The sequence below is a fragment of the Rosa rugosa genome, chromosome 3, assembly GCF_958449725.1.
Source record: "Rosa rugosa chromosome 3, drRosRugo1.1, whole genome shotgun sequence".
In the NCBI taxonomy this organism is placed as follows: Eukaryota; Viridiplantae; Streptophyta; class Magnoliopsida; order Rosales; family Rosaceae; genus Rosa; species Rosa rugosa.
The window spans coordinates 11884662-11945609 of NC_084822.1; the positions used below are offsets into that span (position 1 = coordinate 11884662).

The following is a 60948-nucleotide window of genomic DNA, read 5'->3' on the forward strand; positions in this document are numbered from 1 at the left end:
TCCCAACTTGACTTGTTGGAGAGGAAATATCTCACATTAAAAAAAGTGACAAATAAAATATAACTTATAAGTGGGTGGATCTCACCCAATTGTACCTAGGTCTTTTGTGATTAAAACCCAACACCTAACAGGTGGTTAAGTTGGGACAATATCAGTACAATGGTGGGCCACGGGCCACGCTTGTCGCTGTTTAACATGGTATCAGAGCGAGTCTCTCTCCAATTGCGTCTCCAATTGTCATAGACCCGAATTTGGGTTCCTTATATTGCCATCGGAAAATTCCGATTGGATTGTTACCAAGTGTCCAATGTGGGCTTTGGATTGTTATATTGGCCAAGTCTCCAATATGAGACTTGTGTCCCAATTTCCAATGTGGAAATTGGATTGTTAATTAATTTCACGTGAAGACCTAGAGCTAGGTTGCACGTGAGGGGGCGTGTTGGAGATGAAATATCCCACATTAGAAAAGTGACAAATAAAATATAACTTATAAGTCGGTGGATCTCACCCAATTGTACTGAGGCCTTTTGTGATTAAAACCCAACACCTAACAGGTGGTGGTTAAGTTGGGACAATATCGGTACAATGGTGGGCCACGGGCCACGCTTGTCGCTGTTTAACATGACTGGGTTCCAAACCCCTTTTCAAAAAAAAAAATGGGTTTCAATTTAGAATTTTTGGCAACTTTGATGCCAGAGAAGACATTTGACAGCAGATGGAACTCATTGGGCAATCAGGAAAGTCTTAATTTTGAATGTTGAATTAATGTTAACTATGGTTTTTTTTTGTCAAAATAAGATCATATTTTCTTCATTCCTCTCAAGAAAATTATACAAATGAGCTTTAGAAGGTAAAGAGGGATGATCAGGCTGCAGGGTCAGTTTTCAATAGAATGCAAAGAAAATGGATCCCCAAGGGGTCCATTTAGATCAAAGATGAGATCATGATTGAATTGTTCCACCTGAAATTCTACAGAGGGCTTGAAATCCCCAAAACAAAGAAACTGCATGGAAACTATGAACTTGCAGGAAAAATTGCTTTTGTTCCTTCCTTGGACATCAAAACCCATAATAAAGAAATTCCATGGAAACTATGAACTTGATGTAGAAATAGCCTTGTTTCTTCCATGGACTTCAAAACTCGAAGCATGATTGACTTGTTCCACCTGAATGCTTAAAAGCCTATCCAAGAGACCTCCAATAGACTTCAGATCTCAAACAAATAGACTCCATGAAAACTATATGTTGAGATGTAGGAAAAATGGCATTGTTTCTTCCTTGACATGAGGATCGGTGAAACAACTCTTATACCAATTTTTCAAGAGACAATAAAACTCATATTCAAGACGCTAGGGAAGGAAAACTAATCCTGCAAAATTTGATAGCCGATGTTTCAGTCTCTCTCAACATCCTTCCCCTTTTATGTATAATGAATTATTTTCTCTTTATATTCATTAGCTCCCTCCCATGTATAATTTATATCTGCAAAATTGATGGTGGATAAACTCTATACATCATTTTTTCCAGGTTTGTGGATGTGACCTTTCCAGCTATAACTTTCAGATTTTGCATCATCATCATCATCACTGTCTTCTTCATCATTACCACCATTTTCAGCTAACTGGAGAGGGCCTTGGGGTGAGCCAGACTGAGAACTATTAGCCTTTGAAGAATCATCATATTGATCTTGGGACATCCACAAATCCCCCAAAACAACTACAGACTGATTGGCAGGGGCAGACTTGGCAGCTGGAACTCTTCTTGTATGAAGTCGGTATTTCTGCATTGACAAGAAAATTCGCTCAGTTTTCAACACTATATTCAATGTCAAAAACTGATTATAGTCTTTGAAAGTTCCATCTATCATTCAAAAGAATGAATATTTGTTAATGTGGTTCCTCAAGAATCCAAGATTTGCTACTTTGAAAGTTTTTTCATGATATCAAACAGAACCAAGAGAAAGGAAAATATGAAACCAACCTGCAAGTGACTCTTCACTTCATCATTCGTCAGGCCATCAACCTGCATAAGTTCTCTAATTTGTTTCGGAGTGGCAACTGCAAAAAATCCAAAAACACTTCAAGTTAGATACTACTCTTGATGAGGGGAGTACAGAGGGTATAACAACCCACCAGAATAATGCAGGCAGGGAGACAGTAAAATTGTTATGGGGCTAGCAAATCAATGAATACAAGTTTATTTGATCTTTCACAGATTCATACTAATATCTTCATACCAAAAGACCTATATGGATGACTAGCACAAAAACATTTAACACAATAACCTCAAGTTCAATCATGGAAAAATTAAGTAGCCATAGAAGGAAGAATACAGTAACTCAAATGACAAACTTGCACCTTGTGCATTCAACCATTCAGAAAACCACAGTTCCATATAATTCTTAAGAATCCAATCCATGAACACTAAACAAATAAGCAAACAACACAAAATTGGAAACTCCTCCAATTTAAGTATCTAGAATCTAGAATCCTCAATCACAAAAATCAGACATTTATTCTTAATTACATAAACACTTGAATTAGAGTCTCACTAACCTTGTGAACCTCCAAGTTGCTGCAAAGCATTGACAAACCTCCGATGCAACTCCGGCGACCAGCACCTTCTCTGTTTCCGGGAAGTTGGCTGCTGTGGCGAAATCCTCATATGGGATTGAACATTGGCAGCAGAGAAGGAGACTGCCCTTCCACAAGTGGATCTTGAACCACTAGAAGCTGATTCTTCCTTTGGATTCTTGATTCCGGGAGTGAGCAAAGACAACCCATGAACTGCCAAATCCTCTTTATCTTCCTTCCTCACAGCTGTGACAGAAAAAGCAGGGTATGCCTTGAATGGCACGAATGCTCTTCCACCATTCCTATCTCTACATGTCTGAAATGGATCCTCATTTGCTATCCCATTTCTGGCATCATTTCTCTGCCATAGTTTATATATACAAGAGGAACTCATTAGATATTTATTACCAGATTGTCTGATTAAGAAACGAAGTTCAATCATCCATTTAGTTATGTTCACCTTAGAATCAATTTCAGAACCTTGCTTTCGATCACAAGGGAAATCACTAGTTGGATGATGATAATTATCAGTGTTCCAAAGCTGAACAGAGCTCATCCAATTCTTCTTATCCCTAGAGTCTTTTTCTTTCTTATGGTTATTGGGTTCTCCGGTGTTTTTATCACAATCTTTCTTCAATGGTATGAATTCTTCCAACACTGGTTGAACATTTGGCTTCGCACATTGCATTGCATCTTCCTTCAGAGCTTGAATTGCTGCAATCAATACGTAAAGAAAACCCAGAAGAAAAAAAAGTCAGAATTAAGCAAAACCCCATTCATCAATATCATCAAAACCAAAAACCCATCTCCACAATAGAATTGATTATCATTTTCACTAAACACCCATCAAACAAAAACCAAAACCCATCTCCAAAATCAATACTTTTCTGCGTTTAGAAAAGAAAAAAATGGGTTGGAATGCAAAAAACGAAAACCAACCATCATTCAAGAGAAACATGCAAAGAGGAAGCTCGCGCTTGAAGGCGTCGATCTTCCTCATCTCCTCCTCCAATCGCTTGACGAAATCGTCAAGCTTTGAGTGCCTCTCGGTCACATTTCCGATCAAAGAAACCTCCTTGAGGAAATCAGTGATCGTCTTCGGAACGAAAGAGGGTCTAAAATCCAAGCTCAGTTCAGGAGGAACCGAACCCATCTTCACAAATTTAGAGACAAGAGAGATTTAGATCCTTTCTGATATTGGGTTTCTGATATCTCTTCTTCTCTATACGTTTTTGCTCGCTCTGGGTTTGTGTGTGTGATTTAACCAGAGAGAAACTGAGAGGTGAAAAACGAGAATCAGAAATAGAGAGGGTCTATTTATATAGAAGAGATTGAGGGTTATAGACAGTGAGTTGGGTATTTGGGAAATCTTTTTTCCTCTAAAAAAAAAAAAAAGATGGAAATGAAAATTTAGGCCAGAAGAGAAAAGGAGGAGGAAGAAGAAGAAGAAGAAGAAGAAGAAGAAGGTTCTATTGAGGGAGAGAAAGCGTCGGCCATTTTTTTCTGATTTAAAAAATTCTGATTCGCCGTGGCGTCGCGTATTTGATCGAGTTATTATCTTCTATCTAAAATAGTAAATCATAAATACTCGTATCTAAAATTTTGCAACAGAATCTACAAAACCAAATAACATAGTACATGGGGGTTTTGGTGGTAAAGGATGAGAAAAGTAATTTTCTTTTGTTGTGAAATAGGACCAATTTGAGTAATTTAAGTTGCTTTGATTTCGTAGGTATTTTATTGGATTTTTTCAGATTCTTTCATTTAATATATCAGATTATAGTGAATCTAATAGCCTCTGCAGGGATTCAATCACCCAATATAAAGCTGTCATATGTTATGAAACATAATTACAGTTAATCATGATATTTTATTAAAAAATTATAAAAATTTATATTAAATTAATTCTATATGACGTGGCAAGTTTTAATAAGATGGTAATATCACCACAAACTCAAATAAATGTGGTGAGCAAATTTGAATCCCTTTTGCAGACTCAAATAAATGTTTTTTTTTAATTAGACACACATTGTATCTTTTCTTGGTTATGGGATTGATTTATCTTTATATGATTTCTAGAAATAACAAACAATATGCGGGACTTTAATGCTATTGAATACATATATTCATGACAGTGATTACAAATATAGCTTATCAATGCTTTGCGATGGTGAAGCTTGAGGTTATGGGTAATTAGACTGAATCAAAATTTTGATCCTGATCGACAATTCATCGAGATTTTGGTGAGAGAATATGGACTCGATTGTATCATAATTCTGGTCGAGTTCGGAATGCCACGAGCCACCACTAAGATTGATCAGATTGTAGTCAAATTTTTTTTAGGACTAAATTCAGTTTGCCTCCTTTAACTTTGGGGAAAACATCAGTTTGGTCCCTGAACTTTTTTTTTAATCATGATGGTCCCTGCACTTCTAATTTTCATCACCCGCATCCAAATCTCAAAATTCTCTCCGATCATGACGTCACTTGCTGAGTTGGCCCCGACATGGGGCCCCACTTTTCAGTTTTTCAGCCTCAGCTTAGATGAAATGTCGAAATTACCCTTATTACCCTATACTATTTTCCTCGTCTCTCTTCTTCTTCTTCTTCTTCTTCTTCTTCTTCTTCTCACCTCGCCGTCTCCAACCGTTCGCAAAGCTCACAGTCCCCGTCGCCATCCCACTTGGCCTCCGCCTCCGCTACCTCCTCGATCCATAAGCGCAAGCTCGTATCTAAGGACCACTCGCCTCCCTTCCCTCCCTCATCCTTCTCCACTGACATGCGCGACGGCGCTTTGACCTCCAGCGACGACCTCGAAAGCATCTCAGCACGCGGTGGCGGCGACGATTCTGACTCATACAATCTATACCTAAACTTCAAGTTCGAGTTTGTCTTCAGTGGAGATGACGCGGCGGAGACGACATGGAGGAGGTGGGTTCCGGCGAGCTGGGCATGGGCCAAGCCCTGTTCGGTGAGCAGGATTTTGTTGTCCAGGGTGGTGGTGTATGCAGCCATGGTTGTAAAGCACAAGAAGACAAAGATGAAGATGATGAAGATGAAGGTCTCATATTCATACTTGTCTTCCTCTCCGCCACTCTCAGATTCGAGTAGCCCCAATCCTCCCACCGACGGGATACCGGCCTCAAAAATCCCAAAAACTCCCTCAATCAATTTTCCAAGGTAACCCATTTCTAAAGCTTTGATCTTTCTCTTCTGGGTTTCTTTCATTTTGGCTAAAGTTTCAATCTTTGGTTCTGGGCTTTTTATTTTTTGTGGAGATTTGCTCAGCTATGGAATCTGGGTTCTGGACTTTTGTGGACATGGCTAGTGGCCGAGTTGAGTTGCCAGCATGTACATGTACAACGCGTTGCTTCTTGGAGGAAGAGGAGAAATCTGGTTTTAATGGTAAAGGCGAATTGAATTCTGGTTTTGATGATTTGGGTGGCGAAGGGAAAGTGAAATCTAGTTTTGATGGTTTGGGTGGTGGGGTGATGCCTCTGGAGAGTACATAGAGTGGGTTTGGGGAGATTGGGAGATGAGGGAGAGAAGAGAGAGTGTCTAGTCGGAGACTGATTTTGATGGTGAAGAGGATTGAGATTTGAGAGCGAGAAGTGACGTAGGAGAGGAGGGTTGGGTTGCGCTCATGGTGGCGGTTGACTGGTTGAGCGGAGCTGCGAAGGGATTTGTGTTACCCCAAAGGGGGTTGTGGGATGTAGCAGAGGAGGAGAGAGGAGAGGATCAGAGGAGGGTAATTTTGACATTTCATCTAAACTGAGGTTGAAAAACTGAAAAGTGGGGCCCCATGTCGGGGCCAACTCAGCAAGTGACATTATGATCGGAGAGAATTTTGAGATTTGGATGCGGGTGATGAAAATTAGAAGTGCAGGCATCATGATTAAAAACAAATATCAGGGACCAAACTGATGGTTGCCCTAAAGTTAGAGGGGGCAAACTAAATTTAGTCCTTTTTTTTAATAACTAAAAAGTGCTCTTAATGTATTCATCCGTCTATTCATGTTAATGCAAGTGCACGTCAGTCCCCTAAATCTCCTCCCTTATTGAAGGGCTTGAATGTGAGCTGACACTGCACCAGAATAGTTAGCAAGATTTTTCACCTACTTGACTAAGATCCACTGCCTTAGCATCAACCAAAGATGCAAGGTGCATGTCAAATATGTCGTCATCACCTCAATGATAGCTAATGGTAAACGATGTTAGTTTCATAAGAAAATCCTAACTCTATCCCTACGGAGAAGGAGAAAGCTACGACACAAAAATATTCTCAAATGTAATTTCTTTTACATGATAAAATCTAATACAAGTTTTTTTTCATCTACTTAGTTAATTTTTACTCAGTTATACTCAATTACCCCTAAATTTGTATCCAACGATGGAGTATAGTGAGCCAGTTGGAATGAATTCATTTACCTCATTATTTTCCACCAATGGATTTAAATCCAAAGGCTGTTGAGCACAACTTACTAAGTATGAGAATGAGATTGTGGTTGACGTTATCACAATATCCTTCGGATTGATTCAAATGGTGAAAAGTTGGCTAAATTTAGAATTAGTCAGATGTTCAGGTTTCTTCACTATAACAAACTTTCTATAAACACAATATTGTTATATATCATGATCTCAAATTAATTTGAAACTATTTTAAAGAAATAGACCCATGAATTTCAACAAAAGTGAGTTACACATAATGACTCATCTAAAGGCCCGATAAAAAGAATCACTACCTAGGGAAAAAAAAAAAAAAAAAAAAAGAGAGCCAAAAAAAAAAAACTGAACATGCAATAATGTTTTTCTGGTCAGTACTTGACTAAGAAAGTTATGCTCAATCACCACTAGAAAAAATTATTTTTACGTTGAATAATTTTGTTTTTCACTGTTGGATTTACATCCAAGAGTGATTGAGTATAATTTATTTAGTTAGTTTTCCATCGTTTTTAGTTGACATTTAGTTGATGCCTCAATGATTTAGTAAATGTTTTATAAGTACGCAATCCTGTATATGTTTTGGAAAGTAAAAGATGAGGGTAGACTCATTATGCATGTGAATAATCCGAGAGTGAAAGGCCAGCTAATTATAACCACCTTAGGCTATTTGATACCCTAAACAACCAGTGAGAGGCATACGGGTTTGTGAGCACCAGTGCATCACCGAAATGAATCATATTACCATGAGCTTGGTTTGGACACTTCTGCTGACTATGACGTTTGATAGATAATAATAAGCAGAGCCCATAATAAAACCGCAAGAGTCACATATGAAATTGTGATTTAAGGGCCATAACCTAGATCCTTTATCAAACTTGTTGAAGTGAACCCCGCCACAGCAAGGTAAAAATTTCTGTTTCGATGGAAAATTGGGTGTTGATGGAATTTGTGATATATTTCAGTCAATATTGATACTCAAAAACTAATTTTAAAGATATTTTAGATATCGCACAATTATCAGTAAGGTCAAATTTCAACAAAAAATTTAATTTTTTAAAGGAACTTAAATCCTTAACCGTAGTGCCTTAGCCACCAAGATCGTGGAGGAGTTGAGGAAGCAAATCAAGGTAACTTCCACCCGCAAAAATGTAGAGAAAGTGCAAGAGGCTTGACGCTATGGAAACCTATCAGACGCCTAGGTTTTCTTTTTTTTTTTCATTGGTAAACATTGTTGTTTGAATGCATCAACGCCGTCTAGATATTAGCAGGGAAGTGTGTTTGAAAAATTAAAATATATGTGCTGATTCTTGTGTTGCATCCATTTGATTAATGCATAAAAAAAATCCAATGTAATTATTAGAGGTTCTTGGCAAAGAGACTATAGAACATGTGATGGGTTGTTTAAGGACCCATCACTTCAGCAAAGGTGTCTAAACACTTAAGAGATAAGGAATCTCGGGAAATTTGTAGGGGCCAATTTCGATATTGCCAGAGATTTCAGTTGGACTATATTGATATAATATAATAATATATGGCTAATGTTGAATGAAAGAGGAGGAGAGAAGAAGATGCCCCTTTCAAGCAAAAAAAGACACTGTTACAGCCATTAGATTCCCATTTCTTTTCCAGAGTCCATAGAAATGAAGAATCTATTTCTATTCTATATTCTCTATTCTCTATTCTCTATTCTCTATTCTCTGTTCTGCTCCACCAAATTCAATTGCATTGTTTGTTTTCTAAGCTTTTAAACAAAGAAATTTTGGATTGGATCCGGCTCCAATTTCTCGCATCTCCATTAGTCTTTGTCGGATGCTTGTAATCAAAGAATCTTTGTGTCTATTCCATTCCATTAAGTTTCTGTTACATCCTCCCAATTTTTTTAACTTATTTGGAGCTCATGTTAGGTTTGAGTGTTCCATAAATGTTTTCTTTTTGGGAGAGCTTCCTTTTGTTTCTTTGGAGAATGAGATGAGGAGGGAGGATTCAGAGTACCGACGTGCATTTGCACTAACACGAATGAATGACTGGATAATATTAAGGGTTGAGATTATCTAATAAGTGTTAAGTCACTTGCACCGCCGGTGCATAGAAGAATTTTCAATGAGATATAGATTAAAGTACATTCACTCTCTCCTTCTAATAAAAAAAAAAATTTAATATTATGTGATGTAGGAAAAATTTAAACTAGCTAGATGTGACGCAATCACAGTTTTGACCATATAGTAACACATTAATTTTAGAAAATACATTTAACGTTGATCCAGAAAAATAAAAATGACTAATCACCTGATTCACCATGAGTTGAGGCATGCTAGCCCTAACCGGTGCTTCCTAAATTGACCAAGGTTATATGTTTGTACCCAACTTCTGTGTTGAGTGCATCCAAGAGGACTAACAAAGAAAGCTGCCTTTGCTAGCCTAGACGACGTTGTTTGAAGGTCTAAGCATTAACTTCTTGAAAGCATTTCTATTCTATATCATGTGCGTGAGTATGTTTGTTTGTTTTGATTTGTATATGTCATGTGACGCATATTTATCGAATGTGAAATTTATGCTTTTCACCATTTTAATATAATAGGATCAAATACTTGTTACTCCTCAAATTTTTCCTGAAAAACAATTTAGTCTCTCGCATTTTAAATTAAACTGGATAATCCTTATTCTCTCTAATTCTCACACAACAGGTTTTTTTTTGAAATTAATGGGGTTTGGAACCCAGTCAAGCTGGGAGGCTCATCCCCACGCCCATGTTATTATTAATAATATTTTGCCGCATCGGGGGGGATGTAATACCTATACCCCGAGCATGCATAGTTGCGTTACAAATATCCTCATAGAGAACATTCTGTAAGAAATCAGGAGCCTCAACTAAAGAAAGATCCACAACATGATCTAGACTAGCAAAGTGCGCTAATCTATTAGCTACACTATTTGCTTCACGATAAACATGTCGAATTCTAATATAATCAAAAGCTTGCATATAGTCTCTACAATCATCAAGAATTCGACTAACCTCTGAGTTATCCTCCGCTTGGCTATTCATGGCAGCAACAAGGATGGAACAATCACTCTCTATTTCCACCTCCTTCCAACCCTGATGAAGTGCTAAAAGCAATCCTGCTCTGCAGGCCTCAACTTCACTATGAAGAGCTGAACTCAAATGAGGGATCATTCTGGACCATGCTCCTTTGAAGTTGCCAGTATCATCACGGATAAATTGACTATTATACACTCATTTCATTTTTTTTTTTTTAATTTTTCTCTCTTTTTATTTATTTATTTTTTATTTTTTCTACTTCTCTCTCTCCTCCTAAAAACAAAACCCCTAAAACTCTCCCCCCCCCCCCCCAATATCGGGCATAGATCACCACCTTCGTCACGATGAAGATCACGGCCTTGCGTGTTGTTATCAGATCCGGGCGAGGAATTTGGGTTACCCGGGGAACTCAGGGCCTGGTTTTTGCAGAAATCGAAGCTCACTGTCACCGGTAAATCTCCCAGTGATTTCGAAATCGTGCCGAAAAAGTGGTTGAAACGAGAGGTTGAGCGTGCATGAGAGAGACTTCAGGTCGTCGAAATCCTCTGGCACCGATCCAGTGAAGCCGTTGTCGGAGAGGTCTATTGGAGGAGATTTTCCATATCGAACCAAATTCCGGGTAGAATTTCATAATTTCGCAGGTGAATTTGTTTCCGATGAGTATCAGTCTCTGCAATTGCTTATAGTTTTTCAGACCTTTGTCTAAGGAACCGGAGAGGGAGTTGTTGGAGAGGTCGAGGTTATAGGTACAGTGGTGGGCAGGGTTCTGGATCGGGCACCAAGTCGGGTTCTTTGGCTTTAGGTTAGTGTTTGTTTATGTCTAGCTTTCTGTAGAGTTGATAATGTGATGGACTGATGTCGGTATAGCAATTGCAATTGGGAGACAGTTTGTTTTTTGAATCATATGATGGTGGAGTGATACGCTCAAAGCAAGCGCATAATTTAACCCTGAAAACATCGTTAGTAGTATAAGCAAATAGGGATCGTTCTATTCCGGGGATTGAGGGTACACCTGTCATTGTCAAAAACAAATAAAGAATTAAAATAATAAAGTAAAAAGTATTATGTACAAAAATAAAATAAAGAATAAAAATATATACAAGTTAATATAAAAAGGGGGGTTTTGAGATTATAGAATTGGAATTAAAATTAAATGAAATAAAGAAAGTGTAAAAACACATATACAAGGGAGGAACACAAGAAACAAAGATCAAAACTACAATCATATGAATGAAATCCAATTACAATTCCTATAGTTGATTATCTATGTCATGAGAAATAAGTTGACCATGTGAAACATTCGAAGCAAATGATTTCCCATATTTTACTTTCCTTGAATATTTAATCTAAGTGAAAGCACCTAAATTAAACCTATTGAACATGCAATCATAGTCTAGAAAACTAGCTAATCAAGAACACATTCAATGCATGAAGAACAAAGAAAGGATGTCAACCAAAGTGCACAACCTAGTATGAAAAAGTCCATCTATTTGCAATCCTCCTTAATTGATTTCGACTTTTGTCCAAAGCCTTTACTACTTAAATCTAGCACCAATTACATGCATATATCCTAAGTTGGCCATCAAAGAACACATACATATAAAAGTTTTCCATAATCCAAAATCAATTAAGCAATCTCACATAAGCAACATAAAAATCAACATAAAGAAATCACAATTTTTATTCAAACATAGAAATTGGGCTTAAACTTTGCCCTTAATGTTATTGTTAACTAGAAACAAATTCCTACGAAATTAAATAAGGAAAAAGAATGAATTACACCGTGAGTTGGAGATGGAGATGGAGTGCTTGAAACGTTGAAATCTTGAATCTTGGAAGCAAGCCTTCAAGGTGGACGATGGAGGATATGATATTCCCGGCTCCTTCTTCTTCTTCTTCTTCTTACTTGAAAACGCAGAATTTTGCAACTAGAGAATGGAGAGAAAAATGGAATGGAAATGGAGAGACAAAGAAGATGAAATGGATGAAGGAATTTTTTTTAGAGTGAGAGGAGAAGGTGTTTATATAGGGAAGAAAAAGAAGAGTGAAATGATAAATGGAAGAAAAATAATGAAAGTGGTTTGTAAAATATGGAAAAGATGGAGTAATGATGAAATGAAAGCAAGGCATGAAGGTGTAGAAGTATGGAAGTGATGATGATCTATTGGAGCAGAAAAATATATCCAAGGAAAAAGGGAAAAGCATCTAGCTTTCTTCATGTGGGTAGGAAACATGAACATGTGGTGTTGAGCTGTTTTTAGATCAGTTTCTGCCCCTTTATTCCTTCAATTATTTCTCCAACAAGCATTCCCAATTTCACTATGACCTCTTCATAAAAAATGTTCCATTATGAGTGTAGATCACCCTGGTAAAATTTCATATTTTTATTCCATGTGGTTGGGCCGAAAATGCTGCTGGACCTCTTACAGGTCCAGTTTTCCAGTTTTGCTTCTGCAGGAAATTGGGCTGACTGTTTGAAGGCCTTCCGCTCAATTCTAGCTCTGGCACTCTTCATAAGAAACGATCCTTAGGATGTCTAGAATGGATCTGGAAAGTTTCAGCTCATTTGAAGTTCATTTGGTCCGGCGGCCGCTCCTTCTTCCTTGCTTGGCTTGGTTTTTCCTAGCCGGAGTAGGAAAATGTGTAAAATTGACATTTTAGTACATTTCCATTTTTCTCCACCATTTATAGGTAAGTGTGGACCTAATGCTCATTTCACCATCATTTACTCTAATGTACCTAAGAAAATAGAAATTGAGTTAAAAATCGATTCGTTAAGGAATTAACTAAGCAAAATGTGAGGAATTAACTATTAAAATACCACTTTAAAATGCTCCTATCAAATTCCCCCACACTTAGCTTTTGCTAGTCCCTTAGCAAAATCAAAAACTAACAAACCAAAAAGACTATGACACAAAACAAAGAAACCAACGAAAAAAAATGACTAAGTATGGAAACAAAAACACAAAGACTCAAAGAAACCAAAAACGTAAAACACAAAGCAAAACACAAAGAAAAAAAAAAAAAAAACGTCACACATAAAAGAGTAAATTCAAAGACAAAGACCAAGATGTTGACATTACAAAGACCTCTATTGCCCTTTAACATATTGTCTCAGAAATCTCATACTTTCACAACACCAAGATTAGCACTCAATCAAGAATCAATGTTAAGCATTCGAGAGTTAATTAAAACATATGATCCACACATACACAAGTAGGACTTGGTTGTAATAATGGTGATTGGGGTTTAGCTTAGCATGCTTCAGACAAGTATGATTCATATCCTCACAAGGTATATCCACTCTTTCTTCTCTCAGATCAAGGCAATGCTTAAAAGCTTATAATCACTCATTTATATGTGAGAGAACATATTTTAAGGCAGTCAAATAGCTCACATATATAAGAAACGAAAAGCACTTTGTGAATATAAATTTTTTCAAAAGATCTCATGAAGGATATCAACTACTTGCACGAATGGACCCAAGCCATAGGTTCAACTCTTGTAACTCATCTCCACATCAAAGGCTGTCCCATCTTAAGGATCAAGAAGGTCCTCTCAAAGGTTGTAATGGGGCTAAGGCTCAAGGTTTAAAGAAATGAAAGGTAAGGATTATCAAAGTGTCCTAAAAACCTAGTAGAGCTCATATGAATGTAGAGATCTCGAAATATTTCACCAAGGCATTGCAAAAACGTCACTTCTCCATAGAGGTAATATAAGAGGGCCAAATGTCTTCATGTTGGGCCCAATCTTCAATATAAACTTCCCTTGAACTCTAGTGAAATGGACAAAGGCCAAATTTTTCTGTAGTGGGCCTTCAATTCAAAGCAAACTCCAAAATCACTAAGTATGGGGGATGAAAGTCCATAAACATATATTTTTTTTTTCTTTTTTTCTTTTTAGCCGTACACAATTTTTCTCTTTTCTTTTCATTTTTCACGGCTTCAACATATCTTTTTCTTTATGGACAAGTCTATCCCCACACTTGAACTTTCACATCTTCTCAATCTTCATCCTTAGCACCAAACCCATGTAGTATGTCTCAAAAGATAGCTCCACTAAGTCCTTAGAACAAAGGGTAGGGTTGTAACTATACTAAGCTTCATGGTTAAGGATTTTAAGGGTGATGAACGAAAAGGCTTAATGTAGGCTCAAAGGGGCTTATCTAGGGGGGTCCCACGACGGGCACAAATGGGGACACAAGTTTATTTGGCAATGGTGGTAATTCCTAGAGAACCTCTATCCCTTCCAGAATCAGGGCCATGTATTGATATCACGTCTCAACAAGCACAAGAGCGAATTCTAGCATTCTCTAGTCCATTAAACTTAATCTATGGCAAGCAGTCAATCAAGATGAAAGAATAATGAGATCATCAAAACATCGCCAAGAAATTAAGAATATATTTTTCATTTCACTCCAAGAAAAAGGGACATGGTTCAATTATCTCACATGGCTTTATGAATCACAACTCATCTTAACATGCTCATATTCTGTACCAAGGTCATGCAATCCATATCCACTACAAGGCACACATTTTTCATATATCTCAATTAACCAAAGAATACCATGTTTAAAATCATCTCAATGTTGTGATCCTCTTTTAGTCATGATTTCAGAGATATAGAATCATCCCAGACAGTTGAAAGGCATCCTAAGACTCAAAACAAAAACAAAAGCAACGAAAATTTTTTATATTTCTGACATTTTTCGATTTTTTTGTTTTGTTTTCTTTTTATGACAAAAACTAACTACAAGCATTAATCCTTCCCCCCACACTTAAATCATACATTGTCCTCAATGTTAAACAAGTTAGAGCATGCAATGAACAATTATCATGTGAATGGAATGATTAACTCAAGAAAACCTAAAAACAAAAACTAAAAACGCAAATAACAAAGATACAATCAGAAAATAGTAATAGAGGAGATAGAGTTTAAGAGAGCAAATCTGCGTTGATGGCTCCTCCACAGCTACGGTTGAAATGGGTTGCCTCCCATGCAGCGCTTAATGTTTAAAGTCTTTCAGCCTAGACTTGTACCTCCATTTACTCCTTTGGAGGAGCGGTATGCGGGCGAGTGGCAGCCTTCTTGCTGGTTTCAGCCTTCGGAGGAGGGTTCTGATGGAGTGACATAAATAAAAAAAAACGGGGGAGGCAAGGTTCGAAACCTTAACCTGCTGCACGAAACCTTTGTCCCCAACCACTGGAGCACAAGCTGTGCTTAATATAATGTGTACAAATTTTATACTTATTATGTCATAAACGAACATAATAAAAATAAACGAGAGGCGAGGTTCGAACCTCAGACCTCTTGTACACGAACTTTACACTCAACCACTCGAGCACAGCTGCTCACGTTATTATCCATACCAATCCTTTTATTTAAACCAACTGTTTCAACTGTTTCAACAATTCGGCACAAAACATCCAAGACTGTTGCAGAAACCCAGCCCAACTCATCCAAAACTGTTTCAGAAACTCGGCCCATCATGTCCAAAACTGTTTCTGAAACTCGGCCCATCAGGCCTCCACCCACAGCTACAGTGATGCCTTGATCCGAGACAGGCCCAAGTACGGCCCACTTGTGTCACGGCTTATCCCTTCCGTGATTTACGGCAGTCAAATCTGCTTTCGGCTACAGCTGTCTGCCACAGCGCCTCGAGATTCCCTCGGTCCCCTTACACGCTCTCCACGCGCCAACAACTTTTCCGGGTTTCAGGGCGACTTTAATCCAACGCGTAGAATGAATCACAGGAATCGTCCATCCAACGGTGGAGATCTGCTCACCTCGCTCTATAAATAGGTGCATTCTGAGGGCGCAACTGTTCACTCCAAAGGAACGAAAATCTCTCCTGAGTTCCAGCCCCTCTCTCCCAACTCTTCAGCTTTCCTCTTCTTTCAAAACTCAAAATATTTCTTCTTCGATTCAATCCTTCTCTTCTGATCTTCTCTCCCATCTAGTTGATTCAATCCCATCTTTCCTCTGAACTTTCAGATCTCCAACACACCATCATCATCCTTAATCCCTTTAACAACAACTCCTTCAAACACTCGACAACTTTACTCTTCGATCTTCACATCCCCTCAACCCATCACCATGGAACCACGAACTCTGCAACTGATGGAGCTACAAACCCAGCAACAAATCGAGGATGGAGGAAACAACCAAGCAGCCGGGAGTAGTGCCAACACAGATTTCTGGCGAAGCCGTGCCAGGTGGGTTCCTACTCCAGATCAAATAAGGATCCTCAAGGATCTTTACTACGACAAGGGAGTTACGCGCCCAACTACAGAGCATATTCACGAGATTTGTCTCCAGCTGAACCAGTATGGACATGTTGAGGGCAAGAACATTTATTTTTGGTTCCAGAATGTCAGGGCTCGAGAGAAGCAGATGAAGAGGTGCAATCAGGCTGCTCAAGTGCCCATGGGAACTAGTTCTCCTGGTACTGGTGGATCCATTGATCTCAATTTTGGGTCCACTGGTTCTACTGGTGCTGGTGGATCCATCGACATCAATTTTGGGCCAGCTGGTGGATCCATTGACATCAATTTTGGGTCCACTAGTTCTACTGATGATGGTAGATCCATTAATCTCAACTTTGGTTCCACCGATTCTACTGGTAATGAAGGATTTCTTGATTTAAATTTTGTTTCATATTCTTCCTCACACTTCAACACTAATACCAGTACAACTCTTTTGGCACAACAGGAGGACAAACATCCCTGCAACAACGAGGAGGAGATCACCAGGAGATTGAAACCCTTCCATTGTTCCCCATGCATGGTGAGGACATCTTGGGCATCATGAAGACTACTTCCGAGGGAGGTAGCGGTTATGGCGGTGGCTCTCACATTTCCCTTGAGCTCAGCCTCAACTCCTACAGAGATGCAGACATGGCTTAGTATAGAGTATTATTATTATTATTATTATTATTATTATTTTTTTTTTTTTTTTTTTTTTTTTTTTTTTTTTTTGTAAATAGCTGAAATTAATAAGACTAAATGAATGCATTTTTTTTTTTTTTTTTTAATTATTATTTTTTTTATTTTTTATTTTTTTTTATTTTTTTTTATTTTTTTGTAAAAAGCTGAATTTAATAAGACTGAATGAATGCATTTTATTTTTTTATTTTATTTTTTATTATTATTATTATTATTATTATTATTATTATTTTAAATATAGGACTCAAAAATATTTATAGGACTCAAAATGAAAGACAAAAATATTTATAGGATTCAAAATGAAAGACAAAAATATAAATCCCTTCCCCCACACTTAAATATTGCATTATCCTCAATGTAATCAATTAAAAGCATGCAATGAAATAAGTAAGCATATAGGGATGGAATTTACGAAAATAACTACTAAAACAAAAAGAAAATGGAGGAGTAAAAGGGGAAGAGAAAGCAAATCTGATTATATTTTGAATTGGGTTGCCTCCCAAGCAGCGCTTGTATTTTACGTCTTGCAGCCAGACGGTACCTACATTAAATAAAGTTAGTAACTTAATATTAACAAAGAAATACAAAAAAAAATAAACAAGTAACTATGAATTACAAACTACAAGTATAATTAACAAGTATTTTGTACATAAGACACAAGTTAAGTATACAAGTGAGTATAAAACGTAAAAAAAGTATTTTTACAAGTATAAAGTGTGAAACAACAAAATAATTTACACGTAAAGAGTATGCACAAGTATTTCTTTTGTTATAAACATTATTGATATCAAATCTAATTCCAAGCGGTAAATCAAGTGGACGTGCGGCCCAAGTATAGTCGTCTAGACACAAAGTCCCTCCTACATCCGTTGGGCAACCTTACTGAAATGGCCAGGTAGGGGAGGGTGAACACGAGAGGAAAAATCCATTTTGGCATGAGCTAAGCCCATTTATAAGCACTTCTGGATTCAAAAACCCGTCATGAACGTTGTCCCCTTCCTAGACACCATCTCACATAGGATATTCTTACTAGGATGTAAAAGGTCCTAAGTGTGTTAGACAGTTCAATGAATGTTAATAAAGGCCGCCCTCAACCTTAAGGGACCTGAACTAGGTACCAATAAGGGGTTTAGGCCAATATTAATAAACACGACTTCACCTATTCCTTCTTTAATTTACAACTCACAATTAAACTCGTATTCAACAATAAAAAAAAAATAAAAAAAAACAACCTAGTTAATTTAAACTAAGTATCAAACAGTTTATATACAACAATTATAAACAAAAACAAGTGATTTTTCAATCCCCGGCAACGGCGCCAAAAATTGATACGCTCAAAGCAAGCGCATAATTTAACCCTGAAAACATCGTTAGTAGTATAAGCAAATAGGGATCGTTCTATTCCGGGGATTGAGAGTACACCTGTCATTGTCAAAAACAAATAAAGAATTAAAATAATAAAGTAAAAAGTATTATGTACAAAAATAAAATAAAGAATAAAAATATATACAAGTTAATATAAAAAGGGGGGTTTTGAGATTATAGAATTGGAATTAAAATTAAATGAAATAAAGAAAGTGTAAAAACACATATACAAGGGAGGAACACAAGAAACAAAGATCAAAACTACAATCATATGAATGAAATCCAATTACAATTCCTATAGTTGATTATCTATGTCATGAGAAATAAGTTGACCATGTGAAACATTCGAAGCAAATGATTTCCCATATTTTACTTTCCTTGAATATTTAATCTAAGTGAAAGCACCTAAATTAAACCTATTGAACATGCAATCATAGTCTAGAAAACTAGCTAATCAAGAACACATTCAATGCATGAAGAACAAAGAAAGGATGTCAACCAAAGTGCACAACCTAGTATGAAAAAGTCCATCTATTTGCAATCCTCCTTAATTGATTTCGACTTTTGTCCAAAGCCTTTACTACTTAAATCTAGCACCAATTACATGCATATATCCTAAGTTGGCCATCAAAGAACACATACATATAAAAGTTTTCCATAATCCAAAATCAATTAAGCAATCTCACATAAGCAACATAAAAATCAACATAAAGAAATCACAATTTTTATTCAAACATAGAAATTGGGCTTAAACTTTGCCCTTAATGTTATTGTTAACTAGAAACAAATTCCTACGAAATTAAATAAGGAAAAAGAATGAATTACACCGTGAGTTGGAGATGGAGATGGAGTGCTTGAAACGTTGAAATCTTGAATCTTGGAAGCAAGCCTTCAAGGTGGACGATGGAGGATATGATATTCCCGGCTCCTTCTTCTTCTTCTTCTTCTTACTTGAAAACGCAGAATTTTGCAACTAGAGAATGGAGAGAAAAATGGAATGGAAATGGAGAGACAAAGAAGATGAAATGGATGAAGGAATTTTTTTTAGAGTGAGAGGAGAAGGTGTTTATATAGGGAAGAAAAAGAAGAGTGAAATGATAAATGGAAGAAAAATAATGAAAGTGGTTTGTAAAATATGGAAAAGATGGAGTAATGATGAAATGAAAGCAAGGCATGAAGGTGTAGAAGTATGGAAGTGATGATGATCTATTGGAGCAGAAAAATATATCCAAGGAAAAAGGGAAAAGCATCTAGCTTTCTTCATGTGGGTAGGAAACATGAACATGTGGTGTTGAGCTGTTTTTAGATCAGTTTCTGCCCCTTTATTCCTTCAATTATTTCTCCAACAAGCATTCCCAATTTCACTATGACCTCTTCATAAAAAATGTTCCATTATGAGTGTAGATCACCCTGGTAAAATTTCATATTTTTATTCCATGTGGTTGGGCCGAAAATGCTGCTGGACCTCTTACAGGTCCAGTTTTCCAGTTTTGCTTCTGCAGGAAATTGGGCTGACTGTTTGAAGGCCTTCCGCTCAATTCTAGCTCTGGCACTCTTCATAAGAAACGATCCTTAGGATGTCTAGAATGGATCTGGAAAGTTTCAGCTCATTTGAAGTTCATTTGGTCCGGCGGCCGCTCCTTCTTCCTTGCTTGGCTTGGTTTTTCCTAGCCGGAGTAGGAAAATGTGTAAAATTGACATTTTAGTACATTTCCATTTTTCTCCACCATTTATAGGTAAGTGTGGACCTAATGCTCATTTCACCATCATTTACTCTAATGTACCTAAGAAAATAGAAATTGAGTTAAAAATCGATTCGTTAAGGAATTAACTAAGCAAAATGTGAGGAATTAACTATTAAAATACCACTTTAAAATGCTCCTATCATGGAGGAGTCGCGGGAGTAGCGGCCGACAAGGGATTGGGAGTGGTGAGGGGAGTCGACGGGGCAGAGGACGGGGGTGGGCTGAAAAGACGTGGTGGTCTTCTCGTCATTGTGGGAGTCACAGGAGGGGCTTTGGACGTAGTAGGCTGGGCGACAGGGGAATCGGGTCGAGGACGATGGTAGTGGCGGAGTATGCCTACACCAACTCTGAGAGGGGGAGAGAGAGAGAGAGAGAGAGAGAGAGAGAGAGAGAGAAGAAGAAGAAGGAAGTAATGGTATAATAGTCATTTTAGGCATGTTGAGTGAGAATTAGTGAGAATAAGGCTATCCAGTTTAATTTAAAATGTGAGGGACTAAACTGTTTTCAGGCAAAAGTTTTAGGAGTAACAAGTATTTAATCTAATATAATAATATAAGCTTATAAGATCTCCTTTGGAGCTATATAAATCTTACTGCACATTGTTGTATGCAACGATGACGTTTTTTCTTTCTGTGAGTTGTGTCGTTTTTTAGATAACTTGTATTGTTTTTCTAAGGACTAATTTCAGTTTACCCCTCTGAGGTTAGGGGTCGTCATCATGTTAGTCCCTCTAGTTTCAATTTAATCATGTTAGTCCCTGTACTCTCAAATTTCATCATCCGTGTCCAATTTCTACTATTCCGTCCAATTTGGACTGTTAAGTCTGACTTTTGAGGGCTAAAATGGTCATTTCAAGACAAAAAAAAACTAAAAAAAAAAGATTTTTTTTTTTGCATTTTTTTTCTGTTTTTTTTTTTGCATTTTTTTTATTTTCTTGTTTTTTTTTTTATTTTCTTCGCTTATTATTATTATTATTATTTTATAATTTTGTCTTCAACCTATACACCACAAGTTATAATAGGTTTATAAAAACAAAAAAAAATACTCTAGGTAGTTAAAAAGCCGCTCGCTGGTCTACGATATTTGTGATATATCTCTGATAAAGCGAAGAATTTTAGGAAATATCTGTAAAATATAATAGGTTTATAAAGTGAAGAATTTTAAGATATCCTCAATAAAGTGAAGAAATATCTATAAAATATGATTAAAAAAATAAATACAGATATTTCTTCACTTTATTGGGGATATATCCTAAAATTCTTCGCTTTATCGGAGATGTTCCACAAATATCGTAGACCAGCGAGCGAAGAATTTTAGGATATATCCCCAATAAAGTGAAGAAATATTTGTATTTATTTTTTTAATCATATTTTACAAATATTTCTTCACTTTATTGGGGATATATCATATTATTATTCACTTTATAAACCTATTATATTTTATAGATATATTTTACAAATATATCCTAAAATTTTTCACTTTATCGGAGATATATCACAAATATCGTAGACCAGCGAGCGACTTTTTAACCATCTAGAGTATTTTTTTTTATTTTTTATAAACCTATTATAATTTGTGGTGTATAGGTTGAAGAAAAAATTTATAAAAATATAAAATAAAAAAAATAAAAAATAAACACCTAGAGTATTTTTTGTTTTTGTTTTTATAAACCTATTATAACTTGTGGTATATCTCCGATAAAGCGAAGAATTTTAGGATATATCCCCAATAAAGTGAAGAAATATCTGTATTTATTTTTTTAATCATATTTAACAGATATTTCTTCACTTTGTTGGGGATATATCCTATTATTCTTCACTTTATAAACCTATTATATTTTATAAATATATTTTACAGATATATCCTAAAATTTTTCGCTTTATCGGAGATATATCACAAATATCGTAGACCAGCGAGCGGCTTTTTAACCACCTAGAGTATTTTTTTTTTGTTTTTATAAACCTATTATAACTTGTGGTGTATAGGTTGAAGACAAAATTATAAAAAAAAAAAAATAATAATAATAATAAGCGAAGAAAAAGAAAAAAAAAAACAAGAAAATAAAAAAAAATGCAAAAAAAATTCAAAAAAAAAATCTTTTTTTTTGTCTTGAAATGACCATTTTAGCCCTCAAAAGTCAGACTTAACGGTCCAAATTAGACGGAATAGTAGAAATTGGACACGGATGATGAAATTTGAGAGTACAGGGACTAACATGATTAAATTGAAACTAGAGGGACTAACATGATGACGACCCCTAACCTCAGGGGGGTAAACTGAAATTAGTCCAAATAACTTGTATTATTCTTATTATGATAATTATGATTGTTTTATGATAATTAGTATTATCTCATTAGTAACTTAACATAACTCTAGAAAAATAAAATAAATGAACTACATTTTTCAAAATGGCATTGCCCCTCCAGAAAGCCTCAATCCTTCAAGCTTGTTCTCAAAGGAAAACAAAGTCATTAGGAAGCAAATGTTTTAAACATTTTCAAATGTTTGTTGCCAACCTCTTTTGTGTGCGGAATACATTATGATGAGTCAAAGAGGCATAAGATTCTCCCAATCCTGCTTCTAATGAAAGTAATGATGGCATGGAATTGAAGGCAGGTCTTTGATCAATTCAAGAAAAATATAAACAAAAGGTAAAGTTTAGACTTGATTATAATACAGAAAGATGTAGAAAATTGAGAGGTGGCTTGGCTTGACCTTTTGAAAGCCAACCAATTTGTGGTATGAGGGAGGACCAAAAGCATACGATCGATTCGATATCCATCTCAAATTCTCATTGAAAGGTTGGTACTCTATGGAATCCAAGAAATGGTATCATCTGTACCACCCAACTTTTTCGTACTTGTCTACACCAGAATATATGCATGACTTTCACCCATTGGCATCAAAGAAAGCAACTTGAAAATATCATAAACAATTACAAGCTCTAACCAGTGAATGCATCAATTAATAGAAAATAGTCACAACTAGTACGTGCTTTTGTTATTTTAGCTAGTCTAAACCACATAGTTTTAGATTCGTTTCCAGTGATTCTACTTGAAAAAAAATTAAGAGAAATCGATTTAATGATCCTTTCAAATATACTAAATTCGTTTATTTATTTTTTAACGGGTTATAATATGTAGATCACTGGAAGCAAATCAAAAAAATTAAGTATAAATTATTTTACAATACCAGATAAGTAATTTTTCTGGTTTTGTAAAGCTAAATGGTAATATTGATTTTATTCCAAGCGTGTTATTATTATTTTTTTAATCACCCAAGCAAATAATTTCACTAATCAAACTTATTTGTTCATAAAAGATTCTCCACCTAAACATTCCATGATTCCATCCTTACATTTCAGTGCAAACCTAGCACGTTGATAAGTTTGGAACTACGTTGCACCGTATAGACACACAAGTACCCAAAATCCGATAGAAGTGACTCAGAATTCGAGATAACTCTTAGTTTCACCTACCTAATTATTGAAATTTTAGTTGGGATTCATTATTCAACTCCTCCCAAAGGTTTACATTGTGTTTATTGAATCTAGAAGAGGCATGTTTTTAGCAAGTGAGATTCCTTTTGACAAATTTGACACGTTGAATCTGTCGGTACAAATTGAATATTGTTTATATTTGATTATAGATAGGTAGGCGGATCATTACCTAATGCATTATTATTTTATTAAGAACAACATATTAGTTACCACATAATTTAGAAAAATCAACATCAACATCAAATATACTCACCTTGCATCCATTATTGGTACAGCACATTGTTCACCATAGTAAGTACGTACGTGTAAATTACAATTACAGATAATAGAGATGTACTATTTTTGTATCTAACTAATTAGAAATTCAAGGAAATTAGGATTGGCAATTTGAAATAGAACGAACCGAATAGAACCAAATCCATCAATCCTGTTTGTTGTTTAAGTTTAACTTTTCTAGGTAGCTTGACGAACAAATTAAACCAAAACAAATTGTTTGATCGATCTGACAAATCACGTCAATATGATAAGTTGCATTTTCTAGTTGTTGTATGAGGTGGTATTCAAATAGAAATTTTTCGCCACATCTTATATATAATTATGTGTCTACTTCATTCAAATATCGCATCTTATGTATATTTTGTATCTCTAATTTCGTATTTATACATGGAGTTTAATTACTTAAACACATTCAATATTTAATGCACCTTGCAAAATGTGTATATCTCAAAATTATCACAAGATTCAGTGCATTGCATTCGCCAATACCCTCTCACTTTCAAAGATACTTACAAAGCAACTTGGGTCAATCAAGAGAACAAACAACAAGATACCTCATCTTCTTTTGTTTAATCAAAACAATGGCTTCCAAAGAAGACACAGACCATCCTTATCACCCCCAAAACCCTAAAAGCATCTTTCACGTGATGACAAGCTCGTCTTCATGGCATTTCTGCGAGACCTTCGCATTTGGGTATCTAATTTCTTTGGCTCCATCTCTTACTTCTATTCCACCCCATCCCACATTTGGCCCCCTCTTGCATCACAAAGATAATATGGGAATCTTTTTAAATAATGCAGACGTCCAAGTTTTACAGGGTTTCTTCTGCGATGCTAAGCTGCTTTTGTCATCTAGGGTTTTGGTGTCGTTGTCGACTTTTGGAGGAGTTGTTGAATGGCATTATCACTATATTTCTTGCTAGGATTCCACTTAATTATTGGGCCCCCTTGATCGATCGATCGATCAGATCAGTCTTTTCCTCTCCAATTACATCATTGTCATCATCATCCTCCTTTTTTTTCCCTTATCCCTTTTCGTGTAGATCTCACACTTTGAATTTCAACTCAAAAGAGTGAAATGAAGAGAATAGCTATCTATTAGCTATGTAGATATATTTGTTAGGAATCTATTAGGATCGATTAAGAAATCAAAATAGCAACTTTCAATGAAATACAAAGAGGCAGACAACTGTTATTAACACTCTCATTAAGTTGATCTACACATGTATGCTGCAAGTATATGAAAATAACAAAATATTAACTTTAGCATGTAAACTAACCTTATGAAATGAATTATAAAAACAATTTCGGTTTTGATATGTTTAGATCTATCATACAAATTGAAACTGTGTAGCCATTTAATTCTACTACACTTATTTTTCACATTATGATATGTATATTGCTAGAGAATTGTTAATACCACTTTCTGAAAAAGCAGTTAAAACTCATCAATAACAATATCATGCATCTATTTTTACATGGTGCAATCTTTGATATGTCTACTATCACACATCACGTTACACAGCTGCTGCTTATTACATTTCATCAAAAGTCTACTATACGAAAGAATTGAGCTGCACAGTAAAACTGAGCCCTAAATATATCGTCTGTTTAAGCAGTTGATCTGTTCATGCGCATGACATGTATAATTAACTAGGTAGACAATGTCAAAGTCATCAGTTCATCGTGTTCATGCTCACACACAGTGCATGCTTTGCTGCATGAGGATCATCAGTTTGAAGTTTGGACCATAATCAGATTCATACTTTTCCTTTCGAATCACACAAATTCTACTGCATGTGCCTGCAACAATCACTATTCTAAAAGTTGCTTTAGTTTCATGCTCCACTTTCCTTGCGAACTAATTAAGCTGGAACACAATATATGCATCTTGATCCCAACAAAAGATATCTTTCGATGTCGACGCATAACATATATATACAAATTATAATTGCATTAAAGATGAGAAACTTATGCCTACACTGTGTGTGTACTACGATATTATGAGCTTTATCCTCTATACCAGCATGCACCATGCGTATGGACAATGAAACGATGGAAATGAACCGAAACATTTCTTTCTTATTTTCGAACCTTAATACTCTTAGACATAGAAATGACTAAGGTATCGAAATTCAATGTCAGTAGAAAGTTTGTGGCATTGTAGATTTATGAAACTATTTTAGAGTATCGATTAGAATACAGGTAAATATCATAGTTAGTAAAATACGAAACGTATATAATACAAAAAAAATACATATGTGTATTATTTGGACATTTCATCAAATAATTCATTGATTCTAAAAAAAAAAAAAAAATAGTTCATTGAAAAGTTTGGCAAAATATTTTTAATTGATTAATTAGTTTTTCTTAATATTAATTTATATTATTTTGTTCAATAATATGAGTAAAATACAAGAAAAAAAAAAGGTAAAAATCATGTATAGTATGTGGATAAATACTTTTGACTTCAAAAGTACGAGAAATTTAATAAGTATCTTTCAAATATGAAGTATGAAAGTATTTTTGAAAAAAAAACGTAAGCTATTCACGCATTATATGGTAAATTATTAACATAGGTAAATATTGATACTTATAAGAGGGTTTCAAATATACATGCGAAAATTTTTTTTAATAGAGTTGATTTTATGAATAATCAAACCATAAAAACAGTAAACGGATAACAGATAATCTATCTAACTAATAACTAAACTCATTAAAATCTAAAAGGACGCTAGCTCAATACGTTTACTATACATGCAAACTTATTGCTCAAATATCAATATGGTAAAATTAGGATGGTCTATAATTTTTCTCCATTTAAAAAAGAAAAAGAAACATTTAAAAAAGGAAAAATGTGGTGGGTGGAGATGGAGATTCCGTCTTGACTTGAAAGGAAAGAAAGTGATGGCTGTACGCGGTACGGTGTGAGCAACGTGGGCGGTGTCGGTTGGGCCAAGAGGACTCGTGGCGCGACATGATGGGTGGGAATCGGATCGCCGCATACGAGCGGCGGTGCTTATAACATTTCCCCCCAGAATAAATGGTGGGCCCCCACCCCTCAAGATTCTGTCTTCTGTCGGTTTCCATAATTCCAGTTTTGCTTCGGTTCCCTTCCCACTCTCTTTCTTCTTCCACACCACCCCTCCCTCCTTTTTCACCCTCTTTTTCTCTGTTAGGGTAACTCCAACAAGAAATTCTATTTGGGGGTGTTATTTTCATTTTAGCACCCCTTATTGCACTATTTATATAGGATTCAATTCTCATCTCCAACAATGAGGTGCTATATAGGGGTGTTATTTTCACTATTCTTGATTAAAATATAATTTGAGTATAATGTTTATGAATATTGTATTAAAAAAATTAATTATTGTTTCAACTTGTAGATTTTTTTTCTACAATTTTCTGGTTATTTTTTTATTTATTTTTTTGAATAAAACTGGAATGAATAACCCTCTATTTAATAGGAGCCGTTGATCAATTCTTTTCCCTCAAATCTGAGCCCTCAAATTCAAAATAGATCCATTTGAGTAAAAAAAAAAAAAAAGCCCCACATCGGAACTGTCCATATTCAAAATGGACTGATCACAGCCATTCATTTCATGATTGTTGGGGGTTCCAACGGTTGGTAGGGGACACAAACAGATTGCGGGACCCACTAGAGCATATCAGAATTCAAGGTTTTTTCTCTCTCCAGGGCGTTGTAGGGCGTGCGCTTCCTCCCCTCTTCAAATCCAAGTGCGTTTTCTACATTTCCTCTCCCCAGCGTGTCTCACTCTTGTTGGGCTGGATCAGTCGAATCTGTGGTCCCGGCCCACTGTAGCTGGGTCTTGGTTTTGAAAAAGTCTCAAATTTGAGACTTGGGATAGCACCAAGTCTTATATTTCTGGGTTTGAGACTCCCTAAAATGGGCTGTTGGAGACTTAAAGTCTCATAATGGGAAGAAATCTGGTATGGCACCTAATTGTTGGAGTTGCCCTTAACATATCACTATTCTCCTCCATGGCCAAAATAGTCTTATTATCAATGTTTATGCCTTTGTGCTCGATCTTGTTTGGAGTTTAATACGATGTTGGTGGAGATGGCTAGAGGCTAGAGCGCATGTTTTTCTTTTTCGATTCCGAGTCATGATTCAGTTGGTACGCCGTCATCTGGTCTCAACCATTTTGTAGCTTACAGCTAGTTCAGTGATTATCTTTGTCACCTCAAAGTGTGCTGGAGATTGTAGAGCTCCATGTTTTTGTAATTAAGATGGCATGTTTGGATATGTTGATCTGACTTTGAGTTATAAGTAGGTCTTTAGAATATTTTTAGCAGACTCTCTATCTTGACTCATTAGCTATTATGAAGAACATGTTTAAGTTTTTTATTTTATTTTTAATGTTAGTAGCTGCACTAGACTCTTAAATAGCTCTCAATTTTAACTTTTAGCTATCTCGCTCCTAAATATAGAGAGCCATATAAGACTCTTTATTATTTTTGTTAATTTAAAACATTCATTTTAAGCAATTCTATGTAATTTATAAATAGACTTAAACTATTTTTTCTTGCTTTAGTAAATAATATAAAGGGAATTCAAATCTAGTTAAAATAGAGAGAACTCATGCAGACATATTTTTAAAGTGACTAGCCAAAATGACGTTTTAGCTACTTTAGTTAAAATTTGACTAAAATATAACTAGCATTGCTAAAAATGCTCTTATGGCTCATGTTCATATTGAAACCCTACTTAGCATTTCCTTTCACTTGATGGGATTTGATGGCATGTTGATGAAAAAAAAAAAAGAAAAAAGTATGGTATATGATGTTAGCCGAATTTAATGATGCGAACTGATAAGTGATAACTAAACAGATTGGTAATGTCAAATGAATTAGCTGTACGAGTAATTCTTAATTATATATAATGATCAACATCTAAAACAAAGTTGGGCCCGTAGAATTGCTGAAACATGATTGGTTGCCACCATTGAATTAGTAGCATTTGGTCAACGATTCGACATGTAAGGACATAGGTTTTTAATTGAACCAGTCTTCTACGAACTACTCTCCCATTTTCCCCTTCTCACTCTCCTCTTTTCCCTCTCTTTTGGGTAATGCCGATGATGGCATTGCTTCAGCTGCAGGATGGTAACGTTGCGTCGCGATCGATCTAGGCCAATCGATGTAGCATCATTGAGAGTTTTCAGTCCCGTCTCGGTGCTAGAAGTACCTAAAGTTGAAATCATCAGTGCAATGCACGGTATCGGCCAAAAAATCGTCGAATTCGACCATAGTCTCACGAAGTACACCACCCTTTGTATCCAGAAGGGACCTTCCTTACACAGTTACACACCACCATCTGCTTATATTTTTGTACGTTGTACTACATAAACTCATAAGGAATCTCTCATATGTTGTACCCGTCTTCACTCTATGTGTTTCATGTTTGTGTCCCCAAAGTCATCAGATATAATAATAAAGCATAATGGGTGTCCAGTATTTGAAGTATTCAATGAGATTATGATAACATAATGCTTAGTACTGTATGTACTGTGTTTGTCTGCAATGTTCTTGTACTTTCATTCTAGCTTGTTTATTAAAAGTCACTGATAGATTTAGATGCTTCATATGTCTTTTCACGTGTAACGTCTCAAATTGTATAACTAATCCGTGAAATTTAGTGATATACAAGCTTAATGTCATCAAGTCAATGATGAAGAAAATATCTTGTCTTTCAGATGCCCTTAATTCAAGGAGAAATGTTTCGTTCCGATATCAAATGCTTGATAGCTCACCTGGATTCAATGGTTATCTCATGCTTATTCTGAGGCAAATGCTATGACAGAACGAAATTTATCCAACTGGTTATTGATTCACTTTTATTGGTGGTAATTCTGGCTTCTGCCAAAATCGGGTTGTGTTTTCTTGCCTCAGTTACGAAAGAGGTCCAGGAATGGGGGGGGCTCAAACTTTAGCTTCGAGTATGAGAGTACATGCTCATTACCACCAAAGTATAAATCCCCACACAATCAGTAAGGTTGATACTCTTATTCCAAAAAAATATATGGAAAAGAACCACTTGCTAAGCCACTACTAAATTCATGCAAAAAAAAGATTAAACAGGATAAATGACACCAAGAAACTGAGTTCAAAACTTAAGCAGATGAGAGCTGCAGAGTTCATCAAAATTTCTACTTTCATTTTTAGAAAGATGTTCAGAACATTAAAGATTACAACGCTATGGAGAGGATATTGAGTTGTTCAAAAATGCCCTCTTCACTTTGGGCTAAAGTATTTACAACTCAGCATCATTCTGTCCTGTCTTTGATGAATTAAGCTGTCAGAAGCAGTTAAAAGCTTTGAGAATGAGAAGCCAATGAACGAATCGACCTCAGAAAGTTCTTAGCACATCATCACAAATGATTCTCATTCTCTTCTTATCTGATGGTTCCTTCAGGGGAAAGAAATGGCAATAAAACCAGGTGTCAGATTAAAAGGCAAGAACCAAGATGGAATGGAGAAAACAGTGAATAATGAATCTATATCCAAAAACTTAGTACTATATTTTACTGGAGCCAGAAATCAGCAGTAGGCAAAAAGTTGACAAGCTTATGGGAAAGAAATGGCAATAAAACCAGGTGTCAGATTAAAAAGCAAGAACAAAGATGAAATGAAGAAACCGGTGAACAAGGAATCTATATCCAAAAACTTAGTACTATATTTTACTGGAGCCATATAGGAATCAGCAGTAGGCAAAAAGTTGACAAGCTCTATCATAGCCTAAAAGTGTGTTGGCCAGCAACATTTGGCAGACAGAACCAATGGATGCTTCACTCAGGATCTTTTTTACTTCAAAATCAGGAACAGGCGAAAGGAACACTTTACCAAATAGTGAATTATGATTCGATGATATCATGACTCATTAAGCTCAAGATTAACTTCTAATTGGATTTTCCAAGCCCTAGTTGCTTAAGTTTATCAGCCTAATATGCATGCACAACCTTCATTCACTGGACTTTACTAGCCTTTCTATCCTTATGTCTTAAATATCTTTCAAAGCAATTTGCACAACCATGCAGTGGAAGTGTGTCTATGTCAATGTCATGAGCTATAATTCATGAAGAAAATAACAAGATTGGAAAATATTAGGATGGGTAACAGAAGGTAGAGTACATGCACAGAAACATGTTGCAAACACAATGTATGGCAAGCATCCCATTACAGGCTCCATGTCAAATGATCTTTAACTTATCAAAAAACAGATAGCAAGAAAAATAGGCTTGTCTTTCTGGCGTCAATGAACTCAAGGAAGCAAAATAAGACACTATGGCCATGAAACTTTGTGAATTTACAATTACCTAAATAATTGTGGGGTGGAGGTTCATTTGGTCATCAACTGGGATTTTCATATATTATTCGAAGTGAGGCACAAAAAGATTCATATCATCAGATAGCATGATCTCGTGAGAGCATAGACAGTTAAACCAAGAACCACATTGTCATACCTGCGGATCATTTTGTCTTATGTACTCTTAGTCTCCCTTCTTCTGCCGTTTTTCGTCGCGGTCAGCTTCATCTGAATCTGAATATTGAAATTGATGCTAATACTATGTTATTAACACAAGTTCATAACTGAAAGACCTAAGTTCATTTCTTGCTATTTTATTTGCAAACATTATGCTAGCACCAAGCACGCACGATTTGATAATCTAAGACAGAAAGTCATGTATCTTACCTTCTTGCTCATGTTCAGACTGCTTCTCTGTTTGTGAAGTGTTGTCTAGAGCTGCTGCATTACAAGTGATACAATTTACTACTCAAGTGAATTTCAAAAGGAGAAGATACAACTCAACAGCATAACATAAATAGCATGGAATACACTTCAATGACCAGGTAAAATCCTTTAAGAATTTTCCTTGAGAAAGATACCACTTTTTTTGTTTGACATATAAACTAACTGAAAGCAACCCATACAGATAAATGGTCCCTTTTAGAGCATGTCAAGTACTCATGTTGATTGTTGGAGATGAAGTAAATGGGTATTGGCTGTAGGTAAAATCTATGGAGACATTCTTTGCCAGGTTCCATCCACCAAATAAAGCAAGCACAATACTAAATTAGTCCTTCCCTTCTGGAAAAACCACCCAATACATTGTTCAGGAATGCTCATAACTCCGTCTACAATTTCAGCATTCGATTTTAGGTTCTCGTCCAATTTCATACAAATCTGCAGGTGTATTGAAATGAACCAAAATTTGGACAGAACTTTTTAATCTACTCGAATTAGGTCTGTGGAAACCTATTGTTAAAGTGCCCTGCACATGATCACTATTAGCCAGGAGTTCACACTAGGAACCAGAATCCTGAGCGTTATTAGATGAAATGAAACTGCTATTGCTGAACAAACTCCAACATACAATCACAGGAAAAAAAAAGGAACTATTTAAACTTGGACTTTTCATAAATCTAAAATAACTGGTTTCTATTAGATACCTTCTTGATTTAAAGGCAATATGTGCTTGGACAGAGCTTTATTCATTTGAAACATATCGATAGAATCGACATCAAAAAGGGTGCGGAACAGCTCATCACATATTATAGTTCTCCTATTATTTGGATCTTGCAAATTGTTCTCCCGGATATAGTTCCAAAGCTTCTTGACAACCTAATCAGGAAAAGAAGAGGTTGGTAGAGGAATGAGTTGTCATATTATACATTAAGCAGTTGCACTTCTTCAGCCATTATTTTTCCTCTCCAAAGAGGGCATGAAAACTATTCAATTATAATGTAATACCTCTGTTCTAGCCAATTCTGACGCTCCAGTGATTTTTTGAAGTTCTGGAGAAAGGCTTGATAACTTGGTAAAGCCACCTCCCCTTTTCTTGACTTCTTTATCCACTTTAGCAGACCTACTTGATAAGATGATACATGAGAAAAAATAAAGACCAGCCAACCGCGAACCAGGGTAAAACCATCCAATAGACATTGATGATCATATGAATATGGAATGGATTCTATCTAATGTGACCCACAACATATCCATTACAGAAACAGCAGAAAAGGTGGTACTTTGTTTTAAGCAAGTACACAATATGATACTTAAATTCATATGATACTCAAATTCAAGTTATCACAAAACAACTCTACAAGTGTAATCTTCTGAGCAAGTAAATAATATGATACTAAATTTGTTGTTTGGATTAGAGTTACAATTTTAAGTCTCACTCACTGAATCAATAAAGACTAACTTATGATTAGATCCCTAGGAGTTCCAAATCAAAGACTAACCTTTCACCTGTTTAACAAAAAAATATAAAATATATAATACACAATGAGAAGGTCAAATGCAAGAAAATCTCTACCAGGACAGGACATAATGTTATTTAAACTAACCTCCGTTTCTTGGTCTGTTTTCGATTACTGCCTTTTTCTTTCTTCACTTCTTCTTCTTCTTCTTCTTCAACCTCTTGTTCCTCTACATTACTTAGATCTCCTTCGGAGATAGAGTGATCACTGTCTTCCCCTTTCTTCATTTTCTTTAAAGGTTCTGAGGTTTAATGATGTTATGTTGTTAAACTCTCAAACATATACTAGGTAATGCAACATCAGTGTGACATATACAAGGTAATTGATAAGAGCATTACAACTTACTGGAAAGAAAAGAACACTAATTACATAAAAAGATTCGATTTTGAAGCCTTTTTTGTGGCAGATGAAGTTGCAATTAGGGGAATGAAATATAAATTCAGAACAAGGATAAGTTTATCATATCCCAGCCACGAAATTCATCATAACCTACAACACAAAAATAAATCATGCTCCATAGAAAACATAAAGAACACAAAATAAAAGACCCAATATTTAATTAAGACATTACTCATGTTGTAGCTTGCAACTGTCTGTACTCTGAAATAAGAAAAGGACAAAAAAAGAAAACAAACTCTCCCGATGCTTAGTAAGAATACTGTACTGTACATTTATTACCAGTGTATTCATTTCTAATTTAAATTTTTCATACATTTTGACCTGCATGATCAAATACAATTATGCCTCTGCCTAGTATGTATAACCGAAGATGTGTTTGGTAGTGTGCACAAAAGTCCACATAATATTAGCATGTGAATCTAATCTGGAAACAAGGAAGAACAATGTAGAACAATATTGACTTCTACATTACTAAAACCCCAAAAAGCAAATTTCCAGTAAGAACAATGTAGAATATTAAGTAGGATTAGAGAAAAAGTAGCAGCAGAGGTTTCCTGTTCTGAAACAGCTACAGGAAAATGACATGAATTTGGGAGAAAGGGATTGCTTGCCAAGTAAATTAGCAAGACAACCCATCCACCAAGTTTCAAAAGATGCATGGAATGTGCTGGAAGAGAGAACAGAAAGAAGAAAAGTATGAATATACTTTCTGTTTATTGAATAAAAACTAATCACATTCCCAATGACAACTGAAATGGATATGATCCAATGAAAAACAAATAGAAGCGAAGGATCCATCCTATCATAAGTTAATTTCTTGTAAATACATAATATAAAATCAGTCTTAAACTAGATAATAGAAGGTGTGTGAGATTACCTGTCCTTTTTGAGTAATAGTGGAAGAAAAGTGTTCTGTATTTTAAATTTTTAACTGAATGCACCTAGAAGTTTAGAGGCGTTGAAATGCATATCAAGTTACAATATATATGCACACACTTATAACCATATTCATGATCAAGCTAAGAGCAACAATGAAACTCAACGAAGGAAAATACAGTCACATTTAAGGTACCAGAAGACAACTAAACCTAGTATAGTATATGCTTGAGCAGAAAGCTATATGCAATTGAATGTTCAAAGTACCAAGAAAATAAAGATAAGTTAACATTGTGAACAAAGATAATTGAGTCACATAGATGTCACCAGAAGGTCGGGGTAGAGAATTCTGGACATACCATCTTCCCTGTTTAGCGGCCATATATGCTTGGACAGGACTTTATTCATTTTAAACATATCAATAGACTTAACACGAAAAACGGCATGTAGTGATTCATCACATCTTATGTTCCGCCTATTCTTTGGGTCCTGCAAATCCTTTTCCCGGATATAAGCCCAAAGTTTCTTCACTACCTAAAACCGAAGGAGGGACTAAGTATCACATTGTGATTCCAGAATCTCTGCCACAATCAAAATGCAAAAATGGACAACAACAGAAAATTTCAAGAACTTAATATACTGTACCTCTGGTCTGGCCATTTCAGGCTCTCCAACAATTACTTGAAGTTGTGGAGACAGGCTGTATACTGTTTTAAAGCCACCTCGTTTTGCACCTCCTTTGTCCACCTTCTTGGGTCTATTTGGCAATATAAAATAACTTAGAAAAGTGACAGTACCATTATCTTAGATTGCATCATAAATTTTTATCAGCCATATCCTATTTCTTTTGAAGAAACAACAGATACCATATAGATGCACATTGATTCTGATGGCAACCAATCAAAAAAATTGCAATCATACTAGGTCTCAAAGCAAAGTTATGAAACTCAAAGCAAACGCAACTCAAAGCAAAGTAGAAAACAAGGTTGTGAAACTTGTATTTCATTGAAATTTTTTTTTTTTTTTGTTGTTGTTTTCTAAAAGGTTATCACTTTCTTTCTGAGAAAGTCCACAAACGGACGAATAGCTTAAAGATGAATGCAAATACCATCATCAAGGCTTTCCCAATAAAATATATATTTTTCTTCGAACAAGGCTTTCCCAATAAAATATATATTTTTCTTCGAACAATAGGAATGAAGGTTTGTTGGTGTTGCAGATTAATGTTGTCAACGTAGTCCTAGCCCTGTGCATAAAGCACAATATCATCAACTTGTCAGTCACATTAGGAGGTTCAAATCCTTTCCTTTCATATAGTGATTGAATAAATAATAGTAATAGTAAAAGCTAAATTTCAGTATCAGCAGATTTCTGGACATACAAGCAAGAGCACAATCAAGCAGAACTCATTATACATGTTCAGGTGGACTTTAAGGGCCATATCTCTATAAACAATGTCACTGATACTAAAGGGGGGCTGACGGTGGATTCTTTAAGGAAAGCAACAGAATCTGAACTGACAGCAGTGTCATCTCCAATTCACTGTCTAGAATAAACTTCACTAAGTGTCTCTCCAACCCAGTGGCTTGTCGTTCACTACCCCATTAAAGTCTTTCTTTTTTTCTTTTTTCTTTTTTTTTTGAGAAAACCATTAAAGTCTAAATATACACTGTTTAAAAATGTATACTCCAAAGATTTTAGGACCCTTTCAGCTGAATGAGACCACAAGACAGACAGCAGTAAATTTACAACTTTTAGATATTAGAATCTAATAATTGTGAGTTTGTGAGCAATGAGGTTTAAGGCTTCACACACACACACACACACACCTTTGATAGAAACAATGAAAAGTTCATTAATATGCAGGGTCGTATCCTCGTTTTACGTACAACTTTCAGGGGAGAAGCAAATGTTAATGGCTCCTCTTTTCAGTGTAATTCTGCACTAACTAGTGAAACAGTGAACAAACTTCAACACAATGCAATGCAATCTTGACATCAGTTAAGAGACCACTAATTACATTCATCGTGTGAACAAAAAAACTAGACATTCAATAGAAATTCTCAGCCAACCAATAGATAAGGCAATAAAGAAAACCTATATTTGGACACACACAATATCATTAAAGTAATCGAACTCCCATCTTGCATTTACTCCAACTGATTATTCACTAGCCTTCTTTCAATTAAAAAAAAAAAACAAGAAAAGAAGGCACATTTCTAATCACGCGGGACCCAATAAATCCAACCAAAAAAAAAAAAAAAGTCAGCTCCTTTCCTCATTCGCCCAAAACATCAAAATTTCTTTCCTGCCTGCTAACCCCATTTTCCCAGCAACCAAAAAAAAGCCCAAATTACAGAAACCTCAATGCAATTAATAAATTAAAATTAAAATGAAAACAAGTAAATAAAGACTCACGCTTTTTTCCGTTTAGCTTTGCCTACTGGTTCCTCATCATCTTCTTCATCTTCTTCTTCAACATCATCTTCTACTTTAACGTCGTCGTTTTGCTCGGCATTCTCGGAGCCTTCACCGACCTCCTCCGGGGCCGCCGCCGCATCGTCTTCGTCGTCCTGGGGATTGGCGACCTGGCTCTCGAGGTAAAGGTCGATTTGGTCCCTGATAAAGGCTTTCCGGTCGGATAGATCGGCCCCGAAATGTTTCTCGAGCTCGCGGCGGACGCTGCCGGCGGTGGCGGTGTCGAGGTCGGAAGAGCTGAGGATTTCCCGGAGCCGGGTCAGGAGGTCCGATTCCGATACCATGGGATTCAGTTTCCGGCGGCGGTGGTCGGCGGTGGTTTGTGAGTTGAGAGAAAATGGCGTCTCTCATGCAAGTGGAGCCTGTGAGAAGAGGAGAAATGTAGAAGAAGAAGAAGAAGAAAGGAAGAAAGAAAGTATCCAAAAACGGTAATATTGGGTGGAGAGAGAAAAGCGTGGCGTGCAGACGGGTGGAGGGTATTTCTGGAATTGAAAAAAGCTTACTCTCTGCACTCAACCCATTTTTATTTTTTATTTTTTAAATAATCAAAAGTCTCTTTACAAACCGGTCTACTAAATATCATTAATAGACCAAAAAATTAGTAAATAACTAAATAGTTACTTCGAAGGTTTAAAACTTCAAATTGTTGCTACCAACCCAAATAACTAAATAAAAGAACCAAAATAAGAGATACTATTGTCCTTACATACAATAGAACTAGACTCCAAACACACCCTATGAGTGTGGATAATTACGTTGGAAGTTATTCAACAGAATGTAAATAAAATTACTGCACATATTTTATTTTTGATTTTTGATTTTTTTTGTTAATTTTTTTTTTGTTTTTCTTTTATTTGTAAATTGACCATTTTGTTTTTCTCAAATATTTTAGTTCAAATGTTTTTTTAATATTTGAGGGATATTTTAGTAAAATTTTTCTGCTTTGGCTGACAAACTCTCTTCTCTTAATAATAGTATAGATAACTCACTAACTTTACATACAATAGAATTGAATTTTTGTAGTAAACAATAAATGATAGTTTTATGATTTTTGGACCATAAGGCTTTTTACTGTCGCATATCATGCTAATAGATTTGGCTCCTCAACTTTGGTAGCCTTAGGTTTTTTTGTTTAGTCTTTTTTATTAAGTTTTCATGTCAAAAGAAAAAAAAAACTATTACCATTACCAATTTATGTGTCCTAAATGAAAATTTACAATCCACAAAGATAATAGAAAAAAAGAAAGATAAAATGCACTGAAATTAAACATAAAAGTGTGTGGCGGTTAAAAAGAAAGATATGCAAGCAAACTAATGAGTATGTAAGTTTATTGTAATCGAGCAAAATTAAACCTAACGACAATGGGTATGTTTAAAAAGTCATTAACTAAACAAACCCATATTTTCAAGCTACAAAGCTTTAACATACAAAATGCAAAAATGAGTCAAAAAATAAATAAAACACAAGGTGTAAAGCAAATTGGAGTGGGGATTGTAGAAGCAGCTCCAACAAAGGCTTCCAAAATCACAATAACCTTTGGAACATTGCTTACTTTGGACACTTGTACCCTTGTGATACTGTTTTGGACATATGCTCTCCCAATCTTTGGGTACGGCCCCCAAACCGGTGAAAAACTGAAAACTGAAAAAACATGAAGAAGTGAGGTCCTAATTTAAAGAGAGCCAAAATCTATGACTCGAAAAGGAATACTGGGGCGTCAACAATCCAACTAGGATGCTTTTTATCCAAACAAAGAAAATACACATGTCGATTATTGTCGTATCAAGCTCTCTCTCTCTCTCTCTCTCTCTCTCCCAAAATTCAAATCTTTGCATGAATCATGTGGAAAAGATTGGAGAGAAAATGATGGGTAGGTGTGAACTTTGGGGAGAATTGAAACTAGGCTTCTTTGATTCTCCTTCATCAGTATAATTTTTCTGTTTTCAGATGGATTTCATTGAAGTTTTCATCTTTTTTTTAATTTTCAGATGACAAGTTTGTCCTTTACATCAGGTTAGTTTTTGGTTGAAAATCCTTGTTGGTTTCTTTCGGTTCTCTATCCTTGCAGTAATGCCCCTGTACTACTTGAAATTGCAATGCCAGGGAAAAAGTAGGGTTTCCTTTATACAAAAATTTATCTAAGGTTCCTTTTAGTTTAGAAACTATTTCATTGAGGCCATTGTTTTTTGTTTTTCAATTCCTCTGAAACTTCTAAATGTTCTTACTATTAGCCTCGTACCTTCAATGTGATGCATGTGCTATTGTTAAAAAAAAAAAAAAAATTCATTGAAGTCTTTGTTTTTTATTTTTCAATTCCTCTAAGACTTCTAAATATTCTTACTATTAGCATCACACCATCATGTGCTATTGTTGAAAAAAAAAAATTAAAATTTTCCCGCATTGACTTCTTCAATTTTTTTTTTTTATATTTATGTTTTGCTTTTTATCATAATCAACTTTTTTGATGATTTATTATGAGTTTTTATTTTTTATACACAACTTTGGTAGTCTCATACCAAATATTTTTCTTTGGCTAAAGAACAATGTTGATGACAGCTAAAATATTAATGCAACACATTTTCTAGCTATTTTTTATTCAAATTGTATCGTCAAAATGAACTGAATAATAGTAGGTTTCATACCATCATACTAGTTCATTTAAAGGAACAGTTTTCCTCTATTGGCATCCTCGGCTTTTAATCTTGACCAATTTAGTTGTGGTGTTTCTACAGATTTTCGGTTGTAGTTTTGTATTTTTTTCTTCTAAACAAAAAAAATATATATATACACACACATCATACTAGTTGAATTTTATACTAACTGAGTAACTGATATGCGAGCTTGAATCACTATATCCTAGAGCCGAATGGCAAAACTGCGATGGGACACATCACATGTTGAATCAACACTTGCACACTAGTGGATGGGCCCTTTTCAATTTAATTTAAATACAAAAACGTATGTTCAGGAAAGATCTGTTAAGCTAAGAAGAAACCTGGTTCCCAAGTTACTAATGAAGAAACTCGATTCCAAAGTTAATAGAGAAGAACACTCATTCCCATACTTTCGTCATATATCCAAACGTAAAGTCAAAAACCATTGTATGCAGCAAAGAATCTATCTGTTCAATCAACAAGGAAATGCCTTCAGAAACCTAAAGTTGTCATACATCCAAGCCTGCTTAGCAAGAAAAGCAATCACTACAGAAAAGATCAAACCATTCTAGAACAAAAGGATCCAACAGAGATCATTTAGTTGCATTACAAAATCATTATAGACTCATCTATTCTCTGTGAACCTTGTATATACAACTCCAGTAGGTGACAAGGAAAGCCCTTGTACTGGCAGAATTGAATACCAGAATGACTAATGATGCACTACAATTTAATTCCTATCATCATCACTATTATCAGAGGCATTCTCATCGGTGTCAGACCCACTAGCGAAGTTGATGTTTTCATTTTCAACTGTATTGTTCTCTGAGCTTTCCCCATCCGATTTTAGAAGATGTTTCAAGTCATCTAGAATGTAAGGTACCGTTAGTTTCCAGAACAGTGTAGAATTACTTCCCAGGAAACCTATCCAAAATACTCTCCCCTTCCTCTTCACCTTGCACTCCAGAGACATTGCCTTCAAGGTTCTGACAATCTTCTGAACACCCTCCTCACTTCCCTTTATTTTCAGCAATATGTCTCCTGATGCAGTCCTGTAGCCCCCATACATATACCAGTATGCAAGAACACATGGTGAGAGCCATCGGTGGACTAGTTTGGGAATCATCCGCCGGCCATTGGGCCAAAACTGGTCGGCATAGAAACCAAAATAAGAATGTGAGATGCTGGAAAATTTATACGGTATGTGCTCAGTATTCTCACTGGGCTTGCACGAAGGATGGAGCCATTCATGGTATTGATCATATATATGTCTCCTCAAAACAGAATGCGCGCTGGAATTCTCACTGAACTCAAAACGGATCATGTGATTCTTTCTGTCGTCATCTGATTCGATCTGCAAACCACCCATCAGTAGACCTACTAATATCTCTCGTTGTTCTTTGCTCAGTGTCATGCTTATATGTCTCTTAACCTGTTTCTTTCTCAAACTCAAGAAAGAGTTGATTATTTCCATCAATGGAGGATCAACATCATATTTCTTCTGACACATCAGACCATATATTTTCTCTGCCTTGAAATCATCTCCAGCTGACAAGTATCCACTTAATATGGTATTGCAGGAACGGGCATTAATACCTATTGCCCCATTACTCTGCATGTAGTCAAATATCTCCTCAGCTTTATCAAGATTACGAACTTTCACCAAAGAATCCAAGAATATACAGTAAACCGTTCTGCTAGGTCGACATATCTCAAGGCATTGGGAGAAGGCTGATTCCACTTTGTCATATAAGCTCAAGTTGAAGTACATGTTCATTAGATCTATATAAGCTGGCATGGAAGGCTTCAAACCAGTGTTGATGAAATCTGCCATGAGGGATTCTGCAAGTTCAATTTCTTTAGCTTTACAGACAATTTCTATGACTTTATGATATGCCACAACATTGGCTAAACCCAAGTGCTCGTGCATCTCCCTGAATATCTCCAAAGACTTCTTGGGTTCTCCAACCTTTGCATACACTTCCATCTTATAAACAAACGCCTGTGACGGAAGACCTACATTAAGACGGAGAAGTCTGAGCCAAGTGTTCTCTGCTTCCTCCACATCCCCCATCTTTGAGCACGCTCTCAAGATAGACACAAGCACTTCTTTGCCCTCTTCAATCCCTGCTTCTTGCATCTCTTTCCTCAACGATGTCATCCTCTCTGTATCGACAGTATCCTGATAACTATGTAACCAAATCAAGCCACTGTAAATGTCCTTGTGAATCTCAAGTCCAGTTGTTAACAAATTATGAAATATAAACTCGGCCTGTTTGAGGTAAGGTTTCACAGAGCTCCCTGGTTTGCTCACAATAGCTTTAAACAGAGAATTGTGCAAGCTAAGCCGGGGCTGGTAACCTCCGAGCTGAATCATTCGATTGTAAACACTACACGCTTCTTCCAAGCAACCTTCACCCGGAGCACTAAGGTATGCAACAACCAATATATGAAATGTAGACTCACTAGGCACACGCCCCTGCTTAATTATATCATCAAATATCTCCCTACATTTCGCAAATTTCCTCTCTTTCCCCATGTAATCCGCCAACTTGGTAGCAAGAGCAAAATCAAATCGGTACCACTTGTGTTGCATCATCCATTTATACACCTACACACATTTTTCAAAAAAAAAAAAAAAAAAACTCAAACTAACTCCATGCCACAAACAAGATATCTACTTAGCTTAATTGCGGAAGCGAAAGCTGCGCCGAAACTTACCCGGAATCCGGCTTCGTTCTCGCGAATTCGCATACAATGCACGGCGACATAGGTGGCGTCCTCTTGCCTCATCCACTTCTTCTGGGCATTGAGAATCCGAATCAAAGTCCCGGACTTATGCGACGGCAGCTCCTTACAGAGCCAAGCGAGCTTGGACCTCCGCCACTGCTCCGGCAGCTCATCGAGCTCGCGAACCTCGAGGTTGGGCGAGGCGAGGTACTTGAGGTCGGTGGAGGCGAAGCACCTCTCGAAATCGAAGGCGTCGCTCTGGGCGACATTGCTGGAATCCCAATCGTGGTCGTCCTCCTCGGGCGGGAGGTGTTGGACGAGAGCGGTGGAGGCGGGGAGGGCGTGAGGGCGGCGGAATTGGAGGGCGGAGATGATGGGTGGGGAGGAGAATCGGCGGTGGGGAGTGGGGGAGAGAGTGAGGGAGCGGAAGAAGGGGAGGGGAGAGGAGGAGGAGGAGGAGGAGTGGGTTAGAGTGAGAGTGGAAAGGGTGAGGTCAGGAGCTGTGCTCAGAAGCATGTCTGTGAAATTTTGTGCTGGGATTAGGAGAGGGTTTTGGGGATGAGAGGGTTTTTCAATTACCTGGGGGAAATGAAAGGCTTGATGGATTGCATATGGTTGTCACAAATTTCCAATTTTACCCAATATTATCTCAATACTATAGACAAAAGAAAATTTTGAGTTGAGCTGTTTTGTCACGCCTCACCAATCATATTTCAGAAAAACATAAAAATCACAAATTAAACACTTTGGGGCAAGAAAAATCCAAAATACCATAAGTTTCTTTTTAATCATACAGTCAGTCATACATATGGTTATGTTCTATTAGATAGTCAGATGAATTTGTTGGTCTGACTGTTTTATGAAAAGTTTCTTCTTAAATTTTACACAACCTTGTCTCACAGCAAGTGTGAGAATTATTTGATCAGCTACTTACAAAACAGTACGTCTCTCTGAGAGACTCTCAGAAGTCTCTCGAAATGAGCTGGGATCGTATTACAGTAAGGAACTGTCATAAAAGGCAAGTTGCACCTCAAGATTTCATGCCTTGTGTAGAGTAATAAACATCTTCTCTCTTGTGATATAGGGCCAGTTTGGTATGGCTATGCAAATAAGATAAACTGACTTGTGCTATGACATAAGAATAAGTGACTAATAAGTAAAATAATTGAGTGTTTGGTAAACTGAATTTTTAAAAAGGCTTATAGTACTAAGAACAATGACAAAGTGTTCGGTAACTTGAAACTAAAAGTGCTATAGTAAGAAATAAGTTGCTTCCATTAGTTAGGCTGAGAGAGTTTATGCTTTTTGCTTTAAAAGAGCCTAGACTTAAAAAGAAAAAGCATGTATTTTTAGTTTTACCAACACGTTACTATAAATTCTCTTCTCTTCTCTTCAAAAAAAAAAACACGTTACTAAAAACTATAATCAGAAGTGAAAGATGAGCTCATTGATCTTCTTGCTAGTTGGTAGAGGCAGTGCAATATAGGCTCGACATTGCAAGTCGATGTCAGTGTTTGAGTGAGTGGCAAAGATCGCCTTCACGGTCCAATACCCATCAACGTTTAGATTTAGCTTGACAATTTTTTAGGTCAAAGTTGAGATTAGCAATGACTATTTTGATTGTGAGGAGGTGGAGTTGAGTTTATGGAGGTAGATTAAGAATAGCATCGATAGTTCAATCCTTAAAGTAACAATAATGTGTAGACTATAAATTTGAGATGTAACAAGTTGATTCTGTATCATCAAATTTAAAAAAATATATATATTTACGAATACTTCATTTTTTATATTAATTAACTTTATATTTACATCAAATAAAGAAACAAAAAGAAGAAAGAGATCGAGGTTTTGAGACACGGTGGCTCAATTTTTTTTTTTTAAATTTTGAGAGAGTACGTCAATCCAGTTGAGCAACGGTGGTCTTTTTTTTTTTGAGGAAAAGAGGAGATTTTATTACTAGATACGATTGAAATAGTACAAAAGAGCATCCAGGATGAACTCTGGAGCAATAGAGAACCATTCAAGATGAACATTACATTCAAAACTATAATTAGCCAACCTATGTGCCACAGTGTTAGCCTGAAGAGGAACATGTGAGAGTTGGACGTCCATGTTGGCAGCTAGCAGTCCTTGAATATCCACGATCAATGCACCCAAAGGAGAGAGGTCTGGGGTTAAGGAATTGATAGTCTGCACTGCGACTAAACAATCACTTTCAATAGTATAGCACGAGTAATACTCATAGCCTGCAACAATTCCAGCCCATTCTTCAAGGCAAGCAACTCAGCATGTAAGGGTGAGCTAACAAAATCCATTCGGAATGAGAAGCCAGCAATAAACTGTCCATGAGAGTTCCTGATCACACCTCCCGTACCACCATACGGAATCGAAGGTAGAAACGTTCCATCCACATTAAGTTTCAAACACTCACCATCTGGGGCAACCCATTCTTTACGGGGCTTAGGACGACGATGAGAATGAGTACTAGTAGAGCAGTTAGCCTGTAGATATTCCTCATGCCAAGCCATAGCCTTGGCCACCAGAGTAGCACTCGGTTGAACATGATCATGCCATAGCTTATCGTTACGGTTTTTCCAAATACTCCAAAGCATCACTAGTAGCTGGTCAAAGGCCCCTGAAGATAGTGACAAGACTCTATCCAAGATCCAATCTTTCCAGCACAAGGATGAAATGGGAATAGAGAAAGGCGGTGCACCAAGGATCTCACGCGCAAAGCTACAATGACAGAGTAAGTGCTCTAAAGTTTCCACATGGGTAGAGCACATAACACACTGCATTGTACCCGTGTAACCCTTCAAGGATAAAGCAGATCGTGTGGGAAGGAGATTGTGAATAGCTCTCCAGCCAAATATGGCAACTTTGCTAGGAACCTGTGCTTTCCACAAAGCTTTCCATATAGGACCATATGGATCCCCCGTGGAGGCTGAGGCACATAAATTACCGAGAGAGAAGTCACATGCAATTTTGTATGCAGATTTGACCGAGAAGTAACCTTTCTTATCGAGCTTCCATGCAGGCTTATCTCTTTCAAAGCGCCTACTTAGAGGAATTGCCAAGACTTGTGCCACAACAGAAGGTTCAAAGCAAGAGTGAACTGCAGGGATATCCCATGACAATGAATCATGATTAATCAAGTCAGAGACTGTCTCAAAAACCGAGTCCGAGGGTCGTGATAAAGAGTAATGAGAGACATTAGGGATCCACTCATCTTCCCAAATTCTAACTGATTGGCCATTGCCAATACGCCACAACAAGCCTGCTTGCAAGACCGATCTTGCCTCCATAAGACTTCTCCATGAGTATGAAGGCCGGTCACCCATATCAGCTGTTAGGAAAGAGCCAAACGGATAATACACTGCTTTGAAGACTCGGGCCACAAGAGAATCCGGGTTGGTAAGAAGCCTCCAGCCTTGTTTCGAGAGCATGGCTAAGTTGTGCGAATGCAGGTGTTTAAACCCCATACCTCCTTTGTCCTTAGGGAGACACATCCTCTCCCAAGACCTCCAATGAATTTTTCTTTTATCATCTGTACTTCCCCAGAAAAATTGACAACAGAGTTGCTGTAAATCATCACACATGGACTTTGGCAAAACATAGCAATTCATCACATAATTAGGCAAAGTTTGGGCTACAGCTTTAATGAGTAATTCTTTACCTCCTGAGCTCAATATTTTTGACCGCCAACTAATGAGTTTCTTGGATAACCTCTCTTTCAAGTAGGCAAAAATGTCCTTCTTGTTATGTCCAACATGGATAGGCAAACCCAAATACAAGCCATGCTCTTCAACACACTGCACTCCGAGTATAGAGGCTAAAGAAGTCCTGACTCGCTGGCTAACATTACCACTAAAAACAACACTAGATTTCTGTAGGTTAATATGTTGACCAGAAGCTCTTGCATAGATGGATAGTACCTGTTTAAAAGCTTGACATTCACGGCTTGAAGCTTCTCCAAACAAAAAACTGTCGTCTGCAAATAAAAGATGATGAATAGTAGGAGCTGTAGGAGTCATAGTGAGACCTTTAATGATACCATTCTGAACACGAGAGGAAATAAGTGCAGAAAGTCCCTCTGCGCACAGAATAAACAAGTATGGGGATAAGGGATCCCCTTGTCGGATACCCCTCGAAGGCAAGATAAAACCCGTAGGTGAGCCATTGAACAAAATAGAATAACTAACCAACTTGACTGTGGAGAGGACAACTTCCACCCAACTTCGACAAAACCTCAATTTGAGCAAAATAGCCTCTAAATACGTCCATTCAAGTCGATCATATGCTTTGGAGATGTCGAGTTTTAAAGAAAAGAAACCCTCAGCCTGTCAACGAAGTTTCTTCATAAAATGAGCTACTTCGGTTGCCACCAAAGTATTATCCGATATGAGTCTACCTGGAACAAACACGCTTTGCAGAGGAGAGATAACATGAGGGAGGATCGCCTTGAGTCTGTTAGCCAGAACCTTGGAGGCAATCTTATACACCACATTACATAATGCTATAGGCCTTAAGTTTGAAGGGAGTTTGGGATCCTTAATCTTTGGAATGAGAGTAAGGTGAGTAAAATTGGACTCTTGAGCAATCTGACCTGTACCCAACACCTCACGAACTGCCATACAAACATCCCTTTCAACCACATTCCAGAATTTCTGAAAGAAACAAGGAGACATGCCATCAGGACCCGGCGATTTAGAAGGCTGCATTTGAAATAGTGGCCGCTTAATCTCACCATCAGAATAAGGGGCAGTAAGGTCTGCGTTCATTTCCGCAGAAACCCTAGGTTGCAAACAATTTAGGATCGTGTTAAGGGCTATAGGATCCGACCTGCCAGCTTGAAAGATCTCCTCATAGTACCGTATCAAAATGTCTGCGATTTCCTCAGGTTTAGAACACCATTGGCCTGCTTCGTTAGAAAGTCCTTTGATCCGATTTCGACATCTACGATTCGAAGCTTTTCTATGAAAAAAAGCAGTATTACGGTCACCTTCTTTCAACCATTGAACTCTGGATCTTTGTCTCCAATAAGTTTCATTAGCAGTGAGCAATTCATTCAAGCGAAATTGTAACGCTTTCTGTTCGTCAAAATGTCCATCTTCAAAACCACGCTTCATCAACTCCCCCAGTTTACCTTCTATCAATTTCATTTCAGTTTGTCGCTGTTGGAAAACCCTAGAATTCCAACTCATAAAAAGTTGCCCTGTATGTTGGATCTTTCGTCCAACCTGTAACATCGAGTCCCCTGAGGTGGGAAGCATCCATCCTTGTTCCACCACCTTTGAACACTCAGGATGAGGTACCCACATCTCCTCAAAATGAAAGGATCGAGGTCTGCGATGCAGAGTAACTGGTTTCGGATTAACTTCTACTAGAATAGGGCAATGATCTGTCGATCTGAGTGACTAAGAGGGAGGGTGATAACCCTAGAGAAAGGATATAGTTCTTTCCAAGAAACTGTTTGACAAGCACGATCGAGCCGCACGATCGAGCCGCTCCTTGGTGAAACGATTGGACCACGTAAATCGTGACCCAACGAACCCCATGTCTATCAGATCACAATCCACAAGTGCTTGTCTGAATCGATTCATCTGGGCTGCACCACGAGGAGGGCCTCCTGATTTATCTTCACGACTCAGGATTTCATTGAAGTCTCCAACTACCATCTAAGGAAGATGGAGTTGGGAGGCTAACAACCGAAGGAGGTCCCAAGTAGTGGTACGATTAGCTGCAGTAGCGACTCTATAAAGGCCAGTAAAGCGAAAAACACCTACAGATCCTACAACCCCTACCTCTGCATCAATATGATTAGGAGAATACGTTCGAAAATGAACTGGAGTTTCTTTGAGACAAAACAAAGCCAGTCCACGACAATCATCATCCTTGGGAGCACACACAACTCCATCAAAGCCAATCTTAGGGCGAACAGTCGTCAACAGATCCAGTGAGGCCAACGTCTCAGAAAGAAACACCAGACTAGGGTTTTGTCTCCTGACTAAGTCGACGAGTGCATCCTGGGTCTCTATATTATTCAGCCCTCGGCAGTTCCAAGCAAGGATCTTGAACTACTGCATAGGACGGACTGGAAAGAAACGAATCTCCGGCAAGGCTAGGGTTTTCTAAGGTGACGGCTAGGGTTGAGAGGGTTTCTCCTCGTAGTACGTGTTTCCTTTGAGCAACGGTGGTCTTATTATGAGTCGGTATTGAGTAATTATTCGCGTCTACGTCAGGTGATTGGCAGCATTTGCAGTTGTTCGTCATCTCCTTGGAACGTCCGAGCATTTTTGGTCAATCTCTAAATAGTTCATTTTACAAGATCATCACTAGCTAGCACACTATCTGTGTGATTGTACTAGTGAATTTACTTTTCAAACGCGTAGGTATGTCTCTGTATTTAGTTTTTACTTTTAACACTATCGTTAAATTTGGCAAATAAAAAACTATTTACAAATACTTACATTTATATCAAGTAAAGAAAAATAAGAAAGAGAAGAGATCTAGGATTCAAGAAAGTGACGGTGGCTCGATTCTCTTAGATCTTATCAAGCTTCATTGACTGTCGTTGGTGGTAAGAGTACATCCATCCATTTGGGTAGCAGTGGTCCTGTCGACCTGTCGTGAGTTGGTATTAATCAGCGGCTACGTCAGGTGATTGGCGGCATTTGTAGTCGGTCGTCATCTCTTTGAAATGTTAAGTACTTTTGTCAACCTCTGTGCAGTTTATTTTACAAGAATTATCATCACTAGCTAGCACATTATTTAGAGTATTCAATGCACCGACGTTTACTTGCACAAACAGAAATGGACAGTCGGATGATATCAAGTATAATTTTTTATTATTTAAAAAAAAGAGTTGTCTATAAATATCAATAGCTGAAATATGTTGAATTTGTTAGTTCACTTTCACTGTCAGTGCATAGAAGAATTTGCTAACTATTTATTTGATTGCACTAGGTCTACTTATTTTAACGCATAGCTTGTGCGATATGTCTCTGTATTTACTTTTACCACTATCAGGAACTTGGTGTTTCATCTAGTTTAGTCATCATGATGCCATAATGAAGGTGACTACAGCAACTCCAACAACTTCCCTATAATTTCTGTATTATAGGAAAGTAAAAGTAAAAACTTTAGCCTATTTTTCTTCTCCAACTCCAACAGATTCCCTATTTTACAGCAATTGGAAGCAAAAGTCAAAGCTTTAGCCTATTTTTCTTCTCCAACTCCAACAGATTCCCTATTTTATAGCAATCTCTAAAATCCACAATTTTTCTCTAAAATTTTAGAGATTGCTGTAAATTTAGGGAATTTGGTTTTCTCTTTCCTCACTATCCCTAAAATATGGATAGTTATAGGGAATCTGTTGGAGCAAAAGAAGTTTAGTTTTGTTTACCAAAAAAAAAAAAAGAAGTTTAGTTTTCCATAAAATAGAGAAAAATTAAGGGACCGTGACCACTTACCCAATTTTTGGCCAAATATTGCCCACTTACTCCACCAAGAGTTTTTTAACCCCATTTACCCAATCTAACAGTGTTTGACAAAATTGCCCTCATTCCCCTCCTCTCTCTCTCACTCGACTCCCCTCAGCCTCTCACCTCCCAGACTCTCTCTCTCTCTCTCTCTCTCTCTCTCTCTCTCTCTCTCTCTCCACCGTCGCTGGAATTACGTCAGAAATCCGACTCCAAACACACCAAATCCAGCGGTGCTCACAGGCACAGCTCTCAGAGTCATTTCATCAAACACCTTCTGGGCATGCTCCAAATACCCATCAGAAGCCAGAGTAGCCAAGAGTGAGTTGCAAATCTCATGCCCAATATCATCAATCCCAACCTCGCCGAACACCAAAAAGGCATTGTGGGTTTTCTTTCCTATGATGAGTGAAGCAATCACGGAGCGATAGACCGATGCATCGAGGCCGATTCTCTGGGCTCTTACTTGCTTGAGCAGAGCATCAATGACGGAAAATTGGCGGAAAAAAGAAAGAGACTTGAGGACTGATTGGTAGGTGGTGGAGGTGTGGGAGAAGGAGGGCTGCTGAGAAGCCCAGTTGAAGAAGACGAGAGCGAGAGAGTGGTGGTTGAGGAGGAAAGGATCGATGACTCGGGCGACGAGTTGTGGACTCAGTGAGTCGCGGCAACCGAGGCGGTGAAGAGTGTTCTCTCTTTTTTTTTTTTTTTTTTTTTGGTCTGGAAGAAGAAACTTCATGAGCGAGTCGGCATTGAAATCACATTACCGGGGGGCAATAATATGTCTATTGCTCCCCAATAGACCAACATAGTACACTACATTTCCACTCTATAAACACAAATAAACGTATCAGCTATCAAAAACATAATTTCCACAAATAATAACATAGAGTCAATAGATTATTGGGAAGCAATAATTTGTCTATTGCCTCCCAGTATACCAACCAACAGCCCTCAATTTTACCCCCTATTCACACACTACTACTATTTAATAAACATAAATTTTTTTTAGGAGGCAATAATATGATTATTGGGGGGCAATAATATGATTACTGGGGGGCAATAATATGGTTACTGAGTATTATTGGGGGGCAATAAATTCAGACGCCGGAATTCCGACACCAGTCCGGTAGCCGTATTCTTGTGACCGGTTGCCGGATTCCGGTCACCGGTCGCCGGAGTCCGCGGCTGGCCACTGGTCACCGGAGCACAACAAGGTGGAGGATGACTTTTCTTTCTAAGTGAGAAAGAAGGAGAGGGCAAAAAAGTCCCAAAAATAAAAAAAAAATAAAAAAAAAAAATTATTTGGGTAAAGGGGAAATAATCCCTTAGAGTGTTTTGAGTAAATGGGGTTAAAAAACTGTTAATTGGGTAAGTGGGCAAATTTTAAGCTAAAATTGGATAAATGAGCATTTCTCCAAAAATTGAAATATGGAGAAGCTGTTGGAATTGCTCAAATCAATAAAAGAAACAAAAGCTTGTAGATGTGAAATCCAATCATTTCTACAGGTCAACCAGACTGGACTCCACTGTCCTAATTTTTCATGGTGCTAAATTGTCCACACCTCCCGAACCTTCTCTTTCAGATTTGTTTGCTTCCAATTCCTGCAACACATCCAGAGCTGAGCCACCATCATCTTCCCTATTCCATGCAAGGAAACAGGTCATGAACCCAAAGAAAGTAAGAAACAGAAAAGCCTTATCCTCATGCGGACAACCTCGTTATTTACGAAACACAACATGGGCATACATGTAATTTGTCCCCTCATCTCAAAGTTCACTGAATTTGAGACACAATGAATAGATGATCTGTCCAAAACTGGAGTACGCAGTGGATAATATAAATATCACAATCTGACAAAAAAGAACCCCAAAAATATCACCCACCAAAAAAAAAAAAAAAAAAAAACTCAGACCTTTCGTGTTGGAGCTTTACACAGAAAAACAGAGCACAAGTACTCGGAGAAAGAGAGAGGGAGAGTGATAAAGAAGATGGTTGGGTTCACGAGCTTTAACCTAAGCCCTCTGCAACTAGTCCCCTGAAAAAAAAAAAAAAAACCCAGAATTTTTTTTTTGAAGAAAAATTGAAAAAAGCTTGCTTCTTTGATCCAAAGACCCCATTTTTGAGGTGGGTGAAGCTTCACGGGGTCGAACCCATCTCAGTCTCTTTCTTCACCACCCACCCAAAGCTTTTCATCAATCCAGTGGTCCGGTTCGCTCCACGTCACCACCGTGTTCGATCAATTGGTCATCATCACCGTCACTGTCTATAATGTAATAGAGAAAGCTGTCAGAGCAGAGAAGGGACTGAATTGGGTTTTTGGGATTTGTTTGTTTTGGGAAAGTTGGGATCTTTGTTGGTGTATTTATATATAGTGACGGATGGATCGTTCTATGCTCACAGTTGGGCCGGGTATGGATATGCCGATCATGCATGACAGCGATCGGTACGAGCTGGTTAAAGATATCGGGTCGGGTAATTTTGGGGTGGCGAGGCTCATGAGGGACAAGCAGACTGAGGAGCTTGTTGCTGTGAAATACATAGAGAGAGGTGAGAAGGTTAGTCACTTACTCACTTCTATCTATCTATTTTTTCACTTCCCTTTTTTCTTTTTACCTCAGTTTCTGTCTGTTTTAGGAAATTGAAGGCTTTTTCGGCTTTTGTGTAGTTTTGGGATTGATGGGTTTTCTTGTTATATAGCATTGTGTTCCTTTTGTGATTTGGGGTTCAAGTTGGTTTTGTTGTTCAGATAAGGCATTGGTTTTCATGGTTGTTGTGTTTAGTAAGTTTCCAAATACAAGCAGTTGTTTATATTTGAAACTTGAATGTAGTCTTTCCAGTTTTGAGCCTTTTTTTTTTCTTCTTCCCCTTTTTTGGAAGTTACAGATACAGGACTAATATAAGATTCAAATTTTTGGACTTTTTTTTAAAAATTTTTTTTGGCTATTTGTTGTTAATATGAAGTTTTTTGTTCAATGTGACTTCACTGCTTATCTTTGGAGGTGAGTCTGTCAAATATGTTGAACTTGATGCTGTTTGATTGTTGAGCTTGGGTGTGAGCTGTTATGACAACCTCTTTTTGGAGTTCTGAGTGCCCTTTTGTCAATTATTTAAGTTAATACCATTTATATCAGGGAGGTTTTGTGGTTGAGTATCATTAGTGGACATTCTGGCTTCTTGGGATGTTCTTGGTGAAAAAGCTTGAAACTCAGCAGTCAAATTGATGATGGAAGTAAAACATCTGCCATTTGGCAAACTGTGGAGTTACCATGGAAAAAAAAAAAAGAAATGAAATTTGACCTTACTGTTCTTACTTGTAAACTGTAAAGGAGTTTGCGTTGTTCTTCTTTTGTATAACCATGTACATAGTTCTTCTTTGAATAGAAATAAGACATTATTGGTAAGGATAAGGAGAAATTATACAGCAGTGGATAAGAAAATCACACTAAAAGAAACCTCATGGAAACTGAAAGCTCACAGAAGAGAACAAAGCTAGGACCTAGAACAAGAAAAACTTAAATCCTAGAAGAATTAGTGACCTGCCAATAGTTGCGAAATAGAAATGCTGAACTAAGAAGAACCCGAGGCCCAATGGTTGTCAAGTATACAGTAAACACCTAGTGATGTAGATTTTGTGTTTCAACTCTATCAACTGACTGAGGTCTGGCCTGATGATAATTAGCAAATTGTGAACAGTTCAGTTGATTTGCCAAAGAGTTTGATGTTGGCATTGATAACTCTTGTGGACTGCAGACTAATGGTTCTCATTACTATAATAGAAATTAAACTTGGAAACACTTGTTTTGGTTGGTTTTAACAATCTTATTCTTGCATTCATTTGTAAATCCTTAAATTATTTTGAAAAGTATTTTTTTTTTTGAGTGTCAATAAAACTTGTTGTCAATACCAATAGTAAACTTGTCATTTGATCAGCCAAGATATCTTCATTGATGCCAGATGAGTTTTTAATTTTTCATTGTCCTGTCAGGGTGATGTCCCACTCTTGTTCTTGGTAGCTTCAAATATTGTCCTTTCAATATTGATTCTCCCTAATTATATATATTCTTTTTTCTCCAACAGATAGATGAAAATGTACAAAGGGAAATTATAAACCACAGGTCATTGAGGCATCCTAACATTGTCCGATTCAAAGAGGTTCGTTAAATCTTAACATCACATTACACATTGTCCTCCACAGAGTTCAATAATATCACTACTTGACTGTAGGTAATATTGACACCGACTCATCTGGCTATTGTGATGGAATATGCATCTGGAGGAGAGCTCTTTGAGCGGATATGCAATGCAGGGCGGTTCAGTGAGGATGAGGTACTTATCCACAACATTTATGTTGTTTCTAGTAGTGCCTCCAACCAATTTGTAATGTACTGCTATTGCAGGCACGCTTCTTCTTTCAACAACTTATATCAGGCGTCAGTTACTGTCATGCAATGGTATGCAAACCAAGTCATTCATCTTTATTGTGATTCTTTAGTACATGATATATACAACTAGATTTCAAAGTGGATTTGTTTTTCTGTTCTTCATGAAGCAAGTGTGCCATCGGGACTTGAAGTTGGAGAACACATTGTTAGATGGAAGTCCTGCTCCTCGTTTAAAAATATGCGACTTTGGCTATTCAAAGGTACTAGATCTTCCCCCAACCCCAAAATTTTTTCCACAAATTATGACAGATCTCTGGTGATTCAATTCAAAACAGAATTTTATTCATGCTTTAAAAACATGGCTGTTTGAATGCTTATATGCATGTTCTGTAATTTCTGTAACTGGTGGAGACTTCAGAATTGTGAAGTATCTATTACTTTGTGATATTTGCTTGGGTGTCTGCAATTCCTTCATTTCTTATCTGTTTTGTTACCTTCGTTGTTTGTAATGTTTATATTTCTTATATCCATCTAATTAGGCTTTGTCTCTTGTCTCAGTCTTCGGTGCTACATTCCCAACCAAAATCAACTGTTGGCACCCCTGCATATATTGCTCCCGAAGTGTTACTTAAGAAAGAATATGATGGCAAGGTAAAAAAATTGGGTTTGAAATCCTTGATTTTCCATTGTGTTCCAAACAAATACACTCTTCTATGTATTTTAGTCATTGTATTCAAGCAATATGAAGCTATAAACATCAACTAAAATTCCTAGGCTTGAAATGCAATAATCAGTGTAATATTTTGTTGGTGTCAGAAGGCAAAGTACGGGGACTGATGCATGTAATTTTATAGAGTCATGGATGAAGGACGTTCTTTCCTGTATCCGTGCTATGACATAATTATTTGATTACATTTTCTTTGGTCTGAGAAAAATTGAATGCATCGTGCTAATAGTTCTCTGTGTTGATATGTCATTCAGATTGCAGATGTGTGGTCTTGTGGGGTGACCTTATATGTCATGTTGGTGGGCGCATACCCATTTGAGGATCCTGGGGAGCCTAAGAACTTCCGCAAGACAATACATGTAATTTGTTCCACCTTACAAGTAATTCCGCCCTTGCACTTTTTTAATATCGAGCCTGGGCAGTTCTACTGTGTTGACTAAGATAATTGGATTTCTTTGCAGCGTATAACGAGTGTCCAGTACTCAATTCCTGACTATGTTCATATATCTCCAGAGTGCCGTCATCTGATCTCAAGAATTTTTGTGGCTGAGCCGGAGAAGGTGGGTGACATTCTCTGTATATGTGTTACGTGCCTGCACCTATACGTTAGTCTATATTCTAATTAAAATATTAAATCTACATTCTGCTTGCTTATTCTTGAGGTCTGGTTTTATTTTTTTTCCCTTTCCAGTGAAGTCATGTATTTACTTACTATTATCATCTTCTCTGTTTCTCTGGCATGCGAGGATCTCGTTTGAGAAAATTTGTAGAACAATAGACTGCATCCTGTTTTAAATATCTCTATATGCCTACCTAATTTATGCTTTCATTATCTTGCTCTTCAACATCTGAATATGTATGGACACTGGAATTTTCTAATTTTGAATCTGGTTGAATATCATTGTCTGCAACAGAGGATAACAATTCCTGAAATTAGGAACCATGAGTGGTTTCTAAAAAACCTTCCAGCAGATCTCATGGTTGAAAACACGATGAACAGCCAGTTTGAAGAGCCTGATCAACCCATGCAAAGCATAGATGAGATCATGCAGATAATTGCTGAGGCTACAATACCGGCGGCTGGGACCAATAATCTCAACCAGTATCTTGCTGGCAGCCTGGACATCGACAACATGGAGGAGGATCTTGATACAGATCCTGACGACCTTGACATTGACAGCAGCGGGGAAATAGTCTATGCAATTTGATATTATTTTCAGTCACAAGGCTGCAGATATGGGATTGGACTAAGGGGCTTTTAACCTTCCGTGGCTGCGGAGGGTTGTCTGGTTGAAGTTTTCTCTCGGTTTTTAGAGTCCGTCCTCCTGGCTTGTGTTTCTGTTCTTCTCATCTTCTTTTTTTCAGTGACATGCATCTGTTCACCTGTAATGTTTTGTTCTGCCACTGGTTATGTAATGTTTATGTACTTGTCACAAGAAATGTAACAGGTGGTACCTACTGTTGCTGAAATTGTATCATTGCCTGACCCTTTCTGTACTTGGTATTATCCATACTATCTCAACATTAAAATAGCTCTGAGGACAAGTCGAAAGACTCGAACTTCTTAAACAGTAGGGTGCAATCTGTAAAACACCATGTACTGAAAATTTGTATAGTGCAATTAACCATTTTATTTATCTCGGAAATAAGACACCGTAAATCCATGGTATCACACCACCGTGTTCCTTCTCCATCAATGTATCAAAAGCATGAAGAACAGCTAATGTATAGTCTTTGAAATCTTGGTATACGGTTTAGTCCAGACAAGGAACAGGGTGGTGTTATACCTTGATGGTAAAATGCAGCCAAGAGTTCCAGACAAATGGCTAGTGGTAGCCACGATTTTCAGTATTCCAGCTGCAAAGTTGAAAGAATTCTAAGAGCTTAGAGTATCTTGACCGGCCAATGACATGACTTAAACGACTAAAGCAACAGTAGAGAAGAAATATTCAGTGCAATATAAGTTCTGCACCAGTGTCTCAGAAATCCAACATAAAACTGAATAGATGCAAAGCAATCCAACATGACAATAATACAGGAAACTACAATAATAGCATATGTCTAGTAAGTTAAAAAACCTTGAAGCTCTCAGCAGATGCTGTTAATAGCTTGAACTTGATCATTTCCGGAGAATGTTAAATTGTGAACCACCATTTTGTTCTCTTTCACAAGCTCGAAAATGCAAACATGTCCAACCTTGATCTGGTTATCACGTGCGAACGCAGCCCACCCTTTTGACATGAAGGCTGTTCGAATGGAAGGGACAAGCTTCACTTTGTACCATTTGTTTCCCCCTGAGATCTTCAGGAAAGCAAATTCATATTTGCCTGCAGAAAGATGCTCCCTGTAGAAGGTGGTGGGAATTGAGTACTGCAAGTGTGACAACTAATCAATAAAATGTACGGGAAAGAAAGAGAAGCTCACAACAACAACCATCAAATTACAGCAGGAAGTTCATATAATCATTAACAAATCTATACTAAATGAAAATGAAAGCCAAGTAAAAGGTTGGCTTGCTTACCACACAATAAGTTTTCTTAATAGTACTTTTGTAATGAGGAAACTTGGATTTGAAAGATATAGCAGATTCCTTAGCTGTGTTATCTGCAGCTTCACATGCAAAATAAAAAGTAGCAGATCAGACATGATCATGAGTTCCAGTATGTACATATATAGCAAAATCTAATCGTATACCTGAGTTATCTTTTCTTGGTCTACCACAAGGCCTTATAGTAGTCGTAGCAACTATGGATTCTTTGAATGTTCCATTAGGAAAATTGACTCTTTCACAACAACTCCTGTTGAAAACCGCTATGCTGAAATGCATTTTCCCTTCATAGGTGAACACTAGGAAGTCGCCTTCATCCACTGAATTATTGTTTAAAAACTCCTGCCACCCATCCTTGAAATACACATCTTTCTTTGTTTTAGTCACTTTCACATTCCATGAACACTGTGAAGACATGTTCAAGCTCAAAGTTGCCTTGCTACATAGATCCTTCCTAAGATGCTTCAAGAACTGCGGTGGAATCCTCTTCAAGAACACAAAGGAACCCAGAAACTAAAGTATGAGGATTGTGTAAATGAAAGAGAATATAAACGAGCTCATAACATTAGGCAGACACAAAAAGATTTTTCACTAAACGGTTGCAGAGTGACAACAGAATCTGAGACAATGCAGGAAATTAAAGACATAGATGTAGTTGAACATGCTTACGAGACGTTCAGTGGAGTAACCTGGAAGAATAACCTTGAAGAAGGAAGGCCTCTTTTCCTTGACACCATTCTTTCTCACCATTTTTCTCCTATGTCAATATGTCAAAGTCAGTTTCTGTACAGAAAAGTACTATATATTGGTAAGTAATTGAGAATATACTAGGATCCAGCTCCTCTATTGTTTTTCTTGTTTTTTGATTTCAAATGGTTTTGTGAATTATAATTGCTTCTTGACTAAGAGGTAGACTGATTAGGTTTTTTGGATTTCATATATCATGTTAGAAGGTACTAGTCCATGAACAATGCCACAACAGTGCAAGAACCTTTTATCTTGTATGGTAGAAGTCAGGTCATGTACATATAGTTCGACCATGTCGATAACTTCTGCACAAGAAGTAAGCTTACTTGGTGTGCAGAAGTTCTCTGACCAGAGGGGAATCAAAGTAGAAATACACAGATACAGAGGGGAATCACCAGCAACGAACACAGAGGTACAATGTATGGTCAGATCAAGCAAAATTTTGAGTCCTGCTCATAAGCAGATATAAGAGAAAATCACCAATCATTTACTTCAAACTTCTGAAAAATTTCTAGTACATCTTGACAACAGAAGTTCATGATAACCAACAGCAAAGAACACCAATAATGAAGTTATAGATTGTTTGTATTTCAGGAATTAAGCTTAATTCTTGTGCAGAAGTTATCAACATGGAAGATCTATATGTACACGAGTGACTTTTACCATACAAGATAAAAGGTTTTAATTCGTACTGTTGAGGCATTGTTCATGGACTAGTACCTTCTAACATGAAATATGAAATCCAAAAAGCCTAATCAGTTTACCTCTAAGTCAAGAAGCAACTACAATACACAAACATTTGAAATCAAAAAACAAGAAACACAATCTCATGGAGAAAACACTAAGAGTTATGTTATATATATGGAGAATACAGACCTCAGAGGCACCTGAGATGGGAGGTTCAAAATGGTCAAGCAAGAGCTGGAGCTTGAAGCTTGAAGCTTGAGAGTGTGATCTTTAGTTTTCACTCCTGATATTGATGTTGAAAATGGTCCCTTGTTTTCTCATTTACACATACATGTCAAATTCATTGGTGCCTTTCAATGAAGGAAAAAAAATGAAAAAGGAAGAAGGCATTTACTGAACTGGTTCCACTGGCACCTAATACAATTAATGGATATTACATACAGCCTTACTATTATGGTTCATGGCTTTATGCAAGCATTAGCTTTGTAATAGTCCACATACGGATACATGGACAAAGAGTAATGAATCTACTCTATCATATGCAGAGTGCAAATGTATATGATCAAACTTAACTACAGCTACCATTGCCATAAATAACACAGAAATCACGTCACACATGTTATCAAACTTCAGTTGAGTAGGAGGCTAATAAGATACTGGGATGCAGATCAAGTAAAAAATTCTAGGGTTAAACAAGAAAAGCTTGCAAATTGAAGAGTATTCACAGAAAAAAAAGAAAAAGAAGAAAAAAAGAAGAAAAAAGAAGAAGACCCATCTCGATCAACTTTAAGTACATCTTTGGAAAATTCATATTGGAGGGATTGGTGTTGGCAGACAGATAATAATAGACTACCCCTTTTAACTTGCATGAGTGTGAGAGTTTCCTTTCTGGGAAAAGTACTGACAATTTACCATAATGCATGTTCTCCCTTTTTCTTTTATGGTCACACTACTGCGTGTTTGAGTAACCAGAAAACGTGAGAACTTTGGAAAAAGAGATCCTAGTCCATGTGATACATTTACCATACATATACCAAATTTATATATATGAGGGCCTAGTTCTTCTATGGACCATCCAACATGGTTTACTACATACACAGCTATTTTAGAAGCATTCAACTAAAGTGTAAACTTGCTAAATTATTAAGGGTGTGTTCATCTATTGGTGATTAAATCCAAAGAAAAATATAAATCCATTTCTTTCTGCGAGTGTTGTGCAGTAGACTGTAGAAAATGGAGATTAATCTTTAAGCCGCCAATTACTTGGAAAATTCAGTGCAATTTTAGCGTAAACTTGTTGGAAAGTAGAGCAAAATTAGCTTGAGTATAGCTGTTAACATTTAACACATTCACTCTAAATCATCACATTGATTCTATGTTATTTTGCATTAATAGGGCTAGAATAGTTTTCCTTTTTGTATCCTAGAATCAAGCTGATTTCTTGTATATATGTTATGCTGATCAATAGAGCAATATATCTCCTACAAATCAGTCTTTGTTGTTTTACATGGTATCAGAGCAGGACTCACGATCCTGACTCTTCTCTAGCCTTCCCAGGAACATATTCACAAAAATCACAATCACCATGGCTGGTGATACAGTCCCATCACCACCACCCAATCCCAGCAAGTCCAATAATTCAACATCTAATATCTCAAATCCATTCTTCACTCACCATTCAGATCATCCTGGATTGGTCTTAGTCTCCAAACCATTGAATGGAGACAACTACACAGGTTGGAAGAGGGCTATGACATTGGCTCTTAATTCTAAAAACAAGCTCGGCTTTGTGAATGGTTCAATCAAAGCTCCATCATCCGAAGCTGATCCAGAAGGATATGCAACTTGGTCAAGATGCAATGACATGGTCCATTCATGTATCGTTAACACAGTCAGTTCTGAAATTGCTGACAGTATCATCTACTATCCTACAGCTCATGAGGTATGGGAAGATCTAAGTGAGCGTTTTTCACAAGGCAATGCACCTTGCATATTTGAAATTCAGCGAGACATCGCTTCACTCAGGCAGGAACAACAATCAGTTTCAGCATACTACACGAAATTGAAAAGT

At 37.0% G+C, this 60948-nt stretch overlaps 6 protein-coding genes across 18 annotated transcripts; 1 reads left to right on the top strand and 5 right to left on the bottom strand.

The window, feature by feature from the left end:
- Nucleotides 1–842: 842 nt before the first annotated feature.
- Nucleotides 843–4066, bottom strand: LOC133738826 (transcription factor HHO1-like). The gene is made up of 5 exons (XM_062166480.1): nucleotides 3512–4066; nucleotides 3033–3286; nucleotides 2555–2933; nucleotides 1980–2056; nucleotides 843–1779 (listed from the first exon to the last, which is right to left on the bottom strand). The coding sequence occupies exons 1-5, from the start codon at nucleotides 3723–3725 to the stop codon at nucleotides 1507–1509; spliced, it is 1197 nt and encodes a 398-aa protein (XP_062022464.1). The 5' UTR covers nucleotides 3726–4066; the 3' UTR covers nucleotides 843–1506.
- A 5547-nt stretch (nucleotides 4067–9613) lies between these two features.
- Nucleotides 9614–10187, bottom strand: LOC133737227 (uncharacterized). The gene is made up of 2 exons (XM_062164833.1): nucleotides 9809–10187; nucleotides 9614–9624 (listed from the first exon to the last, which is right to left on the bottom strand). The coding sequence occupies exons 1-2, from the start codon at nucleotides 10185–10187 to the stop codon at nucleotides 9614–9616; spliced, it is 390 nt and encodes a 129-aa protein (XP_062020817.1).
- Nucleotides 10188–30038: 19851 nt separating this feature from the next.
- On the bottom strand, nucleotides 30039–37367 carry LOC133738524 (upstream activation factor subunit spp27-like). Of its 7 annotated transcripts, none has more exons than XR_009860152.1 (9): nucleotides 36860–37367; nucleotides 35087–35198; nucleotides 34801–34975; nucleotides 33254–33407; nucleotides 32655–32769; nucleotides 32354–32525; nucleotides 31596–31646; nucleotides 31366–31461; nucleotides 30039–30311 (listed from the first exon to the last, which is right to left on the bottom strand). XR_009860152.1 is itself a non-coding variant. In XM_062166082.1 (9 exons), the coding sequence occupies exons 1-8, from the start codon at nucleotides 37201–37203 to the stop codon at nucleotides 31393–31395; spliced, it is 1173 nt and encodes a 390-aa protein (XP_062022066.1). In that variant the 5' UTR covers nucleotides 37204–37366; the 3' UTR covers nucleotides 30039–30301; nucleotides 31366–31392. The 7 variants fall into 7 exon arrangements, 4 of the variants coding, with proteins under 4 accessions (XP_062022066.1, XP_062022065.1, XP_062022064.1 ...); XR_009860151.1 differs by having other exon boundaries at nucleotides 30039–30301; nucleotides 31596–31649; nucleotides 36860–37366; XR_009860150.1 differs by having other exon boundaries at nucleotides 31596–31649; nucleotides 36860–37366.
- Nucleotides 37368–40121: 2754 nt separating this feature from the next.
- LOC133739867 (pentatricopeptide repeat-containing protein At2g15820, chloroplastic) lies at nucleotides 40122–42907 on the bottom strand. The gene is made up of 2 exons (XM_062167682.1): nucleotides 42296–42907; nucleotides 40122–42185 (listed from the first exon to the last, which is right to left on the bottom strand). Exons 1-2 carry the CDS (start codon nucleotides 42818–42820, stop codon nucleotides 40305–40307), a joined length of 2406 nt encoding a protein of 801 aa, XP_062023666.1. The 5' UTR covers nucleotides 42821–42907; the 3' UTR covers nucleotides 40122–40304.
- An 8752-nt stretch (nucleotides 42908–51659) lies between these two features.
- LOC133736540 (serine/threonine-protein kinase SRK2E) lies at nucleotides 51660–56392 on the top strand. 2 transcript variants are annotated; one of them, XM_062164075.1, is made up of 9 exons: nucleotides 51660–52341; nucleotides 53864–53938; nucleotides 54011–54112; nucleotides 54184–54237; nucleotides 54336–54428; nucleotides 54727–54819; nucleotides 55150–55275; nucleotides 55357–55455; nucleotides 55810–56392. In XM_062164075.1, exons 1-9 carry the CDS (start codon nucleotides 52165–52167, stop codon nucleotides 56101–56103), a joined length of 1113 nt encoding a protein of 370 aa, XP_062020059.1. In that variant the 5' UTR covers nucleotides 51660–52164; the 3' UTR covers nucleotides 56104–56392. The 2 variants fall into 2 exon arrangements, with proteins under 2 accessions (XP_062020059.1, XP_062020060.1); XM_062164076.1 differs by having other exon boundaries at nucleotides 51661–52341; nucleotides 55150–55254.
- A 440-nt stretch (nucleotides 56393–56832) lies between these two features.
- LOC133736541 (B3 domain-containing protein Os01g0723500-like) lies at nucleotides 56833–59758 on the bottom strand. 6 transcript variants are annotated; one of them, XM_062164081.1, is made up of 5 exons: nucleotides 59067–59758; nucleotides 58133–58200; nucleotides 57590–57929; nucleotides 57417–57505; nucleotides 56833–57265 (listed from the first exon to the last, which is right to left on the bottom strand). In XM_062164081.1, the coding sequence occupies exons 2-5, from the start codon at nucleotides 58178–58180 to the stop codon at nucleotides 56984–56986; spliced, it is 759 nt and encodes a 252-aa protein (XP_062020065.1). In that variant the 5' UTR covers nucleotides 58181–58200; nucleotides 59067–59758; the 3' UTR covers nucleotides 56833–56983. The 6 variants fall into 6 exon arrangements, with proteins under 6 accessions (XP_062020065.1, XP_062020061.1, XP_062020064.1 ...); XM_062164077.1 differs by having other exon boundaries at nucleotides 58113–58200; nucleotides 59067–59740; XM_062164080.1 differs by having other exon boundaries at nucleotides 57417–57499; nucleotides 58113–58200; nucleotides 59067–59714.
- Between the last annotated feature and the right edge of the window lie 1190 nt (nucleotides 59759–60948).

Excerpts from the sequence above, each read along its gene's own strand:
- LOC133737227 (XM_062164833.1), bottom strand. The coding sequence starts at position 10,187 with ATGATCCCTCATTTGAGTTCAGCTCTTCATAGTGAAGTTGAGGCCTGC.
- LOC133738826 (XM_062166480.1), bottom strand. The coding sequence starts at position 3,725 with ATGGGTTCGGTTCCTCCTGAACTGAGCTTGGATTTTAGACCCTCTTTC. Across the intron at positions 3,287-3,511 it reads CATGTTTCTCTTGAATGATG|CAATTCAAGCTCTGAAGGAA; the intron begins GTTGGTTTTCGT and ends TATTGATTGCAG. Across the intron at positions 1,780-1,979 it reads AAGTGAAGAGTCACTTGCAG|AAATACCGACTTCATACAAG; the intron begins GTTGGTTTCATA and ends TTGTCAATGCAG.
- LOC133739867 (XM_062167682.1), bottom strand. The coding sequence starts at position 42,820 with ATGCTTCTGAGCACAGCTCCTGACCTCACCCTTTCCACTCTCACTCTA. Across the intron at positions 42,186-42,295 it reads AGAACGAAGCCGGATTCCGG|GTGTATAAATGGATGATGCA; the intron begins GTAAGTTTCGGC and ends AAATGTGTGTAG.
- LOC133736540 (XM_062164075.1), top strand. The coding sequence starts at position 52,165 with ATGGATCGTTCTATGCTCACAGTTGGGCCGGGTATGGATATGCCGATC. Across the intron at positions 53,939-54,010 it reads ACATTGTCCGATTCAAAGAG|GTAATATTGACACCGACTCA; the intron begins GTTCGTTAAATC and ends ACTTGACTGTAG. Across the intron at positions 54,429-54,726 it reads GCGACTTTGGCTATTCAAAG|TCTTCGGTGCTACATTCCCA; the intron begins GTACTAGATCTT and ends CTCTTGTCTCAG.
- LOC133738524 (XM_062166080.1), bottom strand. The coding sequence starts at position 37,203 with ATGGTATCGGAATCGGACCTCCTGACCCGGCTCCGGGAAATCCTCAGC. Across the intron at positions 35,199-36,859 it reads AAAGCTAAACGGAAAAAAGC|ACCCAAGAAGGTGGACAAAG; the intron begins GTGAGTCTTTAT and ends ATTGCCAAATAG. Across the intron at positions 32,770-33,253 it reads AAACAGACCAAGAAACGGAG|GTCTGCTAAAGTGGATAAAG; the intron begins GTTAGTTTAAAT and ends CTTATCAAGTAG.
- LOC133736541 (XM_062164077.1), bottom strand. The coding sequence starts at position 58,193 with ATGGTGAGAAAGAATGGTGTCAAGGAAAAGAGGCCTTCCTTCTTCAAG. Across the intron at positions 57,930-58,112 it reads GTTACTCCACTGAACGTCTC|AGGATTCCACCGCAGTTCTT; the intron begins GTAAGCATGTTC and ends GTGTTCTTGAAG. Across the intron at positions 57,506-57,589 it reads ACCAAGAAAAGATAACTCAG|CTGCAGATAACACAGCTAAG; the intron begins GTATACGATTAG and ends TTGCATGTGAAG.